Source organism: Cetorhinus maximus, chromosome 18, assembly GCF_964194155.1.
Source record: "Cetorhinus maximus chromosome 18, sCetMax3.hap1.1, whole genome shotgun sequence".
In the NCBI taxonomy this organism is placed as follows: domain Eukaryota; kingdom Metazoa; phylum Chordata; class Chondrichthyes; order Lamniformes; family Cetorhinidae; genus Cetorhinus; species Cetorhinus maximus.
The window spans coordinates 13414163-13485474 of NC_135896.1; the positions used below are offsets into that span (position 1 = coordinate 13414163).

The 71312-nt window shown below is 43.3% G+C and overlaps 4 protein-coding genes across 5 annotated transcripts in view; 2 read left to right on the plus strand and 2 right to left on the minus strand.

Moving 5' to 3' along the window:
* Window positions 1–14961: 14961 nt before the first annotated feature.
* Window positions 14962–32294, minus strand: isca2 (iron-sulfur cluster assembly 2). 2 transcript variants are annotated; one of them, XM_078562119.1, is made up of 5 exons: window positions 32168–32294; window positions 20981–21167; window positions 20259–20374; window positions 16991–17166; window positions 14962–15772 (listed from the first exon to the last, which is right to left on the minus strand). In XM_078562119.1, the coding sequence occupies exons 1-4, from the start codon at window positions 32230–32232 to the stop codon at window positions 16992–16994; spliced, it is 543 nt and encodes a 180-aa protein (XP_078418245.1). In that variant the 5' UTR covers window positions 32233–32294; the 3' UTR covers window positions 14962–15772; window position 16991. The 2 variants fall into 2 exon arrangements, with proteins under 2 accessions (XP_078418245.1, XP_078418246.1); XM_078562120.1 differs by having other exon boundaries at window positions 14962–17166.
* A 146-nt stretch (window positions 32295–32440) lies between these two features.
* Window positions 32441–41080, plus strand: LOC144692946 (NPC intracellular cholesterol transporter 2-like). The gene is made up of 4 exons (XM_078562121.1): window positions 32441–33036; window positions 35058–35165; window positions 36522–36694; window positions 40761–41080. Exons 1-4 carry the CDS (start codon window positions 32952–32954, stop codon window positions 40845–40847), a joined length of 453 nt encoding a protein of 150 aa, XP_078418247.1. The 5' UTR covers window positions 32441–32951; the 3' UTR covers window positions 40848–41080.
* A 1708-nt stretch (window positions 41081–42788) lies between these two features.
* Window positions 42789–58716, plus strand: LOC144692947 (NPC intracellular cholesterol transporter 2-like). The gene is made up of 4 exons (XM_078562122.1): window positions 42789–43150; window positions 51343–51447; window positions 56217–56389; window positions 58386–58716. The coding sequence occupies exons 1-4, from the start codon at window positions 43066–43068 to the stop codon at window positions 58470–58472; spliced, it is 450 nt and encodes a 149-aa protein (XP_078418248.1). The 5' UTR covers window positions 42789–43065; the 3' UTR covers window positions 58473–58716.
* An 11497-nt stretch (window positions 58717–70213) lies between these two features.
* The window catches only part of LOC144692948 (haptoglobin-like), a 3811-nt gene continuing 2712 nt past the window's right edge, over window positions 70214–71312 (minus strand). The window contains exon 3 of the mRNA XM_078562123.1: window positions 70214–71312. This exon is cut by the window's right edge and continues 402 nt beyond it. Coding sequence (XP_078418249.1) covers window positions 70897–71312 — 416 coding nt within the window. The 3' untranslated portion in view covers window positions 70214–70896.

Below are 71312 nucleotides of genomic sequence, written 5' to 3' on the forward strand. Positions count from 1 at the left end.
TTAACAAATATAACAGAAAGAAGACATGTAGGAGAGATATAGACACCAAAGTGTAATTTTAAAAAAGTAACTGATACACCAACTCCAACACCGACGCACAGTAGCAGCAGTGTGCACCATCTACAAGATGCACTACAGGAATTCACCAAGGCTCCTTCGACAGCACCTTCCAAACCCACAATCACTACCATCTAGAAGGACAAAGGCAGAAGATAGATGGGAACACCACCGCCTGGAAGTTCCCCTCCAAGTTATTCAACATCCTGACTTGGAAATATATCACCATTCCTTCACTGTCGCTGGGTCAAAATCCTGGAACTCCCTTCCTAACAGCACTGTGGGTGTGCCTACACTACATGGACTGCAGCAGTTCAAGAAGGCAGCTCACCACCACCTTCTCAAAGGCAACTAGGGATGGGCAATAAATGCTGGCCCAGCCAGTGAAGCCCACATCCTGTGAATAAATTTTTTAAAAATTAGAAATCTACATAATTAGACAGTCTAACCTTCTAAACATAGGACATGGCCATACTTCAACTCCCTGCCAAAAGATGGAAACATTCTCAATGAGACACCTATGTACAGCTGTAAAACAAAAATGTTGGGGAAGTTCCTCCTCCATTGAGATGTTTGACTAGTACAAATGATTCTGAGGTCAAAGATCAAAATGTCCAGAGTTTGGCCCAGAAATTCAGGGGCATCGTTTTTGATGAGGTCCGAAGCTCCCCTGGTATTTGGGCTCATTATAACAGAGCTGGCACAACACATCTAACTGGCAAAGACGAGTCATTAATTGGGCTGCTGCTAGCTTTTAGTTTAAAGCTTTATTCTTTATTTCTTCTATTCTTATATTTCTCTATAAGATCACCTCCCAGATGTCTCCATTTGAGGCTGAAAAATTCAAGTTTCTCTGGTCCTTCATCACTCAGAGCTCTGACATCAGGCACCAGCCTTGTAGTTCATCTCTGCACTTCCTCCAGTGTTTGAATGTCTCTCTTGGTTTTTTTTTGGAGAAATATCTGAAAGAACATTACCAAACATTTCAAAATGGCCATCACAAAAAGTGCAATCGTATTCAACTTTTCCACATAGATCATAAGATGCTTCATTACAGACATTTCAATATTGTTATTACAGACAGTCAGACAGTGCAATGGTATTCAAGTTATCGACACTCTGAGGTGCTTCAATATAATTACAATACATTTAGTATTCACCGCATACATTCCTTGTGTGTCATACAGCCCGAGGGATCTATACAATTCCCAGCCCCTCAGTGCATTATGGCAGAAAGGTTTTAGACAGCGACCTTTCCCCATTGCACCTTTGCAGCAGCTGCCCCAAGCTTTAGAGCATCCCTCAGCACGTAGTCCTGGACCTTGGAATGTGCCAGTCTGCAACACTTGAATGTCTCTCTTGTTTCTTGGTAACCTGAGTGTAGTGTTCAAGGTGCAGACTAGCCTGAAAACTGTAACGTTTGCTCACTACCCCTTCTGAACCATATGCTACTGCATTGGCTTTGTAACTCTGCTCCCTATTGCTGCTGTGTAATAGTGGGACACGTTTAGCATCAAGACTAACAAGATTCCGAAGTCTTTCTCAGATGATTCCTCAGTTATTTCAACACCATTCATGGAGTAGGCATGTCACCTATTTTTCCTTCCAATTTATAGCGCCTCACTCTTATTTACATTAAATTTTATCTGCCACTGTTCTGCCAACTTACATATCTTGTCCAACTTACTCTGTAATTTGTGCCTTTTCTGATTTCACTGCCCTTTTAAATTTGGTATCATCTGCAGATTTTACCACTTTGCATTCATTATTTGAACACAAATCATTGATGTAAATTTAAAGTGGAGGTGTTCCCAAAACAGAGCCCTAAGACATGCCAGCTAGTTAATATTTCCCCTCACTCTGACTTAACTCATCGATCAAGAATTCACTATTTCCTACCCTTCAGTCATGTTCTTACCATTCCCAATGTTTAACCTGAACCTCTGCAGCTTTGGTTCATATGGGACTTCACTAAAAGCCTTTTGGTAGTCTAGGTACATCATGTCCGAGAGTTTTCTAGAGTCCACTTGGGTCATCGCTATGTCAAAGGATCAGGAGTTTGTCGGGAGTGCAAGTGTTGATCTGCAGAAATGTGGCTCCACAAGAATGTCAAGAGTTTGAGGCTGCCAATACTACCAAAGTAAAAGTGAGGAATTTGTCCAGCCCTGCTGGCTGTCAATGTTATTGACACGCTAATGTTGCACCAACGCTAATATCTACAAGCCACAGGGTAATCACTTTCCTCAAACAAAAATAAAAATCCTAATAATAGAACTATGAATATCTATGATGTTTCAGAGCATATATATTGATATTAAGTCTCCCTCAGAGAAAGTTTAATTAGCAAGCACATTTAGGCTAACAGTTACATGGTCCAGGAGTCTCTCAGTACTGCAGTATCATACTTTAACACTCAGATATAACAAACCATTTACAGCTGTCATCAACAAAGAAATCATTTAAAATAAGACACTCGCATGTTTTTCCTCACTTCTTCACATATATGCATGCTGTCAGAGAGCATTATATTCAAAGGGTTTGCATTATTACTGGTGTGATCTTGGCCAAATCTTTCTATGTGACTTCTAATAAACTGTGAAGTGCATTTCTGGAAGTTAAAATGAAATGATAAATAAGTAATATTTACAATTAAGTAATGCAAGAGGCACTCATTTGGGCCTTCAGACAACACAGCCTGCAAATACAAGCTGGACAGACAACAGCTCTTCTCTTTTAAAGAAGCCTTGGCAATTTAGTGATGGTATTTGGGTGGCAACCAAGAGTGAAAGCAGGTGTCACTTCTCTTCCTTTCCCTTTGTAATATTGGGTTCTTCGAGCTTCACTGCGTTGCAGATACCCCCGTGGGGGAAATGCTAGAGTCTATTATAAAAGACACGGTAACAGAACACTTGGAAAGCATTAACGGGATTAGATAAAGTCAGCATGGGTTTACAAAAGGGAAATCACACTTAACTAATCTACTGGAATTTTTTGAGCATGTAACTAGTAGAATAGATAAGGAAGAACCAGTGGATGTGGTGTATTTGGGTTTCAAGAAGGCTTTTGATAAGGTCCCACATAAGAGGCTAGTGGGCAAAATTAAAGCACATGGGATTGGGTAATATACTGGCATGGATTGAGAATTGGTTGACAGACCGGAAGCAGAGAGTGGGAATAAATGGGTCTTTTTCCGGATGGTAGGCGGTGACTAGTGGTGTACCGCAGGGATCAATGCTTGGGCCCCAGCTATTAATGATATATATAAATAGCTTGGATGAGGAAATCAAATGCACTATTTCCATGTTTCCTGATGACACAAAACTGGGCTGGGTTGTGAGTTGTGAGAAGGATGCAAGGAGGCTTCAGGGCAATTTAGACAAGTTGTGTGTGTGGGCAAACACATGGCAGATGCAGAATAACGTGGATAAATATGAAGTTATATGCTTCGGTATGGAAAACAGAAAGGCTGAGTATCATTTAAATGGTGATATATTGGGAAATGTGGATGTACAAAGGGATCTGGGTGTCCTTGCACACCAGTCAATGAAAGTAAACAGGCAGATGCAGCAAGCAATTAGGAAGGCAAATGGTATGTTGGCTTTTATTGCAAGAGGATTTGAGTTCAGAAGTAGGGGTGTCTTACTGCAGTTATACAAGGCCTTGGTTAGACCACACCTGGAGTATTGTGTGCAGTTTTGGTCTCCCCACCTAAGAAGGGATATACTTGCCATGGAGGGAGTGCAGCGAAGGTTCACTAGGCTGATACTGGGGATTGGCAGGACTGTCGTATGAGGAGAGATTGGTTCAACTGGGCCTGTATTCACTAGACTTTAGAAGACTGAGAGGGGATCTGATTGAAACGTATAAAATTCTAACAGGGCTAGACAGACTAGATGCAGGGAGGATGTTTCCCCTGGTTGGGGAGTCTAGAACCAGGGGCCACAGTCTCAGGATACGGGGCAGGCCATTTAGGACTGAGGTGAGGAAAAGTTTCTTCACTCAGAGGGTAGTTAACCTGTGGAATTCTCTACCACAGAAGGCTGTGGAGGCTGGGTCACTGAGTATATTCAAGAAAGAAATTGATAATTTTTTTGGATATTAGGGGCATCAAGGGGTATGCAGAGAAAGCAGGAATATGGCATTGAGATAGAGGATCAGCATGATCACATTGAATGGTGGAGTAGGCTCGAAGGGCTGAATGGCCTACTCCTGCTATAATATAAAGATAAAATGCTGCGGATGCTGGAAATCTGAAACAAAAACAAAAAATGGAGGAAAAACTCAGCAGGTCTAACAGCATCTGTGGAGAGAAAGACAGAGTTAATGTTTCGAGTCCGTATGAAGAAGAGTCATATGGACTCGAAACATTAACTCTGTCTTTCTCTCCACAGATACTGTTAGACCTGCTGAGTTTTTCCAGCATTTTTTGTTTTTGTTATGGCCTACTCCTGCTCCTCATTTCTATACTATTTCTGAACAATGCATAGTTTTATTTCTCAAATCTTTCATCGGTCAGTGTGGCTGGTGCAAGGTTGGTATTTTGGAACTGTGACGCATATCATCTTAAAGTTGAGATCATGTCAGCCATTGATGGTTAGGCTACAGGTTCTTTAAGCCTGCAATCTTTGCACACTATACCAATTTCATGTGTACCAGATTCTGAGAAAAGAGCCAGGTAATTCTTGCAGGGAAAGAGACAATAAAGGGAGAATTTCAGATCAAGTCATATTTCTGTAACAGAGATTAAAAGAAGGAACTTCTATTTTGGTTATCCATTCATGGGATGTGGGCGTCACTGACAATACCAGCGTTCAATCACTCATCCCAAATTGCCCTTGAGAGGGTGATAATGAGTCTCCTTCTTGAACTGTGGTGTGGGTGCTCCCTAGGTGCTGTTGGGAAGTTCTAGGATCTTGGCTTAATGACCATGAAGGAATAGGTAATATATTCCCAAATTGTAAAAAATTTCATGGACCTCCTGCAACACAAGAAAGGAAAAAAAAATACAAAATACTGCAGGTGCTGGAAATCTGAAATAAAAACAGAAAGCGCTGGAAATTCTCAGCAGGTCAGGCAGCATCTGCGGAGAGAGAAACAGAGTTAATGTTTCAAGTCGAATATAACTTTTCTCCACTGAAGAAGAGTCATATTTGACTTGAAACATTAACTCTGTTTCTGTCTCCGCAGATGCTGCCTAGCCTTCTGAGGATTTCCAGCGCTTTCTGTCTTTACAAAAGTAAAAATTAGTTAGGCATCATTAAAAAAATTCCAGAAGAATAAATGTTGCACCGCGACTCTCACCGGAAGAAGCAGTGTCAAAATGGATGGATAGATGAATGAATATTGCTGTCCTTACATATTTCATTTGTGTGATCAAATGCCTCTGTAACTTGGACAGTTTCTAAGATTCATTGGACAGCAGATATGCACAAATTACACACTGCCAATTAGGACATCTCCACTTCCAATGTAAACAGAAGTAAAATTCAAGTGTCTGCCTTCAGGCTTCCTTACTTTTGCAGGATTGATTATGATTCTATGTTTCTTATTCATACTTCCAACTCCTTTCTGTTTCTCAGCACTTATAGTTGAACTTGATGAAGGAAGTTCTGTATCATCGCTCTGCGGGTTTTGTTGTTTTGAAGCCGATGATTGAATAAAAAATTTAACCATATCTGGTATTTATTGCATGCATTTACAATGATTTTTCCTGTTTGCAATTTACCTTGTTCCCACTGAAATCGTAATATTACACCTTACGTAAAGAGAGAGCACATTAGGTGGCCTGAGAACGTGTTAATTTCTGTGCTTTCAACATGTAATAAACACACACCAACTAGGGATGCGCATAAATACCAGCCTTGCCCACATCCCAAGAATTAACATATAAATAAAAAATTGCCCATCCCTCACCTGCATGTTAAGTAAAGCATGATGCCCAACCTCAAATAAGTGAACAAATTAGATACCAGAGGTGGAAAAACAAAGGATCAGATACTCCAACTCCTTCTGAAGAAAGGTTGCCTGCTCTTCCCTAGATACTGATTGATCTGCTGTTTTCCAGTATGTGCGTTGTTGCAGCAATTTGCTTATTACCTCCCTATAAAATGCTGCTTTGATAAGTCATATTGTGAACCTGCATTGTACCAATTCCCAGTCCAAAGTTGCTGTCCGATGAGTTGCCAGGTCTGACCTCCTACCTCTCAGGATTCTTGGAACAGTTACCTGTAGATGACTATAAAGGGATCACAGCACAGCTGAAGTATTAAAGAGTCCCGATCAAAGGCATTGAGAGTTGGGGGGGGGGGGGGGGGGGGAAGCCAGGGTGCAACTCTGGTTGGTAACCGTTAATATCACCCAACCCCTCCTGGAGAGCTGCTGGGATGTTACCAGATGTCTGTCCACACATGCCACAGTCTGTTTCCAGATACCTCTTTCACCTCCGTGTTCTGCTTTTTAATGACCCATCTTTTACAAGTGTCGCACAGCTTCCAATAGCTGTCCATTTTCTAGTAGCCTCACTATACTGCATGAGCAGTATGGGGCTTGCCGATTTTAGAATGGGTGGTGCCATATTTTGTTAGGGCAAGAGGAAAAGGATTATTTGCCTACATGTTGGCAGACCATTTGAAACATTCCCATGCTCTCCCAGGGGCTGCAGACCATGGGTTGATATCCTCTACTGCAGTGCATCTTGTAAGTGATGCACACTGCAACCATTGCATTGGAGGGAGTGAATGTTTAAGGTGGTGGAGGGGTGCCAATCAAGCAGCTTTATCCTTGGTGCTGTCGAGCGTCTCGAATATTGCACTCATCCAAGAAAATGGAGAGTATTCCATCACACTACTGACTTGTAACTTGGAGATCGTAGACTGGCTTTGGGAAGTTGTGAGGTGAGCTACTCGCCGCAGAATTCCCAGCCTCTGACCTGCTCTTGTAGTATTTACGTCGCACAGTATTTATGTAGGTGCTCCAGTTAAGTTTCTGGTCGATGGTAACCCCCCCCACCAAAATGTTGATGGTTGGAAATTCAGCAATGGTAATGCAGTAAAATATCAAGGGGAAGTAGACCGTCTCTTGCTGGAGATGGTAATTACCTGGCATTTGTGTGGTGGAAATGTTACTTGCCACCTATCCAAGCCTGAATGCTGTCCAGGTCATGCTGCGCAAGGGCACAGACTGCTTCAGGAGAAGTTGCAAATGGAACTGAACGCTCTGCAATCACTAGTGAACAGTCCCACACCCGCTCTTTATATTGGAGGGGAGTTCATTGATGAAGCAGCTCACCATGGTTGAACCTGTGATACTGCCCCGAGGAACTCCTGTCCTGGGACAGCGATGATTGGCCTCCAAAACAACCAAAACCATCTTGCCATGTGCCAGATATGAATCCAGCTAGTGGAGAGATTCTTGCCATGTGCCAGATATGGATCCAGCTAGTGGAGAGATTGATTACCCCTGATCTCCACTGACCTCAATGTTACTGGGTCTTTCTTAGTTGGGTGGGTAATGTGAAGGCTGCGAGAGGGGTTAGACACAGTGCTAATCACCGGAGGCCGTGCCTTTGGGGAGCCCAGGCTCAAGTGGCGATCCGCCTGCCTCAATAAGCTGGCAGACAGCCGTGCGGTGGCGATCCGCTCCGCCCCGCCACAAGGCTCTGTGATATGAAGCGAGAGCCCCGGGTCCAGGCGGCCATTGTTCCTAACCAGCCGTGCTGCATTCTGGGTGATGTAGTCCACCCTTGGCCGTGCTCTCACCCTCCCGCACAGACGCCGGCAGCTCAAGGACTACAAGCGCCAAGATGGCCGAGCGGGCCTGGGTGGGGGAGAGGCCCGGGGGGCAGCTGGGCGGTGAGACAGGGCCCGAGAGGGAAGCGCGCGTCTCGCTGCCCCGCACTGACTGTGAGCAACCCTCAAATAGAAAGTACGTAGGAGTGATGGCAAAGGGACATCGTAGGTTCGCCAAGAGATTATGAAGGATGAGGAGGCAGAATCAGAAAGAAAAACAGGAGAAGTTTAGCTTTTTCATTAAAGGTGCAAAGAGTGAGTGAATGTGTTTGTGAGTGAATGAGTAAGAGTGAGTGTGTGTCTGAGTGTGTGAGAGAATGTATGTGTATATGAGTGTGAGTATGTGTATGAGTGTGAGTAAATAAGTGTATGTGTATATGAGTGTGAGTAAATGAGTGTGTTTGAGAGTGTGTGAGAATAAATGTGTGTGTGTATATGAGAGTGAGTGAATGCGTGTGTATGAGTGTGTGTGAATGAGTGTGTGAGAATGAATGTGTATGTGTATATGAGTGAGTGAATGCGTGTGTATGAGTGTGTGTGAATGTGTGTGTGTGAGAATGAATGTGTATGAGTGTAAGTGAATGCATGTGTATGAGTGTGTGTGAATGAGTGTGTGAGAGAATGAATGTGTATATGAGTGTGAGTATGTGTATATGAGTGTGAGTAAATAAGTGTATGTGTATATGAGTGTGAGTAAATGAGTGTGTTTGAGAGTGTGAGAGAATAAATGTGTGTGTGTGTGTATATGAGAGTGAGTGAATGCGTGTGTATGAGTGTGTGTGAATGAATGTGTATGTGTATATGAGTGAGTGAATGCGTGTGTGTGAGAATGAATGTGTATGAGTGTGTGTGAATGAGTGTGTGTGAGAATGAATGTGTATGTGTATATGAGTGTGAGTGAATGCGTGTGTATGAGTGTGTGTGAATGAGTGTGTGTGAGAATGAATGTGTATGAGTGTAAGTGAATGCATGTGTATGAGTGTGTGTGAGAATGAATGTGCATCTGAGTGTGTGTATGAGAGTGTGCGCATGTGAGAATGGGTAGAATTTTACGCCAGCGGGATTTTACGGACCCGTTGAAGTCAATGGACTTTTGAATGGCTCGCTGCATTTTACAGTCCCGTGCCCACCACGACAGAGCCATAAAATTCCACCCACTGCGTGTGTGGGAGGGAGTGAGGGCGTGTGAGTGAGTGAAGGTGTGTGTTTGGGGGAGTGTGTTTGTGTGTGTGCATATGAGAATGAGTGTGTGAGAGAGAGAGAGAGGGAACCATGAGACTGGGAGTGAGCCAGCATACACGGCTTTCCATACTACACCCCCACCTACCTTACACCCTCTACCTACCATGCACCCCACACACATCCCACAAATACACACCTCGGTGTGGGAACACGTGCACATATTCCCTTCCTCACCGGGCCAGGTGAGAAGGAAAACCCAGGCTGAACAGCAACTTGCTTCCGAGTCCCCACTTTTGCATGAATTCCGCTGAGGCCAGCTCGCAGTGTGCACCACCAGTGGTGAATGCATGATCGGTGTTAGTTAAACCCAGCTCCTTAGCTTGGCCCTGATGCTGTCTCCCTTCCCTGCTGACCAGGACTTGGGACCTTGTTTGACTCTCTAGCTCTGCTTAAGTGAAAAGGCAAAAAATGTTTTATTAGCTCTGCTGCTTGGCACTTATCATTTTTATTACTCATTTTTTTTAAATGGAAAATTTTTTTCTTTGACATTGGTGTGTATGTTTTCTTCATAACTTAACTTTGCTTTTTGAAATTCATGTTTAATGTAGTGCCAAACCAGATCTAAGGCAGCTGCTGCTGGGTTTCTTGCTGAAGGGGAATGAGAGACTCACAAGTCTGATTGCTTTTAGGAAGGCTGGAAAAAGGGTTACATTTGCTCCAATAGAAACAGGAAGTGTGGGAAATTCTCAGCACATCAGGCGATACCTGCGCAGAGAGAAACAGAACTCAGTGACCCTTTATCAGAACGAATGCAGATAATGGACTTGAAGCATCGATTCAGTTTCTCTCTTCACAGATGCTGCCTGAATTACTGCGCATTTCCAGCATTTTCTATCTATGTTTCAGATTTCCAGCATCTGCAGATGACACAAAGATTGGCCGGGTGGTTAACAGTGAGGTTGAGTATCTTGGGCTACAGGAAGATATAGACGGGATGGTCAAATGGGCAGATAAGTGGCAGATGGAATTTAACCCTGAAAAGTGTGAGGTGATACACTTTGGAAGGAGTAATTTGACAAGGAAGTATTCAATGAACGGCATGACACCAGGATGTTCTGAGGAACAAAGGGACCTTGGCATGTGTGTCCATAGGTCTCTGAAGGCAGAGGGGCATGTTAGTGGGGTGGTGAAAAAGGCATATGGGACACTTGCCTTTATCAATCGCGGCACAGATTACAAAAGTAGGGAGGTCATGTTAGAGTTGTATAGAACCTTGGTGAGGCCACAGCTGGAGTAGTGTGTGCAGTTCTGGTCGCCACATTATAGGAAGGATGTGATTGCACTGGAGGGGGTATAGAGGAGATTCACCAGGATGTTGCCTGGGATGAAACATTTAAGTTATGAAGAGAGGTTGGATAGACTTGGGTTGTTTTCGTTGGAGCAGAGAAGACTGAGGGGTGACCTGAGCAAGGTGTACAAGATTATGAGGGGCATGGACAGAGTGGATAGGGAGCAGCTGTTCCCCTTAGTTGAAAGGTCAGTCACGATAGGACATAAGTTCAAGGTGAAAGGCAGGAAGTTTAGGGAGGATAAGGAAAAGCTTTTTTTTTTTTTACACAGAGGGTGGTGACGGTCTGGAATGCACTGTCTGGGAGGATGGTGGAGGCAGGTTGCCTCACATCCTTTAAAAAGTACCTGGATGCATACTTGACACGTCATAACATTCAAGGCTATGGGCCAAGTGCTGATAAATTGTAGGTCAGGTGTTTCTCATGTGTCGGTGCAGACTCGATGGGTCGAAGGGCCTCTTCTGCACTCTGTGATCTGCAGTACTTTGCTCTCCTATTATATGCTCCATGCTGGGCATTTGTAGATGTGATTAGCTTCAGTTTAAAATGAGAAAATATCTATCACTCAATGCAAAGTGTATTTTTTCTATTAACAAAGCCCACCTGTGCAGATAGAAATGGCACAGTAGGTGAATTGGTTGGTGCTAATTTACTGAAAGGTTTTACCATTTTTAAACTTGGAAATGAAACCAGGAGACATGTGGCAATAGAATATGTCACTGTTAGCTCAAGATATTCTCATTTGTACATAGGATTGAATTCAACAACTTCAGATCATGAACTCGCTCAACTAGCCTCACCCCCTTTTAATCCCTTTTTTCAACTTTAATTTTCATTTTTTTGATTTTTATTCATTGTTTTATCCCCTTTTTAAATCCCCCCTTTTATCCCATTTTCTATCCTTTTTCCCTACCACCACCCCCTCCCCACCCCCAAAAGGGCCATCTGTTACTTGTTCCATGTTTCTTTCACAGTACTTACCCTTGTTCTGCTATTATCACATTCTGCTTTCTTCCCTTTATGCCACTATCAGCACTTTTTTTTTTAACCCCTTACCACTACAATTAACTCTCCCGTTGACCTTTTGTTCATGACACCTTTGTCAATCTGTCCCCACCTATCGCTGGCCGCCTATCCAATTTCATCTCCTCCACCCCCCCCACCCCCCCTTAAACAGGATAAATTTCATCACATTTCTGCTTCTCTTTAGCTCTGATGAAGGGTCATACGGACTCAAAAAGTTAACTGTTTCTCTCTCCACAGATGCTGCCAGACCTTCTGTTTTTGTCCCCAAAGGCTTTTTGCCACTTACGACAGTAAGTGCATGGGAAAACCACAGCCTCCAAATTCTCCTCTTAACTCACGATCCTGACTAAGAAATATATTGCCGGTCCTTCAAATGCATTCAATGGCATGAAGTTAAACTCACCACGAAAGTTAGGGTTTGTCCATTTAAGGCCAAGTATCTTTTAAAAGGCACAATAAGACTTTGCTACTGCTAAACAACCTCTGTGACATTAAAAAATAACTAAACATGGAGCTTCGGCTTTTAATTGTTAGAATTTTAAAAGTTTCACAGCTTTTCTTTTTTTAAACATTCTCTTAATCCGATCTTTCTTTATTCTGCTTTCTGTTCCTGATATTACAATGAATTTAGTATTCTCACACTTGGTTCAATCGGACTGCTGTTCATTAACAACTCTTCAACCTAATTAAGATATAAGTTGCATGCCCTGTTTACACAGGTCCCAGATGCCCATTAAAGGACACCACACCATTTTGATATCCCACTTACAGTAACTTGCTCATAGAAATTAAATGCACAAGAGCAAACATCACACCTGCTATAGTAAATTCTGACCCACTCATCTGTTTTGAGGTCTGACAGTTCAACACGTGTTACTGCACTCAAGCATCAGCCTAGATGTGCTCAGGTCTCAGGAATGGGACTTGATCATATAACGATCTAAGAAACAAGAGTGCTGCTGCTGAGCCAAAACTGACACCTAATCAAATACACACTTGAACACAGCGTGTGCCTATTTCATAATTTTTAAAATATTTATATTAAAAACATGCCTGCCGACACATAAACATCTCCAGATTCTGCTACACGAACTGCATATTTTACAATGTCTTGTTCAGACAAGTGGTGTGGAAGCCAGTTTCCCCAGAACTAGCTGGCAGTACTCCAGGATGCAATAAAGAACAGTATGAAGCGTGCATTCAGAGTCTTTATTATTGCATATAAGAAGTATTTACAATTTTACCACATGCTATTACGACAACCATTGAATTATGACTGCAAAAAAAAAAAGGTTGGCTCGCCTTTTCGTTTGGAACATAAAAGCACAAATGTTTAACTCTGTTGTGGTGCTTTTTTCTGCTTCTAACACAAAAGGACAAAGAGGTAAATTCCCACTCCCTAACATGTTAACACATTCTTTTAGTGGAACAAAGCTTCTCTTTCTGAAACACCACATGTTGAGGGAATAACAAGCCTGATTTCACTGTCTGAATGTACCTACCTGTAGCATAGGACAAATCGAGCACAACAGGCTCATTGCAAGGATGGAAATTCCACTTGGCAGCTGCCTGGTAGTGAGGTAACCTTACAAACTTAGCAAGGTGGCAAAAGATGATCTGTCTGAACACTTTTCCCCATATTGGACCTTTACTTTCTTGCTGCATGCATTTATATTTTCTGCAATCTTTACTATCAACTAGATTCTCATCTGAAAAGCATGTTCTTGCTTGTTTTTCCTTCCTGTACCTCCCCCCTCTCAAGACACTTACTGCATCTTTTTAAACATGGGTGTGGTGTAAAATGGACGTTATCTGATCAGACAACCATTACATGACCCGCCTGATTTTCCTTTTATTGAAGTCAAAAATAAGTTTCTAATCTATTTTTCTATCACTCACACAAACACAATGTCAGAAGGCAAGAATGTACTTTTTCAAAGCAAAAATAGAAAATGCTGCAAATATTCTTCAGGTCAGGCAGCATCAGGTGTTCTGATGAAAAGTCATTAACCCGAAGCGTTAACTCTGTTTCTCTCTCCACAAGTGCTGCCTGACCTGCTGAGTAATACCAGCATTTTGCTTTTATTTCAGATTTCCACCATCTGCAGTATTTTGCTTCTGCATTGGTGCTTCAAAGTAGCTTGCTATGAAGCTTACCAGGTATCTTAAAAGTGATTGTGCATTGTTTAAGCATTAAATGTAGTCTTTATTTTCAAGTAGCAAACATTAGGATGTTCCATTAATTTTCTGCCATTTTGAAATGTATACATCCTGACTTTGCAAAGATTTGGGGGGGGGGGGGGGTGCCAGAAAGAGAAGAGCAGTGGAGTCAATATTCCATGTGACGTTTTATTGATATCACTTTATATCAGACCCTGAGTGTCACTGCCATGGTACCATCAAATACTTCACAAGTACATTGATAAGGACCCGCATGGGAGACTGATAACAAAGATAAGAGCCCATGGGATCCAAGGCAATTTGGCAAATTGGATCCAGAATTGGCTGAGTGGCAGGAAGCAGAGGGTGATGGTCGAGGGGTGTTTTTGTGACTGGATGCCTGTGTCCAGGGGGTTCCACAGGGATCAGTGCTGGGTCCCTTGCTGTTTGTGTTGTATATAAACGATTTAGACTTGAATGTAGGAGGGTTGATCAGTAAGTTTGCGGATGACACGGGGTGGTAAATAGTCAGGAGGATAGCCTTAGATTACAGGAGATTGTAGAAGGACTGATCAGAAGCAAACGGAATTTAATGCAGATAAGTGTGAGGTGATGCACTTGGGCAAAACAAACAAGGCACAGGAATACACGATGAAAGGTAGGTCCCTGGGAAGTACAGAGGATCAGAGGGACCTCGGTGTGCATGTCCACTGGTCCCTTAAGGTAGCGGGACAGGTAGATAAGGTGGTTAAGAAGGCTTATGGGATACTTGCCTTTATTAGCTGAGGCATAGAATATAAGAGCAGGGAGGTTATGCTGGAACTGTATAAAACACTGGTTAGGCCACAGCTAGAGTATTGCTTGCAGTTCTGGAATCTGCATTATAGAAAGGATTTGATTGCACTAGAGAGAGTGCAGAGGAGATTTACCAGGATGTTGCCTGGACCGGAGAGTTTTAGTTATGAGGAGAGATTGGATAGACTGGGGTTATTTTCCCTGGAGCAGAGGAGATTGAGGGGGGACATGATTGAGGTTAATAAAATTATGAGGGGCATAGCTAGGGCAGACAGGAAGGAACTTTTCCCCTTGGTGGAGAGATCAATAACCAGGGAGTATAGATTTAAGGTAAAGGGCAGGAAGTTTAGAGGGGATGTGAGGAAGAATTTTTTCACCCAGAGGTTGGTGGGAATCTGGAACTCACTGCCTGAAAGGGTGGTGGAGGCAGAAACCCTCATAACATTTAAGAAGTATTTGGATGTGCACTTGCAATGCCATGGCATACAAGGCTATGGGCCTAAAGCTGGAAAATGGGATTAGAATAGGTATTTGTTTGACCGGCGCAGACTCGATAGGCTGAAGGGCCTTTTTCTGTGCTGTAGACCTCTATGACTCTACATTTGTTTCTCAATGATGCTTTAGATTCAACCATAGGAGTTTTTTTCAGAGTTTACATGGTACTTGTACCTTTAAGACATTCCTTGGAACCTATCTCTTTGACCAAGCTTTTATTCATCTGCCCTAATATCACCTTGCATGGCTGTAAATCAAATTTTGTTTGAACTCATGTGAAGTTCCTTGGGATATTTTAATGTATCAAAGGTGCTGTATAAATACAAGCTGTTGTATCATACACCACTAGGGGACACTCAAGTGACAGGAAAAACTACAAGTTGTTTACACGGTTCCTGGCCAGCACTAAATAAAGGCCAAGGGCCATTTTAAGGATCAAATAAGAAAAAGCTGAGGCACCAGAAAGAAAAAAAAGGGGCATTTTAAAAACTGCAGGAAAAAAAGTTTTAAAATGCTTTCAAGTAAAAAGGTTTATGGAAAACACGGACAGAAATTGGTTTCATCAAATTGAGACCTATAAATATGCTCTTTGCCATTCTTATTATCCCAGAAACTATTCTCAATTAAATTTCATATAAGCCAGCCCAGTGCAGGGTACGTTATTGAGCTCGGGATTCTATACACAGCAGATTGCTGCTCTGTATTAGACTATAACCAAATCTTCCAACTACCTGAGAATAGGAAACAGAGGTATAGATAATAAAAACAAAGACAAGTTTCCCTCAAATAGCACTTCCTTAGTGATGAAAACTGCTGTTGTCAAGGTAGCTGTTCAAGCTTCACATTCTTCTGTCTGTACAGACTAGCGTCGTGCAGAGTTCTGGCAATGGCACAGCCATACTGGACAAGTCAGCTCACAATCTATTTCACAAATTAACAAAGAATTTTATTAAGTAACAATGAAGTTACTCATAAAGGTATTCACACCAATTTTTTTTTACACTATGCAATTTAGGCAGGCCACATCAGACAGTTGGAGAAAGGAGGAGTAACTGAGAAGAAATATTTCTCAGACTCTGCACCAGTATCAACCTCAGGATCTTGTGAAAAACTTCTGCTGCAGTGCAACTGACTTGGTGCACATGACTGAATGCAGATTAGAGTCACTAACTTAAAACAGGAAGCAAATGGTCATGAGATCTGACAGGTTCTAGTACACAAGTGAGACTAGAGAAGCTGGGCTTGCTCCTCAAAGAGAAGAGAATGTTTTGGGGAGATTTAATAGAAACGTTCAAAATTATTAGGGGTTTTGATAAATAGGGAGAAACTATTTCCACTTGCAAAAGGTCAGTAACCAGAATAATTGCCAAAAGAACCAGAGGGGAACTACAAGGCTAGCTGTTTTCCTGCAGTGAGATGCTAAGATCTGGAATGCACTGCTTGAAAGGGTGAAAGTTGATTGATAATTTTAAAATTAAAACATTTGAAAATTACCAGGTGTCTACAAATTTCCAATATTAACGACAGAACAGAGAGGTCTGTCAGAGCGAGCTGAGGAGTCCCAACTCAGTACTTAAACCTCACTACAAAGTTAGATTGTGGCTGTTAGAATATTTTACTTGGGCTTGAGCACCAAATAGAAAAATGCAGATACATGTTCAAGCAGTTAGAGATGGGCCCAAATCTGACAGTGGGTCACTTCCACCCTTGTCAGGTCTCCAAGAAGCACATAGGCACTATGCTAGATATTGTTCTTCAGATAAGAAATACTCCATATACTTTTCCTGTCTTTCTTGTGGGGAGACACATTTAGATTCAATTATTTAATTCCTTCACTATCTCCCAAATTATTACAATAGTCAAAAAGATATCATGTTAAGAAAACATTTGTACAACTCTTGCTCTTACTGGCACATTTTGTTTCAAAACATTTGGCAGTATCACACTACAAAGCATAAATAATGCAGCTCCAGTGTTTTCTTAAAATTTGTTCTCTTTGTAATTATCGACAAGGCTACAAGGTCACACCATTTAGTTTTAAGCTTAGCTGTCTCTTCTCCAGGCCAGGCCCGTCTAGCATTAGTCAGCAATTTTCTGAAATAGAAGACTGAAAACAAACTGCTACACAAGGGGTCTTACTTTAGAGTTTGATAGAAAAGGAGCTCCCACAAGAACATCCATGTTCAGCCCGTGGATTGTGTATCACTTGAAATGAGCTACGGATTAGTTCCTCGCTGTAATCCACCGTCCCTCCTTTCAGATACTCCAGACTGTCAGAGTCAACGACAAGGCAAACTCCATCCTGTTCGAAGACCCTAATTTGCAAAGACAACTATACAATTAACACGTTGAGTGTAAAAATGATTATATTTAAGATGCTAGACTAATTTATAATTATTCAATTCATGCTGGACTTAAATTAACAGCCAGAAACTCTCCTGCTGCAACTTTCATACATTTTGGGAGTTCAGGCTCTCTTTTTGGACAATTGTAATACAACCCAGGGTGCATTACTGGTAAAGCAATGTGTCTTTTAGATTAAGCAATATTTAGACAGAGCTGCTGTCGCAACAGGAGTTAGAGAGAGACGACCCCTCCTCAAAACCTCAATGCAATGCTGTGAACTCAATTTTGTTTGCCAGCTCCCTTTTTGAATTTACCATGACTGAAAACATTTATTTTTGTATTGTGTGCTTTACTCACTGCTAGCCAGAAGACTATGAGCATAACAGCAGGACAAAATCATATACTTTTTGTTTGCAACAACAGAACAGTGCACAATTCTGTTGCGGCACACGCCTTGGTGGACCAGGAGAGTGATTTGAATATATGAAAACTGGGATCGGCATCATCACTACATTTCAAAATAGTGTGTTAGATGGAAAGATGAGAAAAAAAGCACTCAAGTATTCAGGGTAAGAAACTAATGTTGGGAATTAAGGATTGAAATAAGCCCATGGAACTGATTTTGAACTATTGGCAGTTTCTCATCAAACTCAATGAGGTTAACGTTCTTTAGAAGTTTGAAATTCAGAGCATTGTCAAATTGAAATTCCATTTAAAGGTATAACCACAGGATGGTCTGCACATACAAGTACAGTTTGTTTTGAAAAAGGAATCAAATGGAAGTGTGAAATGATTTACTGATTCTAAAATCATACTGACTGTCTCTATTATCTTGTGCTCTTTAGATGAGGAAAGTGTTCCCTCAAATATTCTATGCATGACTGATATTCAACTTATCTCTGGAGAACCACAGTGCAAAACCACCACCTGCTTCATAATCAGTCAGTTGAAAAATAATACAAGCAGCATGTGCTATAATGTTGTTAACGTAATAAAAGGTTTCAAGGTACTTCACATGAGCATTGCAAAAATTTGGCACTAAGCCATATATGGAGATATTAGGACAGATGACCAAAAGCTTAGTCTAAGAGATAGATTTTAAGGATGGTCTTAAAGGAGGAAAGAGTGGAAGAGAGGCAGAGAGAATCAGGGGGAAGAATTCCAGAGCTTAGACCTTCAGCTGCTGAACTGGGGATACTCTAGAGGCCAGAACTGGAAGAATGCAGATATTTAGAAGAGTTGTGGACTGGAAGGGAATACAAGGATAGGGAGAGGTAACGCATTGGAAAAATTTGAAAACTAGGATGAGAATTTTAAAATCGAGGCATTCTTAACTGGGAGCCAACGTAGGTCAGCGAGCATAGTGTGATGGGTGAACTAGGTGCAAACTAGCAGCAAAGTTTTGATTTCAAGTTTATGGAGGACCGATTTAGAATTGGATGTCAAATAAGCAATCTGACAATTTAAGAACAATGGAGGGTCAAGAGAGGTCATGGTGAGGTACAGCTGAGTGTTATCAGCATATATGTGGAAACTGAGGGTTCTTTTGGATGATGTCACTAATGGGCAGTAAGTAGATGCGAAATAGAAGAGGGACCCAAAGATAGTTCCTTAGGGAATGCCAGAGGTAACAGTGTACGAGTGGGAAGAAAAACCATTGCGGGCATTTCTCAGCCTTGCAAATGAGTAGATATGAATGGAACTAGGTGAGTGTAATCCCACCAAGCTGGACAACAGTGGAGATGCATTGGAGGAGGATAGCATAGTCAATCATGTCAAGGGCTGCAGACTTTTATGAAACTATAATAATTTTCATGTTATTGTAAAGTAGGTTATAGGGGTGAGCATGGATGATTGTGTGCTTGCTTTAGTCAAGTTGGAGTCAGCTAGACTGCAAGCTTGAAATTATCAAAAGGTTTAGGTGTAGAAGGGTACTTGAAATGCTAATGAGTAAACATGGATGAGGCCTTAGCATATAAGGTATGAAGGACATTTGCATTTTTAGATTAGTGAAGGAGTTGTTTGGATTTCAAAGGGATGGTAGGATATTTACAACTGGCAAGATAAGCAAGGCCAAGCAATGTGTTTATTTTTCTCAAAAGGAAAAAGGTCTTATTGGCAACATGAAAGATTTTTATATTATGGGAAAAGTAAATTTGCAAAGACATATGAAACAATGGAATTTACAGATTAAAGAGAGAGAAACATATGTAAATGGGAATGAAAGATCATGTTGGAGGGCCATGTAAGATCTAACAATAGTGTGTGAAACAGCTTTGGGGAAGTCTCCAGCCATGTTTGAAAAGTCTGCTGTGTCCAGTAACTAAAGTTGGAGAAAAGCCTCTGGAGTTCCACTGTTGAGTGGGTGCTATGGTAAACTGGCTTTCTTTTTAAATTTAAAATCTATTTTGGACTGTTGCCTCAAAGGGGATGCATAGTTGGGAGTTAGGTTAATTAAGGATTTTATGATTTGTTTGTATAGTATTAAGTAACTAATATTTTGTATGTGCTTTAAATCTTTGTTAAAAATTAAATTAAAATATTTATTAAAATCTCTGAAGGTCTTTGTGGACTCATTACTACTGACTTCAATGCATACATCTTCTCATAATAAATACAAATTACAAAACCATTGTAATAGTGTGGCCAAGTTTCCTTTATGGATTTGGTCCACCTGGCACACATCACCTGCCACATCATAACAAGACAGACTGAGATGGACAAGGAAGGATAGTGTACATCTTCATTAAAGAAACATATTTTCCAAAGGGAAAACATTAATGATAGGTTGTAATACGAGGTTGACAGACCAGCAGCGTGGCTTATTAGAGCATCCACAACCAAGGAACGGCAGACCAGAAGCTAGCATCTCAGATCTGTGCAGTGTCTCCCACAGGGAAGAGTATAACTTATCAGAGGGATGAATAGATCAGAGTAACGTTTGCAGGTCATTGCCTATTCTGGAGATGGTATTTGCATGTGTTATGTTACTACAATATTGAGCAAAAAAAGCATGATTCAACAGTGAACAAAACTCACTCAGGTGATTTTTTTTTTTTACCTGTCATCTGCCTCTATTGTTTTATCCAGTGTGAATTTGTACTGGAATCCTGAGCAGCCACCTCCTTCCACTTGTACCCTCAGGAATTCATCCTTTTCCAAAATCTGTTTTAGGCGCTGTAACAGAGATTTTTTAAAAGGGACTTTAAAAATGTAATAATTTATAGACTCCATTAAGTTGCAATAACATACATTTCCAGGCCATGAAACTTATTGCTATTTAACTATGGATTTCATCACATTACAGTGTGGGAAATTACTTGCGCTGTGGTTTAGCTCACTGCCTGGGACCAGAGCTAGGATCCAATGCAGGCAGAAAGAAAGCCATTTCATCCTCTTTCATCATGAAGGTTAATGAGTTTTGAAGTGGGTTACCAAGCATGAGACACAGCACAAAGCTGCTCATAGTTCTGTACTAATTGGTAATGTCACACAGAGATTCTACAAGCATGAAACATTACACTGGTAAGGAGAGGTTCTTAGTTCAAATCAATCTGGCAGATCGATTTTCCCCACTAATCAACAAATATGATAGTTAGAAACTTCTTATTGGAACCCCTTAAACTTCCTATTATAACTAACAGCGGCAACAATTAACAAAATAGGTACTATAATCAGATCTAGAAGTGTCTGATTTTGGCTAGAATCCTCCAAATATGAAGATGGACAATTTTTAGCTACATTAGGTGTTTCAACCACACCTCACCATTTTACTACCTTTACCTTAACAGAGCTATCACTGAGGAACAGGGTGTCCTGGGATGCACCAGACTTTGATTCAGTTTCTTGACCAGCTGAGACACACCGTCCAGTTACTTGCAAAGCTAGCAATTCCCGGTGGGCTAAGATGCGAATTTTGCCAGCCAATAACACTGGCCGGCTCTGTAAAGAAATGGTCAAACATGGCACCCTGTTAAAAATTTTAAAAACAAAACAAAAAATGTTAGTTGGCAGAATAGTGTGAAAACTGAGACATGTTTGTGTACATGACAGAGTAAGGATAAATCAGCAATGCTACAACAGTGACTATATTTCAGAAATACTTAATTGTCTTTAAGGTGCTTTGAAAAATCTGGTGGTCGCGAAAGGCACTATATAAATGCAAGCCTTTCTTTAAGTTCACTTAAGACGCCAGTAAGTCAAATTCCACCATGCTTCAGTGCTAATTAGAAGAATCCAAACCAAATTCTCGTCAATATAAAAGCAAAAAACTGCGGATGCTGGAAATTGAAAACAAAAACAAAAATAGCTGGAAAAACTCAGCAGGTCTGGCAGCATCTGTGGAAGGGAGCACAGTTAAAGTTTCGAGTCCGTATGACTCTTCAACAGAACTAAGGAAAAATAGAAAAGGGGTGAAATATAAGCTGGTTTAAGGTGGGACAAGAGAGCTGGATAGAGGGCCAGTGATAGGTGGAGATAGCCAAAGGATGTCATAGACAAAAGGACAAAGTGGTGTTGAAGGTGATGATGTTATCTAAGGAATGTGCTAATTAAGGGTAGAAAGCAGGACAAGCAAGGTACAGATAGCCCTAGTGGGGGTGGGGTTGGGGTTGGGGGAAGGAATTGAAAAAGATTAAAAGGTAAAGATAAAACAATGGATGGAAATACATTTAAAAATAATGGAAATAGGTGGGAAAAGAAAAATCTATATAAATTATTGGAAAAAACAAAAAGGAGGGGGAAAAATCAGAAATGGGGTGGGGATGGAGGAGAGAGTTCATGATCTAAAATTGTTGAACTCAATATTCAGTCCGAAAGGCTGTAAAGTGCCTAGTCGGAAGATGAGGTGCTGTTCCTCCAGTTTGTGTTGAGCTTCACTGGAACAATGCAGCAAGCCAAGGACGGACATGTTGGCATGAGAGCAGGGTGGAGTGATGAAATGTCAAGCGACAGGGAGGTCTGGGTAATGCTTGTGGACAGAACGAAGGTGTTCTGCAAAGCGGTCACCCAGTCTGCGTTTGGTCTCTCCAATGTAGAGGAAACCGCATTGGGAGCAACGAATGCAGTAGTCTAAGTTGAGGGAAGTGCAAGTGAAATGCTGCTTCACTTGAAAGGAGTGTTTGGGCCCTTGGATGGTGAGGAGAGGGGAAGTAAAGGGGCAGGTGCTGCATCTTCTGCGGTTGCATGGGAAGGTGCCATGGGACGGGGTTGAGGTGTAGGGGGTGATGGAGGAGTGGACCAGGGTGTCACGGAGGGAATGATCGCTACGGAATGTCGCCGGGGGGGTGAAGGGAAGATGTGTTTGGTGGTGACATCATGCTGGAGTTGACGGAAATGGCGGAGGATGATCCTTTGAATGCGGAGGCTGGTGGGGTGATAAGTGAGGACCAGGGGGACCCTATCATGTTTCTGGGAGGGAGAAGGAGGTGTGAGGGCGGATGCGCGGGAGATGGGCCAGACACGGTTGAGGGCCCTGTCAACCACCGTGGATGGAAAACCTCGGTTAAGGAAGGAGGAGGACATGTCAGAGGAACTGTTTTTGAAAGTGGCATCATCAGAACAGATGCGACGGAGGCGAAGGAACTGAGAGAATGGGATGGAGTCCTGACAGGAAGCAGGGTGTGAGAAGCTGTAGTCGAGGTAGCTGTGGGAGTCGGTAGGCTTGTAATGGATATTGGTGGACAGTCTATCACCAGAAATTGAGACAGAGAGGTCAAGGAAGGGAAGGGAAGTATCAGAGATAGACCATGTGAAAATGATGGAGGGGTGGAAATTGGAAGCAAAATTAATAAAATTTTCCAGGTCCAGACGAGAGCATGAAGCGGCACCGAAGTAATCATCGATGTACCAGAGAAAGAGTTGTGGGAGGGGGCCGGAGTAGGACTGGAACAAGGAATGTTCCACATACCCCATAAAGAGACAGGCATAGCTGGGGCCCATGCGGGTACCCATAGCCACACCTTTTATTTGGAGGAAGTGAGAGGAGTTTAAGGAGAAATTGTTCAGTGTGAGAACAAGTTCAGCCAGACGGAGGAGAGTAGTGGTGGATGGAGATTGTTCGGGCCTCTGTTCGAGGAAGAAGCGGAGAGCCATCAGACCATCCCGGTGGGGGATGGAGGTGTAGAGGGATTGGACGTCCATGGTGAAGAGGAAGCGGTTGGGGCCAGGGAACTGGAAATTGTTGATATGATGTAGGGTGTCAGAGGAATCACGGATGTAGGTGGGAAGGGACTGGACAAGGGGAAAGAGAATGGAGTCAAGATAGCGAGAAATGAGTTCTGTGGGGCAGGAGCAGGCCGACACGATTTTTCTGCCGGGACAGTCCTGTTTGTGGATTTTGGGTAGGAGGTAGAAGCGGGCCGTCCGAGGTTGGGAGGCTATCAGGTTGGAAGCTGTGGAAGGAAGATCTCCAGAGGAGATGAGGTCAGTAACAGTCCTGGAAACAATGGCTTGATGTTCAGTAGTGGGGTCATGGTCCAGGAAGAGGTAGGAGGAAGTGTCTGCGAGTTGACACTCAGCCTCCTGAGAGGCAGAGGTCAGTGCACCAGACAACAACAGCACCACCCTTGTCAGCGGGTTTGATGCCAATGTCAGGGTTGGACCTGAGAGAACAGAGTGCAGCAAGTTCAGAGGGAGACAGGTTCGAATGGGTGAGAGGAGCAGAGAAATTGAGACGACTAATGTCACACCGACAGTTCTCAATGAAAAGATCAAGAGAAGGTAAGAATCCAGAGGGAGGGGTCCAGGGAGGGGGAATATTGGAGGTGGGTAAAAGGATCTGTTGAACGGGGAGAGGACTCCTGCCCAAAGAAGTGAGCACGGAGATGAAGGCGGTGGAAGAAGAGTTCAGCATCGTGCCGAGCCCAAAATTCATTGAGATGAGGGCGTAATGGTATGAAACTAAGTCCTTTGCCGAGCACTGAACATTCAGCGTTGGAGAGGGGAAGGTCAGGGGGTATGGTGAATACACGGCCGGGGCTAGGATTGGAAGACGGGATGGGGACAGAGGGGCAGGCAGGGGTGGAGGGTCCTGGATGGGTGTTGGTGTCGGTGAGTTGTTGGAGCTTGCGTTCCTTTGCACCTGAAAGAAAGAGACAAAGTTTCTTGTTGAGGCGTCGGATGAGACGAAGAATAAAATGAAACTGGGGGCACGCGCAGCTTTGAAAAAGGGTGCGGCGGTGCTGCTGGAGGGAGAGGTCGAGTGTGTTCAAATGGCGGTGCATGGCACTGAGTGTGGATCTCAGAATGCGACGAGAACAGCAGTCCGAGAAGCGTTGTATGTCTGTCCACAAGCATTACCCAGACCTCCCTGTCGCTTGCCATTTCAACACTCCACCCTGTTCTCATGCCCACATGTCCGTCCTTGGCTTGCTGCATTGTTCCAGTGAAGCTCAACACAAACTGGAGGAACAGCACTTCATCTTCCGACTAGGCACTTTACAGCCTCCTGGACTGAATATTGAGTTGAACAATTTTAGATCATGAACTCTCTCCTCCATCCCCATCCCCTTTCTGATTTTTCCCCCTCCTTTTTGTTTTTTCCAATAATTTATATAGATTTTTCTTTTCCCACCTGTTTCCATTATTTTTAAATGTATTTCCATCCATTGTTTTATCTCTACCTTTTTTGATTCCTTCCCCCAACCCCAACCCCACCCCCACTAGGGCTATCTGTACCTTGCTTGTCCTGCTTTCTACCCTTAATTAGCACATTTCTTTAGATAATATCACCACCTTCAACATCTCTTTGGCCTTTTGTCTATGACATCTTTTGGTTGTCTCCACCTATCACTGGCCCTCTATCCAGCTCTCTTCTCCCACCACCCCCCCTTAAACCAGCATATATTTCACTCCTTTTCTATTTTTCCTTAGTTCTGTTGAAGAGTCATGCGGACTCGAAACGTTAACTGTGCTCCCTTCCACAGATGCTGCCAGACCTGCTGAGTTTTTCCAGTTATTTTTGTTTTTGTTTTCAAATTCTCGTCAACATTGACACTAGCATTCAGGGCAATGTCAGAGCTGCATTTCTAGATTTGGAGTACAACACATGATAGGGAGTGAGGAATAAGCTACATTCCTTCATCCAACTGAAACAGCACCTGATCTAGGGTTCTTCACATCTGCTGGATGTTGAAAGTAGAAAACATTTCACTCACTATCAACAAGCACTAAAAACTACAATGGGAATTCATACTGATTTGAGCGTTTAAACAATTGCTAAGACATTAAACACCGACAACCATGAGAAATGAGATGATCCCAAATTAACCTGCCATTAAACCCAGGATACTTCAGCAAACTGGCAAATTTGGCGATCTGCACCTATTAATTCTGCTCCATCACCATTAAATTCTAAATGTGACAAACCCTCTGATTATGTCAGCATTTCAGTATTAAAATAATTGATAGGAGTTGCGTTGGATCAGTGGATAAGGAGTAATTCCATTTGAGTGTCAGACCTTGATGCCTTGCTCACCTTATCAAGTAAGTCAGGGGTGGATAAAGAAAGATTTGCATTTATATGGTGTCCCTGACAGCACTTTGCAGACACAAAAAGCATTTGCAAAAGTGCAAATATGAAAGCAAAATACTGCAGATGCTGGAGATCTGAAATAAAAACAGAAAGTACTGGAAAAACTCAACAGGTCTGGCAGCATCTGTGGAGAGAGAAACAGAGTTAACATTGAGTCCAATATGACTGCTTCAAGATCCGTAGAAGAGTCATATTGGACTCGACGTTAACTCTGTTTCTCTCTCCACAGATACTGCCTGACCTGCTGAGTTTTTCCAGCACTGTTTTTATTCTCAAAAGTGGAGTCACTATGTTTTATAGGTAGCAGTCAAGTTGCACCAAGGTGGAACAAGCAGCAATGAGATAATGATCAGTTAATCTATTTTGGTGGTGGGGTGAAAGATAAACTTTGGTTTGGGTAATAAGAACTCCCTGGCTCTTTCGCAAATAGTGCCAGAGAGAGTATTCTACATCCACCTGAAGCAAGTAGTGCTGTCTCAATACTACAGTGAATGTCTGATTTATGTTGAAATACAATCAAGTGAAATGAAGCTAGAAGAACCTGTGGTATACAACCATCCTATATCAGGAATGTGATAAATTTATAATCACTCTGGCTAAAGTTCCTTTAACGTGACTCTTTTCAAGATTAATTTGCGATGTACCTTATTCTCTTGGGGTTATCCGAAAAAAAAAGGATGTTAAAATTAAACTGATCAACAGGTATTTACTAGATCCTCATTGAAACTGTATGGATTCAAAACAGAAAGAACCACAAATTCCGCCCAAGGTAGGAGCGTGCCCAGCTTGAACCATTAGGGTGCAAAAAACAGGGACAAATAGTCAACTTTGAAAATTAAAAACTAAGCACTCTGCAGCTACATGAATTACTTCTGTTCCCCTTTAACACAATGCAGTCACTCAGATGCTTTGTTTCATTATCAATAATGTTCAGAACATTCTGTTTTGTGTTTTCCAGTACACAGCAACATTTCAACTCCCAAAAAGTAAAGTGTAACTGAAAGCTGAAGACATATCCAAGAGCATATGGCCTTACAATCTACATCACTGAAACAAATGATCTGTTTGTTATCTTGCTGCTGTACGTGGGAGCTTGCAGTGCGCAAACTGGCTGCCGCATTCCCTACATCACAAAAACGACTACGTCTCAAAAGAACACTTCATTAGTTATCAAAGTCATTGGGACATTCCAAGTTTGTGAAAGGCACTATAACAAGTTTGTTCCTTTTTTAAAATTTATAATTTCTGTGCCACTTCCTACACAATTGCAGTCTTTGGTTATTGGAAATGAAGATTATGCAGCACTATAGTCTGCATTTTGAAACATGTTTTGATTATATAGAATTTTGATGCTTTAATAATGCAATCAATTGTGTAGTAATAAATTAATAACCCCATATTTAAATGTTCTATATAACAATTAGATGTGTATGTCTGGGGAGGTGGTGGCATACTGGTATTGTCACTGGACTAGTATTCCAGATTCAAAACCCACTACAGCAGATGGTGAGATTCGAATTCAACAAAAATCTGGAATTAAAAGTCTGATGATGACCACAAAACCATTGTCGACTGTCATAAAAACCCATCTGGTTCACTGACTAATGTCCTTTAGGGAATGAAATCCGCCATCCTTACCTGGTCTGGCCTACATGTGACTCCAGCTCCACAGCATGTGATTGACTCTTAAATGCCCTTTGAACAAGGGCAATTAGGGAGGGGCAATAAATGCTAGCCTGAACGAATAAAAACAAGTCATACACCAGTGATGTCTACTTTGAAATAAATACACTTTTCACATTCAATTGCCTCCCAGGTTATTACAATCACAAAACAAAAAGCACCCATGTTATGGGAGTTTTTCGAAATGTGAGCATTGCTGGCAAGGCCATAATTTATTGCCCATCCCTAATTGCCCGTGAGAAGGCAGCTGCTCCTACTAATACTATCATGGACAGTTGCCTCTGCGGCAGGCAGATTGTTGATGATGAAGTCAAGTAGGTTTTTCCTCATTGGTTCTCTTACCACCTGCTGTAATCCCATTCTGGCAGCTATGATAGGACACAGCCAGCTCGGTCAGCAGTGGTGCTACGGTGCCATTCACGGTGGTGGACACTGAAATCCAAACCCAAAGAACAATGTGTGCTTGCACTTGTTCAAAATGCTATTGAATATGGAGGAGTAGTAATTCATCAGCTGAGGGAAGGCAGTAGATTGTAATCAACAGGTGATTTCATTGCGCATTATTGGCCTGATGCCATGAGATTTCATGGGGTCCAGAGTCAATATTGAGGTTTCCCTCTGAACTATATAGCACTGCACCACCACCTCTTCTAGGTCTGTCCGAACAGTGGGACAGGACATAACCAGGGATGGTGATGGAAGAGTCTGGAACATGGGCTGTAAGATATGATTTGTTGAGTATGAGTGACTATGTCAGGCTGTTGTCTGACTAGGCTGCGAGACAGCTTTCCTAATTTTGGCACAAGTCTCCAGATGTTCATGAGAAGGATTTTGCAGGGTAATTTTGTCACATCTGGTACCTATGATGTTGGGTGGTCCATCCAGTTTTATTCTCTCAATTTTTCTGTAGTAGTTTTGATACAAATAACTAGGTGGCTGGTTAGGCCATTTCAGAGGAAAGTTAAGCATCAGCCACAAAGCTGTGGGTCTGGAGCCACGTGTAGGCCAGACCTGGTAAAGGACAGCAGATTTCCTTCCCTCCAAGACATTAGTGATCCAAATGGATTTTTATGACAATCCATTAGTTTCACGGTCATCATTATTGAGAATTGAACTTAAATTCTCCCAGTTGCCATGGTAGGATTTGAACTCATCCCTGGAGCATTCATCATCCAGGCCTCTGAATCACTAGTCCAGTAACGTTACTAGTATGCTATTGTCCTCTATCTTCTACTTCATTCCATCGATGCAAAAGAGCTACTCTGAATTAGATAATAGTTTCATTGTAAATTCTGTGTCAGTTGGACCCAAGGCTCCATTTCCAGCTGTGGCTGTGTCGATGTAACCTATACCACTGAAGTGCTCAAATGACTTGGATAGCAGAGCAAAGATGCTGGATCTTCAGCAAGAAGATATCTTTCTACGAGATAGGAGAAGATCCGTTTGTTGAAATCACATGGATGAATACGCTCTCTTCCGTCTTTCCTATTAAATTATATTCTCATTTATAAACGTCTCAACTCTTTTCCCCTTATCAGGCATTTATCCAATTCCCCAATGTTGTCCCTTTTTCAGAGCAATGACTAGCTCCTTCTTTTGGTCAGTGAACTGCTCCACCCTGCCGATGATTCCGTTCTACATTCAGCTATTTCCTCTAGTGCTGTCATGTGAATATCAGGTCCTCTGTAATCGTTGAATCAGCAGTGATTGACCAAAGGATGTTCCAAAATTAGTCTGTGGGCCTCATCTTAATAATTGTGGCAAGTTTCAAGGGGCTGTCACGCCTCCAAAGGGAGCTCAACACTGCATATGAAACCAATTTGGTTCACCTGCCTTGCTAGCTTGGCAATTGAGTATGAGGAAGGAGAGCAGTGGCAGAGGCAAGGTCAGCAGCAATACTGTGGAGCTGGGAGGATTTTTTAAAAACTCAGTAACACATAAATGCAAGCACAGCCATTGACTGTTTCTATAAAGTTCGCTGTTTAGGCTAATATGGAGCTATAGAAAAGTAGTTGGAAGAAGCATATTTAAATTGAGCCAATGTTCCTTTCAGATGGTCACCAGGGATTTCTAAAATCATTGTGGACCAACATTGTGGTAACCACTTTGACAGCGCAGATCGGTGCCAGGATCTCATGTCCAGAAATTGGTATACGTTGCAGGCGTTTTATGCTCAAAACACAGGTGTGCACAAATCGGGGCAGCAATGGCATAGTGGTATAGTCGCTGAACTAGTAATCCAGAAACCCAGGATAATTCTCTGGGGACCCAGGTTCGAATCCCGTCATGGCAGATGGTGGAATTTGAATTTGAATTCAATAAAATCTGGAATTAAAAGTCTAATGATGACCATGAAACCACTGTTAATTGTTGTCTGCCTCACTATTGCCCTTTAGGGAAGGAAATCTGCCATCCTTACCTGGTCTGGCCTACATGTGACTCCAGACCCACAACATGGGCAGTAACGCCTACATCCCATGAATGAAAAGAAATTTGCTTCTCCATGTCCTCCAACAAGGCCATAAAAATCTTGCTTCTTTCAATTAACATTCAGTTTCATCCATATCTCAAGCGAAAAAAAAATCATTGATGGCTCCATCCTTAGTCGTTTCTTCATTTATTACAGTTTTGACAGTGTTTCTGCTCAAATAGAATTCCCACAACCACACCCCTACCGCTAACCTGGTCGATTTCCCCTTTACTGGCATAATTTTTTCTTTAACAACTCCTAAAAGGCCAAATCGTCCAAAGACTTAAAACGCTGAAAGTCAATTCTAATTGTTCCCTCGTACTGCTAAAGAAAAAAAAGACTTACATTTATATGGTGCCTTTCATAAACATTTCAAAGCACTTTTACAGATATTGAAGTGATGTTATAATGAAGGAAACATTATGGATAGGACACCTGAAAAAGCATGTCCACCCTGTGCAGTTTTTTTCTTGCTACCTAATTTGAGTGTTGAAATCTAGACTCTCCTTTCAAGGCCTTTTAAAAAAATTTCTTCTTGGATGTGTGCGACACTGGCAAGCTAGAACTTATCACCATCATTTAAGTCATGAGGGACTGGAGGTGGCATTTAAACCAGACCAGGTACCAATAGGACATTAATGATTTCTAGACAATTTGGCAGCTTTCATGGTCATTTTTGATGCTACTCCACAAACAACAAGATTTATTGAATTGAATTTCACAACTTGCTGACATGGTAGGATTTGATGTCATGATCTCTATTATAATTGCTAGGCAACAGTGAGCCTTACTCTAACTAAAGTTTCCAAGAACTCAAAACAGTGAAACTGTTCAACTTCCTGTCATCTCACAATGTTAAACATATTTTAAAACTCAAGTTTTGTATCGGTTAGTCATCACCTCTTAATTTACATGCCCTTTCCCCTATTTGTTTTATCTTTGGTCATGTTCTGCTGTATAAGCATTTGCTCTTTACCTCACTTTTCTTAGATAAAAAAAGAGAAGTGCTGACTTATGAGAGGTGGCAGAAATACTGGAGTTTCAAACCTTAACCTTTAGCTCAGTAAAAATGCACTCAAATACAAATTCACGATTAGCAGGTTCACAGTGCAATGTCCTACGCTTTTTGAACTCAAAAGTGTTAAGTTTTTACATTTCTGCACACTCTTGAGCAGCATAGGAAAGTGATACAGCAATCAGTTAAGAACTGGATTAGGCAGAATACAATAAGAATGGAGTTTCCACACACTCCCAACCCCACAAAAAGACACAACAGTACCCTTAAGTTGCAGTGTGGTTTAATTTTCCACTTTACAATGTTAAAGTTATGGGCTTGTGTACAGGCCTCCACTGAAGATGGCATTCTCATACAGTTTGAGTTTTGATACTGCATGGGAGTATAACCAGTTTGATATCAAATCTGCTTTAAACAGTGTTCAAGCTGTCCTTTGGCTCTCCTGACAACTTACCTAAGTCAATTTAAATTTAAGTGTTAACTATGTGCAAGAATGAATGTAAGTAAGGATTCAAGCTCACTCTTGGTCAGAAATCCAGTTGAAAGCTCGCAGCTTGGTGTGAACAATAATTACAATATAAATTGTAAGATCCTAAAGAGAGGAGTGTATATATTTTTTAAATTTTGAAGTACTTGGAGCTTTTAAAGTATCTCAGCCTTTCTGACTGTCTGGATATGCTGTGGAGAGATCTTTAAAGAATCAAACACAAATCTTCAGTAATTGCAACATTGAGCAACTGCGGTAAAAGTTCACATGCATGTTCTGCATTGGCAGTGTTGAAGGCCGAGCAGTAAAACAAGGCCAAATGATAAAACAAGGTCAATTATGTGACTGACTGCCAAGGAGGCCATTTCAATGGCTACAATTCAGAATATCCAAGAGCCCACATATGCCATTTCTTTAGTCCCAATAAATTTTGTGGCTTCCTATGCCAGTTGGTACAGGCAGACTTTGGCAACTATATGCCAGTATCAATTTGTTCTCAAATGTATACTTCTAAGTTGGCTCTGGACTCCTAATAACCAAGTAAAGATATTCCAAAGCCCAGAAAATTGTAGTTGTCCCAAATTGGAGCCCATTTCCAATGCCAACCTTCATCCAAAGAGTATAAATACCAACATGTTTTTCAGTCACTTAATGCAGATATAGCCGGCCTAGTGATGTAGGCTCGTGTACAAGAGTCCTTCAGTAACATGGCAACCGGTTTGAAGGGCACTGACCTAACTCCCCCTAAATGACAAGTACAGTAACTATTCACTGTTGCTCACCTCCTCCAGCAAAGCTGGACGGCAGTTGACAACAGGGCTTTCCTCAACGGCCCAGTTGCTATCATCTTCCTCTCGGTAACCAGGGCACCTCGCCCCGCCCTCCCAAAACAGCAGCAGGGCCTCAAGGTACCGCCCCTACCGCCTAACCATTGGTCTAAATGCAGGCCTACCTCCGCAAATACGCGGTTTTCATTGGACGCTGAACACGTCCGTCATAGCCACGATGTTATCCCGCCTCCTGGCACGCCATTGGCTTCACGTCACAAGGCACGGGACGACAGCGATTGGATTAGCATGGAACGTGCGGCAATCTCATTGGGCCTCGCTCCTGTCAATGAAAATGGCGGGCGGCTGCCAAAGCGAAATTATGCGCAGGGAAGAAAGACAATTTTTAAATTTAGGGAGAGGTTTCGTTTTTGTTGCTGATCGTATTGTATAAATGTTAACTGTTCGAATGGTATTATTTTTCGCTCACAAGATATTCTGAGGGCGTCATGAGGCGCGCCTTCATCACACTTAATGGTGTTTACAAAATGGCGGCCGGGCGCAGGCGGGATCTCCGCCGCTCTCTAACTCCTCACCAGCTCCCTCTCTCCTCTCCCACTAATTTAGAACCTTTCCCCCTCCCGCTCTGCTGGAGGGTGGGTTTTTTTTTAAAGTCCCACCCCAGGTGAGGGGGAGGGAAGGGTGGTGCCATGTGAGCTGGGCACCAGTGCTTTTTAAGCCGCCTGGCCGGTGACTGCCCTACAGCTGTGTTCCCTCTCAGTCAGGCGGTGTTTACGGGATGGAGGCTGTGTGTCGGTTCTTGGCCGCTCTCCTGGCTCTGGGGACTCTGTGTGGGGCCGAGCCCGTCAAGTTTCGCGACTGTGGTGAGTGAAAAGAGCCTTTTTTGCAAAAAAAAAAATATATTTAAAATTGTTTTATATAATTATAATCCAGATATTCGAGCTAACCCTTCAGGACTATAAAAGAAAGCGTTTGAACTTTATTTGACAAGCTCAGGATGTCCTAAAGTGAAAAATGCTGTCACTGGAGCAAGGCTCCATCAGTTGGAATTTTTATAACGGATTTCATTCTAGGCGAACAGCAGAGGCACTTTTGGAGTGTATGTCTACAGGTCCCTGAAGGTAATGGGACTGGTCAAAAAGGCAGAGATGGGGCATTTTGCTTTTATTGGTTGCTTACTTGAACTCTTATTGATCTCTACATTGCAGGACGGATGTGATTGCCCTAGCAGATGATTGATGAAGATATTACTAGGAATGGATAATTTTAGCTACGTGGAAAGATTTGGACAGTCTGGATTTGTTTTCTTTGGAACAGAGGAAGCTGAGGGGAAATATTAATTGAGGCGTATAACATTGCGAAGGGCCTAGATAGAGAGAATAAAAAAGATGCATTTCTGTTAGCAGAGGTGTCAATAACGAGGGGACATAGATTTTAAGTAACTGGAAGGATTAGAAGGGATTTGAATATTTTTTTTCTCTCTGAGGATTGCCTGAAAGGGTGGTAGAGGCAGAAACCTTAAAAGAATTGCACAGATATGCATTCTTGATATCCTGTAATGTACAGGGTTACAGGATTAGGTGGAATTTGCCCCTGAAATTAATGTCAGTTTATGAAAGTGTGTATTTGTAAGTACTTGAGGTTTTTTTGAGAGAGAATATTAAAGGGAATTAAAATCAAACTTTTGACTTCCCATCATCCTGTATCAATAAAAATTGGAAAAGCAAACATGCTCTAGCTAAGTACTTGAACTCAGGTATTTTTAGTTTTCCGTAAGTGGATGAAAGACAGGAAATGGCTTTTTTCCCCCACCTTTTAAAAATCCACTTGTGTAACATCAGTGGATATTGCTTACAGGGCCAGACCATTCACTAAATTGTGAACACCAGCACAAAATTTGCAAGGCCTAGCGTTCAAGGTCCACCAGCTCTATTTTAAACCAGATAACTGGCAATTTTTTTTTTGTTAGGGTGCACCAAGTCCAATCTGCAAGAAATCTAAAGATTAAGTTAATTTTTTTTGAAGGGAAAATTGTACAAGCACTAAAGTGGAAGAAATTGGATTTAGTCTTACAATTATGCATATTTTCATCAACATTCCTGCCAATTCAGAGGGAAGATATACAGCTAAAGATTACTAACGTGGTCACTTTATTAAGAACCACAAACTGTTGAAACAGGAATGTCTAGCATTTGTACAAGTTGTTTGTGTGCATCTACTACTGTAAAGCATTCTAGTACCAGGAGTCAATAACATAAGCCCCAAAACAAAATAAGATTACTGACTCCACAGGTCCTACGGAAAGGCCAGGCAGGGGAAGAAAGAAAATAACATTTAAGTTCTTAACCTATTTTTAGGGGTTTGTTATGTTCATACATACAGTTAACATGCAGCCTACAAAGAAAGGAATCAGAACAAGTGCGTAGCAGTCACAAGACTGTAACACAAGAGCTAAAGCTCAAAACATAACGGGTTAGTAACAGAAGCATTTTAGCACAGCTATATTCAAAATTGTCTTAAACAAGGAATTTGCCATTTCTTTGACAGTATTCTTGTCATTTTCAAAAAGCTTGGATGAAAGTCAGTACTTTAGGGTCCTTGTCTAGAATGCCGACCTTTGCAACATTTTAAGGGGCTTCACATCGACATTGTCAGGAGCTGACTCGCGGAAGGAGAGGGTGGGTGATGCTGGTGCTTAGAGGAGATGATGCTCTAGCTGCTCCTAGAAATGCCCTATTTCAATAAATCAAAAGCATCTAGTTGCTAGTTTCTGTACTACATGTATTTTACAGGCCGCACCATAATCTGTATGTTGCCACACCAAGTTTCTTTATCTGTACAACTGTCTTAAGTCCTGTGACATTAACTGGCCTTTATATTACAGGATCTACAGCTGGAAAACTTCTTATAGTGGATATCACCCCCTGCCCCTCTCTTCCATGTATACTTCGCAAAGGACAATCCTATGCTGTGAATGTCACCTTTACCAGCAGTAAGTATTTTTTTAAATGCAAGACGGGAAAACTGGTTTTTGGTTTGTTTGGCAATTTTTGTTTTTTTTTTTCAAACAATACACTCGTGAAAGTAGTCTATACAAAGCTGAGTGTAGAAAGTTTAATGCTTTATATCTGCTGGCTTGACAAATAACAAACATTAAACAACAAGTTATGTTCATTTAATGTTGTAACCCTTTGTCCTTTGAAGTTTACTTTTATAATATTGTGATTTGAAAGGATTTCGAGTTGGAGATTCCCATGTGTATAGAGGGTTGCTCAATTATTTTGTAGCTTTGTATTATTATGGGGAAGATGGTGGTGTAAAGGTAATGTCACTGGACTAGTAATCCAGCGGCCCAGGCTAGTGCACTAGTGCTAGTGACTTCAAATCCTACCATGGCAGCTCAGTTAATAAATCTGGGGTTATAAAGTTCATTATTGTTGTAAAAAGCCATCTGGCTCACTAATGTCCTTTAGTGAAGGAAATCTGCCACCCTTGCCTGGTCTGGCCTACATGTGACTCCAGACTCTCAGCAATGTGATTGACTCTTAACTACCCACTGAAACGGCCTAGCAAGTCACTCAGTTCAAGGACAATTAGGGATGGGCAACTGGCCTTGCCAATGGCACTCGCATCCCATGAAAGGATAAAAAAATGAAAATCCTTCAAATGGTTTAATATATTGAAATTGTTTTCATTACTGAGGCACCTTGCGATGCCTTCCATACATTAAATGAGCAGTATAAAATGATAAATATTGGGTGCAAAAGAAATATAACTCTAAATGTATCAGGATGTATGAAGGAAAATATAACAAACACATAATCATACAAATCCAGTAGAGATGTGAGGGAAGCTACTGGAAAATGGGAACCTCAAAATTCAGAGACAGAACTGGAAAAACTGATGATCGGGGGAAAGTGGGAAAAAAGTCAGTATGAGAGGTTCTACAATTAAATTCAATAACATTAGTTTGAATGAACATCCTAGTCTGGCTCCAAAGGCCTAATCAGTAAATCCCAATAGATGGTGTATATTGAATATGGTAAGAAAGACTGTAGATGAAAGGGAAGGAGCTTTAATCTCCATCTAGTTGTCTTGGCCTGGGCAACCTTTTCTTTTTGCGGTCAATATAACATTCTTAAACAAAATGTTAGGATGTGCAAAAGAAGACCTGAATGATACTTTTTCTGCAGTCTCTGTTTTATGCTTGTTCTTGGGCTTCCAAGTGGCAGAGAGTAGGATTATAGGTGTGACCTGATGTTCTGTCCTTTGTCTATGATTCCTTTGAATGTGATGATCTAAGTCCTGAGTTAACGAGGTCTAACTGTTGCAACTTTTCTTTCTTTAGAAACATCAAGTCAAACAAGTATGGCTGAGGTTCATGGGATCCTGGGTGGAATTCCAATTCCTTTTAATATCCCTAATGCTGATGGCTGTAAATCTGGGATTCAGTGCCCCATTCGGAATAATCAGAACTACCACTATATCAATTCCTTACCAGTAAAAAGTGAATACCCATCAGTAAGTGTCATCATAACACAATACAATGTGTAATAACATGTTTTGTACTGAGGTATCCTATTTAGTCTACAGGTTACTTAATCCTGTTATCCATTCCATGCAGCTTGCATGAGTGTTTAAACAATTTCATGCCAGCTGGTTCCAAAGAGTCTGAGTGCAGGTTGGTGCGTCACTGCAGCCTATCTAGCGGGAATGTTTTTTTTTTTCTTTCATTCATGGAATGTAGGCTTCGTTGGCTGGGCCAGCACTTATTGCCCATCCCTAGTTCCCCTTGAGAAGATGGTGGTGAGCTGCCTTCTTGAACCACTGCAGTCCATGTGGTGTAGATACACCCACAGTGCTGTTAGGAAGGGAGTTCCAGGATTTTGACCCAGTAACAGTGAAGAAATGGCAATATATTTCCAAGTCAGGATAGTGAGTGACTTGTAGGGGAACTTCTTGGTAGTGGTGTTCCCATCTATCTGCTGCCCTTGTCCTTTATAATGGCATTCAGTGATGGTAATACCATTGAATGTCAAGGGGCGATGGTTAGATTCTCTCTTGTTGAAGATGGTCATTGCCTGGCACTTGTGTGGCGCGAATGTTACTTGCCACTTATCAGCCCAACCCTGGATATTGTGCAGGTCTTGCTGCATTTGGACGTGAACTGCTTCAGCATCTGAGGAGTCACAAATGGTGCTGAACATTGTGCAATCACCTGCAAACATCCCCACTTCTGACTTTATGATGGAAGGAAGGTCATTGAAGAAGCAGCTGAAGATGGTTGGGCCTAGGACACTACCCTGAGGAACTCCTGCAGTGACGTCCTGGAGCTGAGATTATTAATCCCCAACAACCACAGCCATCTTCCTTTGTGTTAGGTATGACTCCAACCAGTGGAGAGTTTTCCCCCTGCTTCCCATTGACTCCAGTTTTGCTAGGGCCTCACACATTCAAATGCGACCTTGATGTTAAGGGCAGTCGTCACTCTCGCCTCACCTCGGCAGTATCTGTGCCTTCCGCCGTTACTTGATATCACGTGGAGTGAATTGAATTGGATGGAAACTGGCATCTGTGATGCTGGGTCCTCTGGAGGAGGCTGAGATGGATCATTCCCTTGGCACTTCTGGCTGAAGATTGTAGCAAATGCTTGATCCTTATCTTTTGCACCGGCTCCCCCATCATTGAGGATGGGGATATTTGTGGAGTTTTCTCCTCCAGTGAGTTGTTTAATTGTCCACCACCATTCACGATTGAATGTAGCAGGACTGCAGAGCTTAGATCTGATCTGTTGGTTGTGGGATCGCTTACCTCTGTCTATCACTTGTTGCTTATGCTGTTTGGTGTGCAAGTAGCCCTGTGTTATAGCTTCACCTGGTTAACACCTCACTTTTAGGTATGCCTGGTTCTGCTCCTGGCATGCCCTCCTGCACTCTTCATTAAACCAGGATTGATCCCCTGGTTTGATGGTAATGGTAGAGTGGTGGACATGCCAGGCCATGAGGTTACAGATTGTGTTAGAGTACAGTTCTGCTGCTGCTGATGGCCCACAGCACCTCGCGGATGCCCAGGCTTGAGTTGCTAGATCTGTTCGAAATCTAACCTACTTAGCACGGTGGTAGTGCCACACATGATGGAGGGTATCCTCAATGTGACTTCAACTCCACAGCGACAGTATCGGTAGGAATGACCACTGCACAGCCATTGACAGATGCATCTGTGGCAGACAGGTTGGTGAGGGTGAGGTCAAGTATGATTTTCCCTCTTGTTGGTTCCTTCACCACCTGCTGCAAACCCAGTCTAGCAGCTATGTCCTTTAAGGCTCGGTCAGCAGTGCTACCAAGCCACTCTTGGTGATGGGCATTGAAATCCGGAGTACATTCTGCGCCCCTGCCACTCTTGGTGCTTCCTCCAGGTAGTGTTCAACATGGAGGAGCACTGATTCATATGCTGAGGTAGGGTGGTGCTTAACCTGCTGCGTTGAGACTTCATGGGGTCTGGAGTCAATGCTGAGGACTCACAGGGCAACTCCCTCCCGACTGTATACCACTGTGCCACCACCTCTGCTGGGTCTGTCCTGCTGGTGGGACAGGACGTACCCAATGATGGTGATGGTGTCTGGGACATTATCTGTAAGATATGATTCTGTGAGAATGACTATGTCAGGCTGTTACTTGAATAGTCTGTGATGCAGCCCTCCCAATTTTGGCACTAGCCCCCAGATGTTAGTGAGGAGGACTTTGCAGGGCCAACACGACTGAGTTTGCCATTGTCGTTTCCGGTGCCTAGATCGATGCTAGGTGGTCTGTCCGGTTTCATTCCTTTTTTGTTTTGAGACTTTGTAACGGTTTGACACAACTGAATGGCTTGCTAGGCCCATTTCAGAGGGCATTTAAGACTCAACCAATTTGCCAAGGGTCTGGAGTCGCATGTAGGCCAGACCAGGTAAGGATGGCAGATTTCCTTCCCTAAAGGACATTAGTGAAATGGATGGGTTTTTATGACGATTGACAGTGGTTTCATGGTCATCACTAATTGTCATGAAATGAATAGACTTTTCAGGTATTTATATCCTTTTGTGCACTACGGGTGCATTTAATATTTTCAGTTAACTGTAGAGTGTTTGATTCAGAAGCCTACTATCTAGTTGAACCAACAAAGCAGTGCTTTTGAGTATACCATCAACAACTGTTCTACTGACTCTTGACAACACTTCCATACTGGTGATTCACATTTGATTTGACAACACTTCCATACTGGTGATTCACATTTGATTTGCTATATCTTTCACGTGCACACTTGTTTGAGCTGGGATGCTACAACTAACTCCAGTCAGATTGTCCTTCCCTCCGACTATTGTGAAAGAGCTGTAATTTTGAGCTCATCAATACCTACAGGTGCAATAGAATATCAGAGAAGTTTCTGAATGTCCACTTTTTCTCTTTTATTTGCAGACTGTGTGTGTCTGACAAGGACAGTATTTTTTCCCAACCCTAATTGGCCTCGAAGGTGGTTGTTATCTGCCTTCTTGGATGGCTGCAGTCCATCTGGTGTAGGTACACTTTCAGTGCAATTAGCGAGGGAGTTCCAGGATTTTGATCCAGTGACAGTGAAGATACAGAATTCAGTGTTGATAATGCCATGGGATGTCCAAGGGAGATGTTTAGACTCTCTCTGTCTCTTGCTGGAGATGATCATTGCTTGGCTTTTGTGTGTTGGGAATGTTTCTTGCTACTTATGAGCCCAAGCCTGAATGTTTGCTGGTGCTACATGTGGTATGGACTGCCTCAGTATCTGAGGAGTTGTGAATGGTATTAAACACTGCAGTCATTTACTTTGATGAAATTTTATTGGTGGCGCTACCCTACACAACTTAACATTTCTTTAAGTATATTGGCTTGATTATTCTTTACCGTATGTTTCAAAATATTTTCAATTGAAGAACTTCCATGGAATGTGATATTGGCAGGGGAGGGATTACAGGCAGCCTTGACTTCTATACAAGGGTGTCCGGGCCCCTTCCTTTCTTAGGCTGGTCTTTAGCTTTCCCAGGAGCTTTGTAAGGATGTAATCTAGCACAATAGAAAACTCTGGGAATACTTCATCAAATGGAAAATTTCTTTCTTTGGGGGTAGACTTAAAAACTCTTTCACACATTATCTAAACTCCCTGGACAGTGTGGGGCACTTTGCTACCCACTGGCTGTCTCCTCTCCACTGATGCTCTTCATTTGAACTAGTGGTTCTTGTTCATGCATTTGCTAAATTAGTATTGGGAATGCTTGAATTTTCTGTCTTTCCAATTCACTGTCCAACAAGACCAACATTTTTTAAAAAAGGAGGGAATGAATTTTCCTTTTAAGCCCAAGTGGTCAGTTTAGATTCAGGAACCAGGGACTTGCAAACCAAAAAACTGGAACTTGCAGTTTAGACACCGTAGATCAAATATCATTATTGATGGACATTGGGCAAATGGTGACTTGAATAGCAGTGACAGTCTAATACAAATCACCACTTCATACAAATTAAACTGGCACTTTGAGAGCTGTGGTATTAAAATCTTGACTTTTTGTTTCCCTTTTTCCCAGGTTAAGGTGGTGGTTGAATGGGAACTGAAGGATGAAAATGGCAAAAACCTCTTCTGCTGGAGGATCCCTGTACAGATTGTCAACTAAACTAGATCACTGATTATCAGCTCCTGTAACAGTACCCAAAATGCATTCATCCACTGTGTAGCAGTTAGCAGTTTCGAGAAACTGAATATTCAAGAATTGTCAAACTTGAACAAAGACAGAAGTATTCATATTAGAATTTTTTGCACTTGTAAGTTTTTGAACATGGATTTTCAGACTGTGACCTGTCTTAGCCTTAACATGAGTGGATTAATAAAGATGTGAATTACAGTGTGTACATTGAGTGTTTTTTAAATCCAGAGTTATTTAAGAATTGAGATATCAGTAAGAATTTAAACCATTGTGATGTTTTTAAACTGAGGGGTGTACTTTTTTTAATGCCTACCAACCTGATCCTGTATCCTGTTGAACTGCCTTCTAATTATGGAACTGACTACTGAAGCGCATACTAGAGGAATTGCCCTCTGCTGCCTGGTCTGGATTCTTACCCACCTACCTCCCCACATTAATATTAGGAATATTTTGCTCCAGTGATTATAATATAATGGTGATAGTTCCTTCTTGAACTGTCATTTTTTTTTTTGCTTGGGTTTTATCCTTTTGCTTACCAAGTTTCTCCCTCACCTTCCTTTTTTTGCTTTGCCAACAACAAACAATTGTCCATCTTTTTGCCAGTTTGTCCTGTCTCCTCTGATGAAATAGGTGCAGACGTGTTCGTTTATCTCGCAATATTACCATCATTTGTATGGGCTTGCAAATGTGTCCGTTAAACCACTGTGATGATTAGCAACATGGCATGTGGTGAAAGTATCACTGACAATCCATATAGCTGAGCGCCTAGACAGCAGAAGTTGGGGGGAGGGGGTGGGGAAGGGGTTGCATTGCCAGTGAGAGTTTGACCAGACCTCTTGCCTTCATATGTCAATCAAGTGATTGGAGATAGCGGGGTCAGCAACGGGGGCAGGGTCAATGAGTGAAGGTAAAAGCAAAATGCTGCGGGTGCTGGAAATCCGAAATAAAAGCAGCATCTGTAGGGAGAGAGAAATGGAGTTAAATTTTCGAATCTGTATAACTTCTTCAGAGCTAAAGAGTAGAAAATGTGATGGATTTTATATTGTTTAAGAGTGGAGCACAATAGAAGGTCTGGGATAGGTGGGAGCTTGGGAGAGATTGGCAATGATGCCATGGGCACAAGACAAAGCAAGTGTTAATGGTAGTGTAAAGAATTAAGGTGCTCTTGCATAAAGGTAAGATAGCAGAATGTGTTAATAGCAGAACTATTTTGCTCCACCCTGCCTTAAACAGTATAAAATCCATCACATTTCTACTCTTTAGCTCTGAACAAGTTATATGGAATTTTTTTTGGAAAAATATACTTTATTCATAAAATATCTGAAAGAACATTACAAAATATTTCTAAACGACCATCACAAAAAGCGTAATCATACTCAACTTTTCCACATGGATCACGAGGTGCTTCAATATAATCAATGAACATTACAGCCATTTCAATATGGGCATTACAGGCAGTGCAATGGAATTCAAGTTATCTACATAGATCATGTTGCACTCTGAGGTGCTTCAATACAATTATGATAACTTTAGTATTCACTGCATATATGCCTGAGTCATACAGCCCGAGAGGTTTGTACAACTCCCAGCCCCTCGGTGCACTACGGCAGAAAGGTCTTAGGAAATGTACTGTTTCTCTCCGTGCATGCTGCTAGACGTGAGGTTTTTCCAGCATTTTCTGCGTTTATTTCAATGAGGGACGGAATAAGAGCGTGGACGGTGAAGGGGGGAGGGCGGGGTCTAGTGACGTATGGAGCCGATGATTGACGGGCTGTGCCAGTGACGCATGGAGTGATGGTTGAACGCGACCCGCCCCAGTGACGTAATGAGTTGACAGGGGGCGGGTCCCGGTGTGAGGTAGGTGGGTGGGGGAAGCTGATGATTGACAGGGGGCGGGTCCCGGTGTGAGGTAGGTGGGTGGGGGAAGCTGATGATTGACAGGGGGCGGGTCCCGGTGTGAGGTAGGTGGGTGGGGGAAGCTGATGATTGACAGGCAGGCTGACTGCGCTATTGCTGGTGATGGCGGCCTTCGCAATAGCTGACATGGGACTCGCTTTCCGCCCTGCCCGGGTTCGGCTGGGCGGGGTTTGGTCCCCTGGAGGCTGGGGGGGGAGTGAATCATGTGAAGGCCCAGCCTTTATAAATTTTCCGACCACAGCTTCCCTCTCAGTCAGGCGGTGTTTACACGATGGAGGCTGTGTGTGGGCTAATGGCCGCTCTCCTGGCTCTGGGGACTCTGTGTGGGGCCGAGCCCGTCAAGTTTCACGACTGTGGTGAGTGGGGGGGTAACGGCTTCAATTCCCTTTTTGATTTAAACTGAACTGTGGAATTAAGTCTTAATTAATTTCTTAAAAGTCTTCCCTTGTTTATTTTTGAAATTCACTAACCACATATAAAACTTTCTCCCAAAATCAGATTGTGTTTCTCAAGTTGCTGTGTGTCACCTTTTTAAAAACAAGGATATGTGATACAAGAGGCTCTGAGGTGTTTAGTTATGAACTAGTCAACTGGATTAATATGGCGTCTAAAGCACTAGTTCTGCTGAAGGGTCATGAGGGCTCCAAACGTTAACTGTGCTCTTCTCTGCCAATGCTGCCAGACCTGCTGAGTTTCTCCAGGTATTTCTGTTTTTGTCTAAAACACTAATCGGCCTCCCTTAACCTTTCTTGGAGACTGGCTTGAATATGCTCGTTTTATTGGGATGTGAGTGTGTGGTGTGATGGCATGACTAATGTTCATGTGAGCTGTTGTTGCATCAAGTGCCCATTCATTCATTCTTCGTGCTCTGAGAATTGAGTGTCTTCAGGCCGAATAATGTTTTTAAATAGTGTGTGGGTTCTGGAAAGGCTTGCAAAATGTTTCTGGGTGATAGTGCCAACGAAGTGCTTTTGCTCAGACTACTGAGCGCCAAAGCTTCTCAGCAGACCTGTGTGAATAAACAGCTGGGAACTTGATATTTGAAAATACAGAATCAAAGCAGGTGGACTGGGAAAATCGTGGATCCCAAGAAAAGGAATTTGTAGAATGTCTACGAGATGGTTTTTTGGAGCAGCTTGTGGTGGAACCCACTAGGGAACAGGCAATTCTAGATTTAGTGCTGTTGAAGAGTCATGCGGACTCGAAACGTCAACTGTGCTCCTCTCCACCGATGCTGCCAGACCTGCTGAGTTTTTCCAGGTATTTTTGTTTTTGTTCTAGATTTAGTGATGTGTAATGAGGCAAATTTGATAACGGAGCTTAAGGTGAAGGAACCCTTAGGAGGAAGTGACCATAATATGATAGAATTTACCCTGCAATTTGAGAGGAAAAAGCTGGAATCAGATGTAACGGTATTACAGTTGAATAAAGGCAACTACAGAGGCATGAGGGAGGAGCTGGCCAGAATTGACTGGGAGATGAGCCTAGCAGGAGAGACAGTGGAACAGCAATGGCAGGAGTTTCTGGGAGTAATTTGGGAGACACAGCAAAAATTCATCCCTAGGAAGAAGCAGCATGCTAAAGGGAGGACGAGGCAACCATGGCTGACAAGGGAAGTCAGGAACAGCATAAAAGCTAAAGAGAAAGCATACAATGCGGCGAAGAGCAATGGGAACCAGGGGATTGGGAAGCCTACAAAGACCAACAGAGGACAACTAAAAAAGAAATAAGGTGGGAGAAGATTAAATATGAGGGTAAACTAGCCAGTAATATAAAAGAAGATTGCAAGAGTTTTTTTAGATATATAAGGGGTAAGAGAGAGGCAAAAGTGGAGATTGGGCCGCTGGAAAATGACGCTGGAGAAGTAGTAGTGGAGAACCGAGAAATGGCGGAGGAACTGAATAGGTACTTTGCATCAGTCTTCACGGTGGAAGACACGAGTAACATCCCCAAAGTTCAAGAGAGTCGGGGGGGGCAGAGGTGAGTATGGTGGCCATTACCAAGGAGAAGGTGCTAGGAAAACTGAAAGGTCTGAAAGTTGAAAAAATCAGCTGGGCCAGATGGATTACTTTCTTTTTGGTCTTTTCAAGTTTGGTTCGTATGTTCCACAGAGTAAGGGTGCAAGATCTCCAAGTGCTAAAAAGGTGTGTGAAACAGAATTGCAAGTAAAACCAAAATCTTCTTATAGCCTTGTTCTAGTTTCCCTTCCTTGTTTCTCTCTCTCTTCCCACTTTTCTATGCAGAAAGCTTCCAGTCCATGACAACTACGCAGTAAAGTGTATTGTATGTCATATTTTCTTATGGGCATTATGATCCAGACTCTAATAAAAAAACATGCCATCTACCATGAGGTGAATTTGAGCCATGAAAGTGCATAGGTCTTTGCCTTTCTGTGCTGCCTACAGAATCTCCCGAATGTGACAAAAATAGGGAAAAAAATAAGGGCCCTCATCAGGCAAACTCCAGGAGTCTGCAATAATAATTAGTTACAGCTAGCCCTCCACCAACCTTCTATCACCCAAGGTCTCCTTGATTCTCAGGGACTTGTCCATCTCTCCTAAAGTGCAATGAATCCATACGTGGCCCACGTTTTGAAGGTGCTATTTACACCATTTCAAACCATGTGGCACTCAGCGACATTTCTGCAAAGTCTGCTGCCTGTGCCACTGATTGTGGAACCACCTCCTAAAATTATCTTCATCTTCTCCTTAACTATTTTCCCCTCCACCATTTTATGTAACCCCTTTTCACCTTGTTGACATTGATTGGGACCACCCAGTTTCTTGCCCATTCTACATTTTTATTGCTGTCCTCATGACTAGAGCTGCAGGAATTTGGGCCTTCCCTTATTTCCTGCTCTTTCTGCAGATCGGTGTTCTCCGATAGAAATCGCTGGCTGGTTTCAGGCATGGCTGCGGTAACATAGTTTTAGCCACATGCATTGAAACACTTTGCACAGTACAAGTACAAATGTTTCACATGTATATTTACTTATCAAAGATTTACCACAATTCAATGCTGAGCTTTGTATTCTTTCTCGTTGCAAAAACTTGAAATTCTGCCATGAATTTATCAGACGCCATGCAGCTTAGTGGAGCTGCTTAGTTTTTGTCCAGTAGCTGAGAGGTCATTTTACTTTCACATTGATTGTGAGAATGTTGACTCACTCCACCCAGAGTGCTGTTGAATGCTGCTTCCCTTTTGCTGTAAACTTCCCTATTAGAGCTGCTCATTATTGGCTAAGCTTGTTGGCCTGGAGGAGCTGTTTCAGCTGGTCTAGCTGACAGTTTCCTTCGCCAAGCAATGTTGCTGGTATTGAAGTCCAGCCTTTTCATCCATGATCCACAATGTCTCAGCAGGAACTGAGCAAAAATAGCACAAGATTTTTTTTTTAAAACTTACCCACTCTTCTTTTTGTCTTGCTATTTTATAACTAAACACACATTAAAGTGCACATGGCTGTACTGTGTGAATGAGCATTGAGATGGTGTCCAATACTCATTTTTTTAATTTATTTCTCCATATGGGTGTTGCTGGCAAGGATGGCCAGTTATTGTCCATCCTCTAAATGCCCTGATTGATGTGCTTGCTTCTTGGTAACGCTTGATTGGCTTGCTAGGCCACTTCAAACAGCAGTTAGGAGTCATCCACGTCGGCCTGAGATTGGATTTGTGCATAGGCTAGACCAGATAAGGACAGCAAGTGCCTTTCCCTAAAGGATGCTGGTGAATCATTTTGGGCTTTTATGACAATCCAATGGCTTCACGGTTACCATTATTGATACTCTCTTCAGGCACCATGCCATAAGAGGGTGTTGGTGACTATGGACCTCCATGTTAACCATGCACTAGAAATGTTGATCATCTTCGTTGGCGGTACATTCATCCAGTTTGCAAGGTTCTTTAAAAAGATTCTTTGTCTAACTCGATCTCTTACCATCAGTTTTTCCCATCAGCATCAGACTTTCTAAATCGTGATTTCTTATTACGTGTCCAAGAAATTCCAACTGTCTCTTCCTGGTCTTGGCCAGCAGAATTTGTTTAGCATCAGATTTTACCAGCACGTCTTCATTGGTAATGTGACTTGTCCAAGAGATCTTAATTATTCACCTCAAAAACCACAACTGTGCAGCCTCAATTCTTCCCTGCATTACTTCCATTGATCATTCAAAACTCACTTCCATATGTCAGAATTTGGTGTGATGTAGCATTCCAGGATTCTTAGTTTTGTTTTCATGGCTAATTTTGAGTTGATCATAATTTTTTCTTTTGAAATGCATCTTTTCCCATTCGAATCCTTCATCTTATTTCCACAGCTCATGAAAGAATTTTAAAAATCATGGTTGATTGTCTCTCTTTAAAAGTTAATCAGCATGATCCCTTACGGATTCTCCATATTATTCAGTGCCTACAAATTAATGATGTTGATTTGAATCACAGTAAAGTTGCAGAAGTATTATGCTTTGATCCAATAGCTGTACAGTTTGCTTAATCGTAAATGTAAGGAAATTATATCGCTATGCAATTTCTTGCTTTCCAAAAATAATATTTTTTCAGCATTATTACTGATGTTCGATGTCAAGCAGATGTTATGTTATTGAAGCTAGTGAATTTGTTTTACTCCCTCAGGCTAAAAACAACTTCTGTTTGACTGTTTGCAAGAGAATCTGGGATGAATGAATCAGCACTTTAATTCTTCCTCCCAGGCTGGTGTCGAAACCTTTGGGTGGCGTTGGGGATTTAGTGAGTGTCCAGTACAGCCCCTGGTGTAAGACCTCACTCCCTGGAGCTTACAGATTTATGATTCTTTTCATTTGAGATTAATGAAAAATTACACAAGTTCTGTCTATAAGTTTTATTTCATCTTTAAGATGACAAATTCAAAACTGCCACGGAATCTAAAATTGTTTATAAAACATTATTGATGTATTGCCTGAATTATAATGTTAAAAGATAACCATACATACAGCCACCAACAAATGATCAGCCTTTGTTGATCGTAGGTCTTCAAGTTGTTTGGCCAAATCACCACCACCTGACTGCAGCAATTGGGTTCCTTCAACAACCACTTTTTATACCTTTTGTCAATGGCAAACAGGATGTTACACTGACAGTACTCACTGTCCAGTAAAATTGTTCTGTAATATATATTATCCAATGAAGTATTGTTCTTTGTTTAAACCATGAAGTTAAATCTTGCCCTGATGTTGTCTATCCTCCAAGCCTCTAGAGCTTTCACAAAAGCCTTCTGTCATTAACCAAACAAACATTTGACATTATCTTTCCATGTCTCATCCTTGGCTGCTTTCCATAACTTTCTTGAAACATCTCGTCTTGATTTTGTAAATTAACTTCCGGAGCTTCCACGTTTGCATTTGCCTGTTACCAGTCACTTATGCTCAGAACTGTTGGCAGTGTTTATCCAGTCCAAATGAGCTCTCTTGTCAGATTATTGAAAGCACATCAAGGACCTGGTGGTGCAGCCTTCCATCTCGTTAGATGATGGTTTGTGCTGTGGTGGTCACCTCTGTGTTAAGCATCATCTGGTGCGGCTCATGAGCCCCACTAAGGATCTAAACACTTTTTTTTCATTTATGGGATGTGGGCTTCGCTGGCTAGGGCAGCATTTATTGCCCACCCCTAATTGCCCTTGAGAATGTGTTGGTGAACTGCTGCAGTCCATGTGGTGTAGGTACACCCGTGGTGCTGTTAGGGAGGGAATTCTGGGATTTTGACCTCGCGGCAGTGAAAGAATGGCGATATATTTCCAAGTCAGAATGGTAAGTGGCTTGGAGAGGATCATCCAGGTGGTGGTGTTCCCATGTATCTGCTGCCCTTGTCCTAGATGGTAACAGTCGTGTGTTCGGAAGGTGCTGCCTAAGGAGGCTTGGCGAGTTCCTGTAGTGCATCTTGTAGATGGTACACACTGCTGCTACTGTTCATCGGTGGTGGAGGGAGTGAATGTTTGTGGAATGGGTGCCAATCAAGCAAGCTGCTTCGTCCTGGATGGTGTCAAGCTTTTTGAGTGTTGTTGGAGCTGCACTCATCCAGGCAAGTGAAGGGTATTCCATCACACTCCTGACTTGTGCCTTGTAGATGGTGGACAGGCTTTGGGGAGTCAGGAGATGAGTTACTCGCTGTAGGATTCCTAGCCTCTGACTTGCTCTTGTAGCCACAGTATTTATATGGCTAGTCCAGTTCAGTTTCTGGTCAATGGTAACCCCCAGGATATTGATAGTGGGGGATTTAGCGACGGTATTGCCATTGAATGACAAGAGACGCTGGTTGGATTTTCTTCTGTTGGAGATGGTCATTGCCTGGCACTTGTATGGTGTGAATGTTACTTGCCACTTGTCAGTCCAAGCCTGGATATTTATTGTCCAGGCTTTGCTGCATTTGGACATGGACTGCTTTAGTATCTGAGAAGTAGCGAATGGTGCTGAACATTGTGCAATTATCAGTGACCATCCCCACTTCTGACCTTATGATGGAAGGAAGGTCATTGATGAAGCAGCTGAAGGTGGTTGGGCTGAGGACACTACCCTGAGGAACTCCTGCAGTGATGTCCTGCAACTGAGATGACTAACCTCCAACATCCATAACCGTCTTCCTTTGTGCTAGATATGACTCCAACCAGTGGACAGTTTTACCCCTCATTCCCATTGACTCCAGTTTTGCTAGGGCCACACACGTTCAAATGTGACCTTGATGTCAAGGGCAGTCACTCTCACCTCAACTCGACAGTATCCATGCCTTCTGTCGTTACTTGATATCACGTGGAGTGAATTGAATTGGATGGTAATGGTAGAGTGGGGGATATGCCAGGCCATGAGGTTAGATTGTGGTTGAGTACAATACTGCTGCTGATGGCCCACAGCATCTTGTAGGTGCCCAATCTTGAGTTGGTAAATCTGTTCGAAATCTATCCCATTTAGCATGGTGGTAGTGCCACACAACACGATGGAGGATATCCTCAATGCGAAGACGGGACTTCGTCTCCACAAGGACTGAGCGGTGGTCATTCCTACCGATCCTGTCGTGGACAGATGCATCTGTGGTAGGCAGGCTCGTGAGGGTAAGGTCAAGTATGTTTTTTCCCTCTTGTTGGTACCCTCACCACCTGCCACAGTCCCGGTCTAGCAGCTATGTCCTTTAGGACTCAGCCAGCTTAGTCTGTGATGGTACTACCGAGCCACTCTTGGTGATGGACATTGAAGTCCCCCACCCAGAGTACGTTCTGCACCACTTGCCATCCTCCAAGTGGTATTCAGCATGGAGGAATACTGATTCATCAGCTGGAGGAGGGGAGGGGAGGGGGAGGGGGAGGGGGTGGGGGTGGTGGTGGTATGTGGTAATCAGTGGGAGGTTTCCTTGCCCATATTTAACCTGATGCCATGAGACTCGATGTTGCAGGGCAACTCCCTCCTGACTCTCTACCACTTCTGCTGGGCCCCACCATCAGGATGATAAAATCTGGGGCATTATCTGTAAAGTATGATTCCGTGAGTATGACTATGTCAGGCTGTTGCTTGACTAGTCTGTGAGACAGCTCCCTCAATTTTGGGGCAAGTCCCCAAATGTTAGTAAGGACAATTTAGCAGGGTTGACAGGGCTGGGTTTGCCGATGTGGTTTCTGGTGCTTAGATCGATGCTGGATTCCTTTTGACTTCTGACCTATTGACTTTTTAGTGGTTTGATACAACTGAGTTTCAGAGTCAGCCACGTTATTGCAGACCTGGAGTCTCATGTCATGTCATGGAATGGAATGTCCTTCCCTAAAGGGCATTTAGTGATGGGTTTTTACAACAATCAATGGTTTCATGGTCACCATTAGTCTTTTAATTCCAGATTTTTATTGAATTCAAATTCCACCATTTGCCGTGGTGGGATTCGAACCCTGGCTCCCCAAAGCACACCCTGGGTCTCTGGGTTAGCAGTCCAATGACAATACCACTACCACTCCACCACCTCCCCTTAATTATCCTATCATTCCAGCAAGCATGATGACTTAACACAACTTTGAAATATCGTTATCTCTGTCAAGTGTTTCTTGTCGCAGTCCAACAGTTCTCATTTATCTGTGAAAAAGCAGCTTGCAGCTTTTAGCAGATTACCTGGAGAAGTCCCTTTTGGCTGTAGAAAGCATGCTAGTAAATTTGGTCAAGTTCCTCTGCAACTGGCTGCAGTAAACAGCACTTTGCGTCTCAGCTAAACTATCAATGCTCTGTTTCTCAACCACAGTTTCCAAAGTTATTACTACAGTGTAATGTTGAAACTGCCTGTGATGCAGCAGCAGGAGAGCCCAATGAAGAATCTTGTTGCTGTTCATTCTCAGAATAGGAAAACCTGTGGTGTAAGTGGGAAGTGGAGTATGAATTAAAACACGTAGCTCATTCTAAAGGTAGCCTTTGACTTTATGCACATAATGGAAAATTACATATTTTGGTTACAGCTGTATGCAGTTTATCCAATTACTGCATTGAGGTCTGGTTAATTTATTTGTGCAGCTAACAGAGATAAATGACATTAACTCTCCATTACTATTACAGGTTCTACAGCAACACAAATGATAGTGGATATCACCCCCTGCCCCTCTCTGCCATGTGTTCTTCACAAAGAACAAACATACAGTGTGAACGTCACCTTTACCAGCAGTAAGTGAGGTTATAATACAAATCCAGAAAGCGCAAAACTTTCCGTTGTCTACATGTGAATTGTTCAGTGGGGCCTAGCTTTTCCATGATTTTTTTTTAAAATCCCTTCTGTAACGTGTGAGACAACATTTTATACCTTTGTAACGGAACAGAGGAAACAGGGTTTAAACATTTATATCTACTCGTTTGGCAAATATCAAACAACAAATGAGACATGAAGAGTTTTAACAAATTTTTCTAATTTGTTGCAGGGCCAAATAAAGTTTGCTCAATTCATTGGATTTAACTCCATTTCTAGTTAGCTCCTTCAACTGGATAGCATGTCTCGTTTGATAACTTGTACTTCAATTCAACTAGAGATCTGCAAACACCAAAACAGACCAACAGAGATTAGGATTAGCCAAAAACAGACTGATATTGAGAAACAAGAGTCTGGAAGTACAAATTCTGTATTAGACAAAAAAAAGTTAGTAATATGATGATGAAAGATATATGGGTATTTGATATCCAGAAGTAAGGTGGCTAGAAGTGGGTTGATAAGATAATATGAATGGACATAGAACCATAGAACACTACAGCACAGAAAAACAGGCCATTCAGCCCTTCTAGTCTGTACCGAAATATTATTCCGCTAGTCCCATTGACCTGCACCCAGTCCATAACCCTCCAGACCTCTCCCATCCATGTATCTATCCAATTTATTCTTAAAACTTGAGTGAGCCCGCATTTACCACGTCAGATGGCAGCTCGTTCCACACTCCCACCACTCTCTGAGTGAAGAAGTTCCCCCTAATGTTTCCCCCAAACCTTTCCCCTTTCACCCTAAAGCCATGTCCTCTCGTGTTTATCTCTCCTAATCTAAGTGGAAAAAGCCTACTCGCATTTACTCTGTCTATACCCCTCATAATTTTGTAAACTTCTATCAAATCTCCCCTCATTCTTCTACGCTCCAAGGAATAAAGTCCTAACCTGTTTAATCTTTCCCTGTAACTCAACAACTGAAGACCCGGCAACATCCTAGTAAATCTTTCTGCACTCTTTCAATCTTACTTTTCTGGCCCATTTTTCCATTTGGTCCAGATCCCTCTGCAAGCTTTGAAAGCCTTCCTCACTGTCCACAACGCCTCCAATCTTAGTGTCATCAGCAAACTTGCTGATCCAATTTACCACATTATCATCCAGATCATTGATATAGACAACAAACAACAATGGTCCCAGCACAGATCCCTGAGGCACACCACTAGTCACAGGCCTCCAGTCTGAGAAGCAATCATCCACTACCACTCTCTGTCTTCTCCCACACAGCCAATTTCGAATCCAGTTTACAACCTCTCCATGGATACCCAAGTGTCTGAACCTTCTGAACTAACCTCCCATGTGGGACCTTGTCAAAGGCCTTACTAAAGTCCATGTAAACAACATCCACAGCCTTTCCTTCATCTTCTTTCTTGGTAACTTCCTCGAAAAACTCTACAAGGTTCGTTAAACACGACCTACCACGCACAAAGCCATGCTGACTATCCTTAATCAGCCCTTGGCTGTCCAAATAATTGTATATCCGATCTCTCAACACACCTTCCAATAATTTACCTACTACTGACGTCAGGCTCACTGGTCTGTAATTACCTGGTTTACTTTTGGAGCCTTTTTTTAAACAACGGAACAACATGAGCTACCCTCCAATCCTCCGGCACCTCACCTGTGGCTAAGAACATTTTAAATATTTCTGCCAGGGCCCCTGCAATTTCTACACTAGTCTCCCTCAAGGTCCGAGGGAATATCATGTCAGGCCCGGGGGATTTATCTACCTTTATTCGCTGTAAGGCAGCAAGCACCTCCTCCTCTTTAATCTCTATATGTTCCATGACACTACTGCTTGTTTCCCTTCCTTCCTTATACACTATGCCAGTTTCCTGAGTAAATACTGATGCAAAAAAACTGTTTAAGATCTCCCCCATCTCGTGAGGCTCCACACATAGACGACCACTCTGATCTTCAAGGGGACCAATTGTGTCCCTTACTATCCTTTTACTCTTAATATACTTGTAGAAACCCTTCGGGTTTACCTTCACATTATCTCCAAAGCAACCTCATGTCTTTTTGCCTTCCTGATTTCCTTCTTTAGTATTTTCTTACATTTTCTATACTCTACAAGTACCTCATTTACTCCTTGTTGCCTATACCTGCTATACACCTCTCTCTTCTTCTTAACCAGATCGCCAATATCCCTTGAAAACCAAGGTTCCCTATGCCTGTTAACTTTGCCTTTAATCCTGACAGGAACATGCAAACTCTGCACTCTCAAAATTTCGCCTTTGAATGCCTTCCACTTACTGAACACATCTTTGCCAGAAAACAATTTATCCCAATCCACTCTTCCTAGATCCTTTCTCATTTCCACAAAATTGGCCTTTCTCCAATTTAGAATCTCAACTCGAGGACCAGACCTATCCTTATCCATAATTAACTTAAAACTAATGACATTGTGGTCACTGGACCCAAAATGTTTGCCTACACATACTTCTGTCGCCTGACCTGTCTGGTTCCCTAATAGGAGATCAAGTATTGCATCCTCTCTCGTTGGTACCTCTACATATTGATTTAGAAAACTTTCCTGAACACATTTGACAAACTCCAAGCCATCCAGCCCTTTTACAGTATGGGAGTCCCAGTCAATATGTGGAAAGTTTAAAATCTCCTACTTTCTGTTTCTTACATCGGTCTGCTATCTCTCTACAGATTTGCTCCTCCAATTCTCTCTGACTATTGGGTGGTCTATAATACAACCCTATTAGTGTGGTCACACCTTTCTCTTTCCTCAGCTCCATCCATATGGCCTCTGTAGACGAGCCCTCCGGGCTGTCCTGTCTACGCACAGCTGTGATATTTTCCCTGACTTGTAATGCCACTCCTCCCCCTTTCATCCCTCCCCCTCTATCACGTCTGAAACAACGGGAGCCCTGAACATTGAGCTGCCAGTCCTGCCCCTCCTGCAACCAAGTCTCACTAATAGCAATAATGTCGTAATCCCACGTGCCAATCCACGCCCTAAGCTCATCTGCCTTTCCGACAATACTCCTTGCATTGAAATAGATGCACCTGAGAATATTTCTATCACATACAAACCTTTGATTTCTGTCTATACATGCATTCCTCACTTGACCTTTATCCTCCTCCACCTCACTATCTGCTCTAACACTCTGGTTCTCCTCCCCCTACAAATCTAGACATAAGTAAACAAAAGAAGATGCAGAAATCCTGTGGGGAATGTGTGAGGAAAGAATGTAGCAATCTCAAATGTTAAAATATCAAAGCAAAGGGAGAGCTAGACTTTGAGAAAACCTCTTGTAGTTCCATGTGAAAAAGCTGCTAGGGTTTGAGGTGGTGGCTATCCTAGATAATACAGAGCACGATAACACAGCTGAGGAATTAAAGAAAGACCTTGTCAGCATTGCCAAGTGGCAGCATTAGAGGGTGGAACTTAATTTGGGGAAGTTCAAGGTCTTACACCTTGGGAGTGGGGGTGGTAATGTAGGGCTTTCTGAATGGGGATATAAAAATAGGTTAACAAATATTTGGAAATGATTAAACTTAACCAACATTGCAATCATTGCAGCATAGATGTTAGCAAAGTGAAATATGCTGTGTGATATTGCTGAATCAGAGTACAGTCTGCAGCTGTAGGTCACTCTTGTCTGGCCCCATTTTGATGAATGTCTTCAGTTCTGTTCGCAGAGGCCTAAAGGAAATATCTAGCTCTGCAGTGCAAAGAAGAGCCAGAAAGCTGTTCTCCTAGTACTTGAGGGCTGGGCTATGGGGGGAAAATTAGAACAACTTTGACTCTTCAATCTTGAAAGGAAGCAGACATAATGGGGTATTTTATGAAAGTTGATCCTGAGTAAGGGGACTTGGCTATGAACTAGTGAAAGGTAAGTTCAAGACTGTAGTCATAAACATTTCATGGATTCCAGATATTCAATTGTTCATTCAAGAAGCAATTAAGTGCAGCAATGGGAGAAACTGTTTGTATGGATGGATTGGCAAGATAAACTGTCCTTGTTTGTTGTGACATCAACTGTCCTGATTCTTTAGCTGCTGACCAAGCCTTGTCTTTCCAGCATTTGTTTATAAAACTTCAGATTTTGTGGTCTTGGAAATGGGGCCAAACCAGGGGTGCACCAACTGCAGTTGTTTATTTTCATGAACTGATAGTTTTTTAATATTTATATTTGGTGGGTTACTGTTTCCTTTGAGTATAGTGCAGTTTAGATCGCTGTCATCAGAGGGATGGGATGGAGAATTGCATTAACACCCTTTTGTCTTGTACTTTTTAAATCTCTCAAACGGAGTTTAAATCCAGCTCTGGCTGATGGGAGTCTCCCCTTGCTGTGCTGTTGTCAACTAAAATGAGTTTCAGGCGGTCACAACTCCTGTTTAAAGTCAAAGGTTAGAAAGATCCACACAGTAGGGGGAACGAGTTCTCTGAAAGCAAGGAGTCGGATACATTTGTTCAAGTAAAATAGAGCATCTAATTAAGGTACAGCTGACCCAAGTGTGAAGTGTTTCTAAAAAAAACCTTTTTTTTTTTACATTGCTTCTAACTGTTCAAATGCCAGCTGAAATATATCCAAGCACAAAAAACACAAGAGCAGACTTGAGTCCGTCTCTTGTGCGTCTCCCTCACTCCACGTGGCGAAGGATGGAATTGCATGTATGATCCTGTACTCTGCTGGTTGGCTGTAACTGTGTGGTTGTAATTTGTCTTTCAGCAACCTCAAGTCGGACAAGTGAGGCTGTGGTTCACGGTGTACTAGCTGGAATTCCAGTTCCTTTTCATATTCCTAATTCTGATGGTTGTAAATCTGGGATTCAGTGCCCCATCCAGAAGATGCAGAAGTACAGCTACATCAATTCATTACCAATAAAGGGTGAATACCCATCAGTAAGTGTCTTTATGAAATGTTAGGATGCCCAATAACATCCCATGTATCTATTTCCTCGTTTAAGATGTTTAAACCTAACTGACCAAGAATTTGCTCCTCTGACCTAATATCTCATTGTGACTCGGTGTCATTACTTTGTTTTCTAATGCTCCTGTGGAGCACCTTGGGACATTCTATTATGTAACAGGAATGTACCTATTTATATAAATATAAGCTGTTGATCTGAGTTAGGGTGTTGGCAGTAGAGTTTTGAATGGCCTCAAGTTTATAGAGGATAGAATGTGGGAGACCAGCCAGGAGTGCATTGGAATAATTATGTCTGAAGGTAACTAAAGCTTGGTTAAGAGTTTCAGCATCAGATGAGGCAAAGTTGGAGTTGACAATGTTACAGAGATGGAAATGATAATGATGAGGATATGTGGTCGGAAGCTCCTCTCTGGGAACACCAAGCTTATGAATAGCTTGGTTCATCCTCGAATGTTGCTAGGGAGTGAAATGGAGAATTGTTGGCTAGGGAATCAAATTTGTGGCAGGAAACAAAGACAATAGCTTTGAACCCCTCAATTTTCAATTGGAGGGTATTTCTGCTCACCCAGAACTGGATGTTAAGACAAGCTGATGATTTAAGAGAGGGTATAAGAGTCAGGCGAGGTATTGATTTCAGGAAAGATGGGTATGGATTGGGAGCCAACAATGTTACAGGGCTTTGGAGAAGAAAGGAGGTTGAAGATGGGGTGGTTGTTTGCAAGGGTAGAAGGATCAAGCAAGGATTGTTTGTTTTGAGAAATGGGGTACTGAGAGATATGAGAGATGGGGAAGAGGGTGATTAACTGTATCTGCTATCATGGGAGCAAGCAAAGAAGGGAAGCTGGATGGTCAGTAGGAATAGGGTTAAGGGAGCGGCAAAGATGAGCTAGAGATATAAGGGGAGGTAGGAGAGAAACTAGAGAAATCAGTTCAGGTCTAGTGCAGGGGGTAAAATCAGACCTTTGGCTCATCAGGCTTGGAGAAAAAAAGGAAGTGGCAGAGGCATCTGATCAAATAGTCTTGATAACAAAGAAGTCCTCATCATGTTGGAGGTGACAGTGGAGGAGACTTGGAGAGTGGCCAAAGATAAGTCATCAAGGGTTATCTTTGCAATGCAGGATGGAAATAGTAAGCAGTTTGGCAGAGCAGGACAGGTTAGTGCTTTATCTAGTCCAGCCAGATCTGGCAGTGAATGGCTAAGTCAGTTGTCCATGCCTTGGACTTGAGGTAATGGAGAAGAGGGCTGTATCAGGGGAATGGCCAGGGTGAGAGTGATAAAAGCAAAATACTGTGGATGCTGGAAATCTGAAACAAAAACAGAAAATGCTGGAAGAACTCAGCAGGTCTGGCAGCATCTGTGGAGAGAGCAACAGAGTTATGACCCTTGAGCTTTACCCTTGACTATGAGCTCTGAAGAAGGGTCATATGGACTCAAAACGTTAACTCTGTTTCTCGCTCCACAGATGCTGCCAGACCTGCAGGGTGAGTGTATGTATTGGCTTTGCGCATGAAAAATGGAGATGAGGGTATAGTTGAGCAGGTTGATAGCTGCAGAAATGCCAAGAGTGAAATGGATGGCCAAAGGTTTGACAGTTTGGGTTTTGAAAGTGCAGCTGTAAATGAAGTGAGTTTTCTTGGGCTGACAAAGATAGAAATTGGTAGAGGGAAGTGAGATGTGGATGGTGAGCAATACGAGTGATAGTTTGTGGTTGACATGTGAGTAGTGAGGCCATATGTTGGGAAGGAATATACAAGGAATAGTTTTAAATGCATCAAGCCAATTTGTACATGGGTAAGAGGTAATTTCTGTTTCTATGAATATATTGGAGTATTAAGGTTGGTACCTGAGAATGAAATGATTAGCATGTTTAAGTGAATTAATTAGTTTTTGCAATGGATGTGGCAAGTTCTTGGACTTGTTCTTTTAATCCTCTTTGCACCTTTCTTCTCCCCCATCACCCTTACCAGGTTGAGTTGGAGGTTAAATGGGAGCTGCAGGATGACAGTAAGACTGATATCTTCTGCTGGGTGATCCCAGTCAAGATTTCCAGCTGAACCAGATCACCGATTACTAACTCCACCAATAGTTGGTTATTGTATTTGGATACTGAGGACAGCTGCGCAATGGGAAATTAAACACAACTTTTTTGAAGTGGAGATCTTTTCATATTTTTTCAAATTCTTGTACTTGTAACTTTGGGACAATTTCTAGATTAAAATTGTGACCTGTCCTTGGCTTTAATACTAAAATTGGTTTTGTAAATTAACCTCATTGTGTCAATAAAGAGATTAACTACAAGTTGTATGTTGTGTTTTTGTTTTAAGCCCAGGGAGCATTTCCATAGTAGTTAAATTATGATGGTGTCCTGATTTGTAAACTGAGGGAATGAACTAATTAAATGTCTCCCAATTCTGAACCTCTTTCCAGTTGTTGAGATGCCATTCAAATTCTGCCATGTCCATCACAGCCTCCCTCCATGTGTCCCTTGAAATGCGATTGTGTTTCTAACTACACTAAGACTCTGATTTTCTTGGCAAAGACTGGTTGTTTCAGTTCTGGCTGATGCTTTGACTGCCCAGTGATAGGCTTCTATGAAAGTGGGTCCATCATGGTTAATGGGGTCATAAGGCTATTGACCTCACTTTTATATAGTTCCTCACTGCCCCATTCATGCCAATTTTCAAGTGAAGATAACCCCACAACTTTCTGCTTTTCTTCCTTTCAACTGGTATTGAATTGTATTCAACCATAATCTGTAACCTCAAAAAAGGTACCAAGCCAGTGAAGCTCCAACGCAGGACTACTGCCATGACAAACAGTGGAAGCAGCAGTTGATAGAGCTAGGCAATCCCACAACCAATGGATCTGTTGAAAGCTCTGCAGTCCTGCTGCATCCAGTTGGTCACGATGGTGGACAATTAAACAACTAACCAGAGAAGGAGGCTTCACAAATATTTCCATCCTCAAAGATAAACTGCACAACATGTCAGTACATAAAATGGATGATCCACCTTGGCCGCCTGGTCACAGATTTCATTCAATCAATTTGATTCACTCCGTGTGATCGCAGGAAATTGCTGAATGCACTGGACACAGCAAAGGCATAGGCAATTTCTGGCAATAGTACTGAAAATTTGTGCTCCAAAACTAGCTGTGCCATTAGCCAAGCTATTTCAGTACAGCTACAATATTTGTTATTTACCTGACAATGTTGAGAATTGCCCAGGTATGTCCTGTCCACAAAAGCTGACAAATCCAATCTGGCCAATTATCAATAATCTACCCTCAAACATCAGCAAAATGACAGCTGTTAATGGCATTTACTGGGCAGTTTGGATTCCACCAGAACCCCTCAGCTCCAGAGCCTTGGTCTAAGCATAGATAAATGAGCTGAATTCAAAATATGAGGTGAGAGTGACTGCCCTGACATCAAGGCAGCATTTTACAGAGTTTAGCATCGAGGAGCCCTTGCAAAATCAAAGTCAATTGGAATCTGTTGGAAAACCTAGGACAAAGAAAGACGGTTGTGGTTGTCAGCCCAAGAACATCACTCCAGGTGTTCCACAGGGTAGTGTCCTAGGCCCAACCATCTTGAGCTGCTTCAACATTGACCATCCCTCCATCATAAGGTCAGAAGTGAGGATATTTGTGCAATCATTAATGTTCAGCACCACTTGTGACTCCTCGCATACTGAAGCAGTCCATGTCCGTATGCAGCAACACCTGGACAATATTCAGACTTGGGCTGAAAAGTGGTAGATAACATTCATACCACAAGTGCCAGGCAATGACCATCTCCAACAAAAGAGAATCTAACCATCGTGCCTTGATGCTCAATGGCATCACCACTGCTGAATCCCACAGATCCTAAGGATTACCATTAACCTTAAACTGAACTGCACCAGCCATTTAAATACTGTGGCTACCCGAGCAGGTCGGAGGCTGGGGATTTTGTGACGAGTAACTCTCCACTATCTACAAGGCACAAGTCGGGAGTGTGATAGAATACTCTCCACTTGCCCCGATGAGTTCAGCTCTAACACTCTAAGCTCAATGCCAGCCCATTTGATTGGCACCCCATCCACCACCATAAACATTCCTCCACTGCCAGCACACACTGGCAGCAATGTGTAGCATCTACAAGAAGCACTGCAGCATCTCACCAAACATCCTTCCAAACCCGTGACCTCTACCACCTAGAAGGGAAAGAGCAGCAGACACATGGGAACAGCACCACCTGCAAGTTCCCCTCCAAATCACAGGCCATCCTGACTTGGAACTATATCACCGTTCCTTCACTGTCACTGGGTCAAGTCCTGGAACTCCCTTCCTAACAACACTGTGGGTGTACCTACACCACATGGACTGCAGCGGTTCAAGAAAGTAGCACCGCACCACCTTCTCAACACCTTCTGAAATCTGTCAACATTCTGTTTTGGAGCATCCAAAAGCCCTTTGGGAGGCAGGTAACAATTAGTTTTTAAATTTCTGCAATCATTTAATTTTGGAAATAATATTTTCAAGTTCAAAAACTAGCAGGAGGAGGAGAAGCCATGGGATTTCTAAAACACAGTGAAAAAAGGACAGTTGGATTTCCGCTTGCCTCAGTTGGCACGCATGCTGTGCTGGAAACTGGACTTTGCAAGGAAAATAATTTAATTGCGAGAAAGTTGTTTTATTTGGATGGGGATTGCAGAACTAGGATATATCGTTCTTGAGCAAGAAGAGAGTTAAAGGATTTTATTCCCCAATGAGTGTCATGTGCAACAGCAGTTAATATTGTGTCAACAGCTTTTAAAAAGGAAAGGGTGAATTTATGCCTAGGAATGGTTTATGGAACATTAGCATTCCTGGGACTGGAATCATTACAGCTGAATAATATGGGATGTGACACTGACAGTAGTCTCGACATTAGATTAGCTTCATGGAGCAGAGAAAAACTTTGCAGAACCTTTCCAAATCTGCACATGTAGGAAGAATAGCTGATTTTTGCCTTACAGCCAAATGCCTTTAAGAAGTTTTGCAAACCTTAGGTCAATCTTGTTACTGTTGTGATGTGATGTACGTATACCTTTAAGGGAGCGTATCTGCTATCCATCATTGTCCACCATGAGACAGTCCATATCCAAATGTAGCAAGACCTGGACAATATCCTGGCTTGGGCTGACAAGTGGCAAGTAACATTTGTGCCACACAAGTATCAGGCAATGACCATCTCCAACAAGACAGAATCTAACCATCACCCCTTGACATTCAATGGCTTTACCATTGCTGAATCCCCCACCATCAACAAAAAGGGGGGTTACCATTGACCAGAAACTGAACTGGATCATCCAAATAAATACTGTGTCTACAAGAGCAGGTCAGAGGCTAGGAATCCTGTGACAAGTACCGCTCCCCCTAACTCCCCAAAGCCTGTCCACCATCTACAAGGCACAAGTCAGGAGTGTGATGGAATACTCTCCACTTGTCTGGATGAGTGCAGCTCCCACAACACTCAAAGCTCGACACCAACCAGGACAAAGCAACCCGCTTGATTGGCTCCCCATTCACAAATATTCACTCTCTCCACCACCGACGCACAGTGTGTATCATCTACAAAATGCACTGCAGGAATTCACCAAGCTTCCTTAGACAACACCTTCCAAACCCACGACTGCTCCATCTAGAAGGACAAGAGCAGCAGACAGATGGGACACCACCAGCTGGATGCTCCCTTCCAAGCCACTCACCATCCTGACTTGGAAATATATCGCCGTTCCTTCACTGTCGCTGGGTCAAAATCTTGGAACTCCCTCCTCAATGGCACTGTGGGCATACCTACACCACAGGGATTGCAGCAGTTCAAGAAGGCAGCTCACCACCACCTTCTCAAGGGCAATTAGGGATGGGCAATAAAAAATAAATCAAACAAATAGAACAAATAAAAAAAATTGATGTCTAGTCCGTTAACATTGCAAGAAGAATACAACAGGTTAGTACAGGTTAGACATATCAACATAACCTCCCAGTTAACATTGTACATAGTCTTATCTTCAAATAAATAACCCACACTATTGTTTTACCAACCATTGTTGTATGATTGATATGTTTGCGATAACAGAAGAATGCAACGCGTTAGCAGTGCTGGTAGTCAGTGATTTTTGAGGATTCAACCAAGAAAAGTACAAACCTCAACCCAGCAGAAGGACTTGTGTGGAAATGAAACAACTATCAAATACTTACAGCGTCAGAGTGTGTAAGTGAATTCTCACCAGTTCAGGGATATCATGCCTCCAGAAAGCAGGTAATAATGCTGATAAGATTGTTCAAAGTCGGGGGATTTTGAGCAATCCAAGTCTACCGGCTGTGATGTTTGTGTGGGAACAGCCATTAAATAGCCTACTTTGGGGGTCTGGGACCAGCAGAACTCCACAGAGATGAGATTGCATGACTGCAGCAGAGCAACATGATTAAAAACTCGAGACTATGTGAAATAAGAGTCCATTCAGTGACAGCTTCCAACAGATGCTAACAGCTTGAAGAAGGCCTTAAAAAGTCTTTACTGACTTAAATTTTCCCCCTCGAATCCGCAGTCTATTTTTGCACCAAAAATCGCAGCTTCATGGACAGAGCTCCCTGCATGCCTGGACAGGCAGCAAAGGCTCCACAGCTCATGGCGGCATCTACCCCATTGAAACATTCCAAAAAGACCTCTTGAAACAAACTAAAGGTTGCAGCATACTACAAAGCGGACACAAGTACGAAGCCATAGTGTGGAATAGGCAGCGTCTACAGGCTTATGCGCAATTCATCCACCATTGGCACGATAGCCAATACAAACAAGCCTAGTAAGGAATGAAGGTCATGTGGCTGCACACATGCACCCAAAAAACCTCCCAACTTTTAACAATGTATGAAAGGTATGTGGCACCAGAGGGCGCTGGAAGCACACATGCAGATAGCAAAGGCCGGACCAAATGGTTCGACATCATGGGAAGGCACAACTAGAGGCCAAACATGTACAGCGTTCCAATCAATCAATGAAAAGTGCGTACAAATCATCGCCATAACAAGATCCACAGAATGACCAGCCAAGCTATACAGTCAGATGGTGAGGATCACCAGATCAATACACAAATTGAGCCGACATTCAGTATAGTGAACATCAAAGGATGTATTGGCACAGTGATAGCAGCAGAAGCCTTTGCCGCCATCCCGATTATATGCCCGCAGATACAGGACCAGCATAAGTTATATGCAAAACCGGATACTGGTGCAGGTACAAATATCGTTTCACTTCGTACACTGGAATGTCTGTACTCACTGAAGAGGCAAGTGGTGGTTCAACCAACCAATGCCATCTCATTATGTACAATGGTTCAGAGGTTCAGTGACACCCAGGGTCTATAGACGCCGCCTGTCATTCCTGCAGATGACCGAGAACCAGTGTCGCTGAAGACTGTGCATGTCTAGGGAACTGGTCGCTCACATCTGCCAGCTACTGCAGGATTTGGCACCGCAGGGGCATGGAGGGCATCCACTGCCAGTGTCCTGAAAGAGACCACAGCGCTCAATTTCTATGTCAGTGGCTTCTTTCAGGGCTCCACAGGTGACCTCCGTGGGATCTCACAAGCCTCCATCCACAAATGCATCCATGAGGTCATGGATGCCATCTTTGCGAGGGCACACAACTTTGTGCATTTCACCTGGGTGCATGACAGCCAGGATGCAAGAGCGATTGGATTCACCCAGATCTCAAGTTTCCCATAGGTTCAGGGTGTGATCGACTGCACTCACGTGGTACGCAGGTCCCTGTCGAAACACACGGTGAACTACATCAACCACAAGGGATTCCATTTGTTGAATGTGCAGCTGGTGTGCGACCTCGCACTGGCTAGACGATGCAGGCGCGCTTGGGAGGCCCTCATAGTTGCTAGATTTGTGGAGGATGATGACAACATGCAGTGAGGTGACCCCATAGATCCTCACATTGCATCTGTGAATGTTTGACTCCAGTCTGGCTTATGGCAGCGCAAATACCCTCTCTGAGAATGCTCCTGTTATGGAGATGCAGTGGAGGCCCTAATAGTTGCTCGATTGCAGGAGGATGATGACAACATGCAGTGAGGACATTCCATAGATCTTCACATAAACTCTGAGAATATTTTCCTTGCTATCCAACTTCTTAAATCTTCAGAGACCAGTCTTGCCCTGCTGCGGCAGTCGAAGCTACAAGGGAAAGGAACAACTGGTAAGTAGTGGGTAAAGTCGGGTAAGTATTTACTACTTTAATCGCTTATAGTTTAAGGTCTTTTTGTGGTTTATAGTTTGTATATTCTATAGTAACAAGGATCAGGAAAGAAGGGCCCTAGAGTTACTGATTTAAAAGGTTTAGTTTAAAGGGATAAGCCATGGCAGGAGAGCTCAAAGCCGTGGTGTGCTCCTCGTGCTCCAGGTGGGAAGCCAGGGACATTTCCAGTGCCCGGGACCAGCATGTGTGCAGGAAGTGTGTCCAGCTGCAGCTCCTGGAAGCTCAGGTTTCAGAGCTGGAACGGCAGCTGGGGACGCTGTGGAGCATCCGCGAGTCTGAGATCATTGTGGATAGCAGGTTTAGGGAGGTGGTCACACCGCAGATGAAGGGACTTGAGGAAGGAAGGGAATGAGTGACCACCAGGCAGTCCAAGAGAAACAGGCAGGTAGTTCAGGAGTTCCCTGGGGTCCTGCTCGCAAATCGATATTCCATTTTGGAGGCTGATGAGGGCGCTGATTCCTCCAGGGAGTGCGGACAGAGCCAAGCTTTTGGCACCACAAGCAGCCTGTCTGTACAGGAGGGTAGGAAGAGAGGAAGAATAATAGTAATAGGGGATTCTATAGTCAGGGGAACAGATAGACGCTACTGTGGCCGTCAACTTGACTCCAGGATGGTATGTTGCCTCCCTGGTGCCAGGGTCTGGGATATCACTGAATGGCTGCAGGGTATCTTGAAGGGAGAGGGTGATAAGGCAGAGGTCATGGTACATGTTGGTACCAATGACATAGGTAGAAAGAAGGATGAGGTCTTGCATCAAGAATTCAGGGAGTTAGGCAGTAGACTAAAAAGCACTTAAAAAGTACTTGGATGAGCACTTGGCACGTCATAACATTCAAGGATATGAGCCAAGTGCTGGTAAATGGGATTAGGTAGGTAGGTCAGGTGTTTCTCATGTGTCGGTGCAGACTCGATGGGCCGAAGGGCCTCTTCTGCACTGGATGATTCTGTGATTCTGTGACTCCTGTCTGGCCGAGGGCAGCTCACTTGCACTCTGTGAACAGGGTCATATCATAGAGACGCAACCATGAACCTTTAGAAGCATCTGGTCCTTTGTCCGCCTTCAGCACCTGACCCCTTCAGAAGCTGGAGTACAGCATCAGTGGTCACAGATGCTGAAGAAGTGGAGGTCAGACCCTCCTTAATGGTGCTGAGAGCACACAGAGAGAATGAGGGAACTCTGTGGCGTCTGCCCACTACATTCTGTCAGCACTGACCAGCACCACCGAGGTGCAGGCATCAGTAATGTTTCCAGGGAGTGTGAGGCTGGACCATCACTTTGGTCCGGAGGTTGCACAAAGCACAGGGAAGAGGCCCTGGACTGAGACACCTGCCTTTATCTTGTGCAGAAAGGTTTCACATCTGAGTGACAAGAACACTGCTCATCAGAACAAGGAGCCATAGGCAGGGAGACATTCTTGGGAGTTTATTTACAATAGTGAACAGTATGTACAAGTGATTAACACCCGTGCACAGGCTGTGCAACTAATTCTTCTTAATCTTCCTAACCCTGCTGCTACGTCTTGGTGCTCCCTGGACATCCACAGCGGAGATGGAGGCAGCCTGCTGACTGCAACACCCTGACTGTGATGACCTTGGCGAGCACCCTCTGGAGGCAGAGACCTGGAGGGCCCCGGCCTGCTTTCGGGGCCCTGCTGTGTGGCAGTGGCACCGCCTTCGGCTTCTGGAGCTGGAGCTGCTGAGCTCACAGAAAGAGGCTATTCGGATGGGCCGGACACACCTGGAGTAATCTGGGTGGAAGGCCCCGGAGTGGGCGGCCCCAGAGTGGGCACCTGCTGATCCTCCGCCCTATGGATGCCTGAAGGAGGACTCCTTGAGGAGAAGGTATAGCTGGAGTGAGACCAGGCTGCTCTGCACCTCTCTTGCATACGCACTGTTGGAGACCAACTATGGCGTCAGGAGTTCAGCCCGCGTAGCAGTGCAGGAGTGATGTCTTGGCCAAGGTCTCCATGGCAGCTGCCATCCTACCAGTGTTGAGCTCGGTGCATTTTCATGCAGGCGCTATCACCTCAGTCTGAAGGCAGATCCATTCCTCCATCGTGCCTTGCAATCTGAGAAGTGCAGCGGACATCCCTTCCTGATGATCCTGAGCTTGCCTTTGCAGCTCCAGCAACTGTGACATGACCGAGTTCAGGGGCTCGTCATCTGACTTGTTATCAGCAAGTTTCTGGTCTCCAGCCGTCCTCTGAGTGCCGGACACCTGGGAAGTCCCTGCCACCGCCTGCTGAGGATCAGACAGTGCGATGTGATCCCAAGGCTATTCAAAACTAGGCCGCACCAAAGTGTGTGTCTCTGCGTTGGTGAAGGTTGTGGGTGAGCACTGTGATGGGACTTCAAGGAGGGTGTCTTCAGATTCCTCTTCCGAGGTGTCTTCAGGGCTTCACTGGAGGCCCTGGGTTGTGGACTCTGTCGGCTGTTTCTCAGATGTGCCTGCGGAAGCAAGGGGATATAATTAGTGCATGGCAGTGGCCAGTGAAACAGGACACATCACTCACAGCATGGTTGTCTGATGTATGTTGAACTGCTGGACCCTCACTTGGTAGAGCACCGCCAACCTCGCCATCAGCACAGGACCGGTCCAGATCACTGCCAGCCAGCTGGATGGCTCTGTTTTCAAAGTCTGTGAGGACCTTGATCTCATGCATTCCTCCACCAGTCTGCGACCTCTCCCTCTTGTTGTGTGCCAGCTTGTCCTGCATGAATAGAGATGGAGAGAGTGTAAGCAGGATGCCTGACAGGCCAGATGATAAGTATGCCTGGCATCTGTGGGTGGTGAGTGGTCCCATGGACAGGATGAGGGCAATGAAGGTCTCTGTGAGAGAGTCAATGGCTATATCCCTTGAACTGGCAGCGAGTGAGGGCTCTGTGGATGTGTGACGGGTTTATAAGTGTGTGAGCTGAGAGTGAGGAGAAGAGTGACTTACCCTGCCGAAGGAGATCGTTCATCCTCTTGCGGCACTGGGTGGGCTGTCCTCTTTTGTAGGGCATTGGTGCTGACCACCACTGCCACTGCCTCCCAAGCCTGGCTGGTGATGCCGCTGCCCATCCTGTGGCCAGAGCGAGGGTATAGGACACCCTGGCGGGACTCCAATGTGCCCAAAAAGCATTCCAGAGATGTGTCACTGAAGAGGGGGGACTGCAGTCTTTTTGCCTTTCAGGGCCATCCTGTCTTCCAGGCAGCAGTTGTGGTCTGGAAACACTGAGATGTGTACTTGCAGCTGGACTGTAAACATGGTGCCCGGAGTGATGAAGCAGTGAGGTGATGGCGGGTGGGCGAACGTCATGTGTGTTCCCGGGAATGCATGAACAATGTGGCGGGTTTGGGATGACACGGCCTAAAAATCCGTCATATCGTCCGGCGGGTAAAACATCGTTTACCCACCCGCTCCCAAACTTAGTCTAAATCCGGGACAATTCCACCCCCGCATCTTGAATACTGTATGCAGGTTTGGTCTCCTTATTTAAGGAAGGATGTAAATGCATTGGAGGCGGTTCAGATGAGATTTACTAGATTGATACCTGGTATGAGCGGGTTGTCTTATGAGGAAAGGATTAGACATAATGGGCTTGTTTACACTGGAGTTTAGAAGAGTGAGGGGCCACTCGATTAAAGCAGATAAGATCCTGAACGGTCCCGATAAAGTGGAAGTGGGAAGGATGTTTTCTCTTGTGAGAATTAGGGGTCGCCCTTTTAGGACAGAGATGAGGAGAAATTTTTTTCTCTCAGACGGTCGTGTGACCTTGGAACGCTCGGCCTCCGAAGGCAGTGGAAGTGGAGTCATTGGATATTTTTAAGGCAGAGGTAGATTGATTCTTGTTAGGCCAGGGAATCAAAGGTTATCGTACATAGATAAGAATGTGGAATTTGAAACACAAACAGATCAGCCATGATCTTATTGAATGGCGGAGCAGGCTTGAGGGGCCGAATGGCCTACTTCTGCTCCTGTTTCATATGTTCATATGTACCTCATGAAGTCTCAAGGACACCTGCTGCTGATTACCATCTACCGCCACCACCACCCCCACTTCACTCCCCCACCCAAGGGTGGCAAGGGCACAGAATGTACTCTGGGTGGCTTGTGAGTACTGCTACTGACCAAGCTAACCAGGTCCTAAAGCTCAGTGCCACACTAGTGCCAGGAATGACCATCTCCAATGAGAGACAATCCAACATCTCCCCTTGACATTTAATGGCATTACCATCGCTGAATCCCCCACTATCAACATCTTGGGTGTGACCATTGACCAGAAACTGAATTGGATCATCCATATAAATACTGTGGCTAGAAGAGCAGGCCAGAGGCTAGGAATCCTGTGACAAGTAACTCACCTCCTGACTCCCCAAAGCCTGTCCACCATCTACAAGGTACAAGTCAGGAGTGTGATAGAATACTCCCCACTTGCCTGGATGGGTGCAGCTCCCACAACACTCAAGAAGCTTGACACCATCCTGGACAAAGCAGCCCGCTTGATTGGCATCCCATCCACCACCTTAAACATTCAATACCTCTACCACGGACACACAGTGGCAGCTGTGTGTACCAGCCACAAGATGCACTGCAGCAACTCACCAAGGCTCCTTAGGCAGCACCTTCCAAACCCACAACATTTACCATCTAGAAGGACAAGGGCAGCAGATATATGGGATCACCACCACCTGCAAGTTCCCCTCCAAGTCGCTCACCATCCTGACATGGAAATATATCGGCCGTTCCTTCACTGTTGCTGGGTGAAAATCCTGGAACTCTCTCCCTAACAGCATTGTGGGTGTACTGACACCGCATGTACTGCAACGGTTCAAGAAGGCAGTTCACCGCTATTTTTTCAAGAGCAATTAAGGATGGGCAATAAATGTTGGCCTAGCCAGTGGGACCCACATCCCGTGAACAGATTTATTAAAAAAAAGGACTCAAGGGAAACATTCACTTGGAGTTGAACAACTGATATCCATGGAGAGAAGTTGCAAGCTAATTGCATCAGAAATTGCCTCCGCTCACCAACAAATCAAAACTTTCAGATGCTCTGGGTGCCACGCACAAGTCAGGTATTGAAGGGAAAGAGACATCAGTAGACTTCCAAAGCACCCTCTCTCCACCATCTGTTGGCTAGCAGCAGAAGTAGATCTTATTAAATCCGACAAGCGACAGCTACTAAAATCTTGTGACTTCTTCAAGGCAAAAGCCCCAACTGCATGTTTTGGTTGGGCTCCAGATGTGGTTCTGTGCCCCATTCAGGAAACGACACTTTAATAAGGACGCCAAGCCCTCAACGGCTCCACCTCAAAGGCATTTCATTGGCATTTCAGGACCTCTTGAGATTCTGAAAGGTGCGTTGGACAATGGAAGTCGTAAATCAAGTGTAATCCTTGATTATTAAGGTGCAACCTGTACCCATATTGAGATAATGGAGGGGTTATATGAAACCACATCAGCCTCTCCACCTGCTTACATCTCCCAGTCATACAGAAATTCTGCAGAGGACACAAAACGTCTGATCACTTTATTAATCTCGTGTTTACAGTATTCCATAAAGCAAGCATTATATTGCCAATAATCTGTTGCATTCCTTTATCTTTGGAACTCTCTTCCCTAGAGAGCAGTGGAGGCAGGGTCAATGAATATTTTTAAAGCAGAGGTAAACAGATTCTTGACTAACAAGAGGGTCAAATGTTATTAGGGGTAGGCAGAATGTGGAGTTGAGGCCACAATCAGATCAGCCATAATCTTATTAAATGGCAGAGCATGCTCGTGGGGCAGAATGGCCTACTCCTTATATGTTCATATGTTCCATTGCCTCTGTTTAACCACATCTTCTGTAAAGAAAGCTGACAAATTAAATTTAATCTGACATTCCAGGGTGAGGATCCCTACAGTTTGGTGGGTGAGGACTTCCACAGTGTTGGGAGAAGAAGAGGCCCATAGTTTGAATGGAGTGAGGAGATTAGAGTTTTGGGGGAAGTGAGGAGTCCCACAGATTGGGGAGGGGAGATGTCTACATAACTTGGGGTGGTGGGAATGGGGTCAAGCCTCAGGAGGTCTATGAAAATTTGTTGCATTCTATTACCTCTGTGTAATCTTATTGACAAATAAACCCAACAAAAGTCGATTCAGCCTGAAGGCTCCCAATTGGTTTTTTGGTGCGGATGTCGGTTTGAGGGAAGCGTTAGACTAGGGATGTGCAGCAATGATGGAGTTGATCCAGTGGAGGTAACTGGATACCCGTGTGTACACCCCATAGCGGCCCGGCCGCCCACATCCGGTGCCCCAGGATACAATGCCTATCAAGTACCAGGCTCCCGAGCGCTGGTCAGGTACTAGGAAGCCCCCACCCGTGTCCCCAGCGCAAGCGTCCTTCCCCCCCTCAGGCATGCCAGCACAGAACATGTTGGTGGTGACTGGCGGGCGGTGACCCCCGATTCGTGCCTTCTGGAAGGCCTGCCAGCAGCGGTTCTGGTCAACTAAGGGCAGCGGCACGTAACGCAGCCGGTCGCGGAGGAAGAAGCCATCCTCTATCCCCCAGCCAGCCACATAGCCCACTCTCCCTGGCTGGTAAAAGTCATGCCCTTTATGTCCCTGAGCCCTGG

Coding starts and splice junctions, on each gene's coding strand:
- isca2 (XM_078562119.1), bottom strand. CDS start 32,232: ATGATAGCAACTGGGCCGTTGAGGAAAGCCCTGTTGTCAACTGCCGTC. Junction 20,375..20,980: donor TCAGTGATAGCTCTGTTAAG/GTAAAGGTAGTA, acceptor TCTCTGTTACAG/CGCCTAAAACAGATTTTGGA. Junction 17,167..20,258: donor ACAATAGAGGCAGATGACAG/GTAAAAAAAAAA, acceptor TTTGCAAATTAG/GGTCTTCGAACAGGATGGAG.
- LOC144692946 (XM_078562121.1), top strand. CDS start 32,952: ATGGAGGCTGTGTGTCGGTTCTTGGCCGCTCTCCTGGCTCTGGGGACT. Junction 35,166..36,521: donor GAATGTCACCTTTACCAGCA/GTAAGTATTTTT, acceptor TTCTTTCTTTAG/AAACATCAAGTCAAACAAGT. Junction 36,695..40,760: donor TAAAAAGTGAATACCCATCA/GTAAGTGTCATC, acceptor CCTTTTTCCCAG/GTTAAGGTGGTGGTTGAATG.
- LOC144692947 (XM_078562122.1), top strand. CDS start 43,066: ATGGAGGCTGTGTGTGGGCTAATGGCCGCTCTCCTGGCTCTGGGGACT. Junction 43,151..51,342: donor CGTCAAGTTTCACGACTGTG/GTGAGTGGGGGG, acceptor TTACTATTACAG/GTTCTACAGCAACACAAATG. Junction 56,390..58,385: donor TAAAGGGTGAATACCCATCA/GTAAGTGTCTTT, acceptor CACCCTTACCAG/GTTGAGTTGGAGGTTAAATG.